The 72,089-nt window shown below is 37.0% G+C and overlaps 1 pseudogene; it reads right to left on the bottom strand.

Annotated features, from left to right (window-relative positions):
• Positions 1–23,651: 23,651 nt before the first annotated feature.
• LOC149222893 (cysteine-rich receptor-like protein kinase 7) lies at positions 23,652–47,691 on the bottom strand (annotated as a pseudogene).
• Positions 47,692–72,089: the final 24,398 nt, after the last annotated feature.

Genomic DNA, 72,089 nt, shown 5'->3' with positions numbered 1-72,089 from the left:
ATTTTTATATATCCTTCAAAGGTCAAAACATAAATTTGACATAAGTACTATTAGAACCTTGTTCTTACGTGGGCTTACCAAAGATTCTAGACATAATTTGAATTTTTTAGGATAAGGGGATATTTCTCAAAAAACTTTTGATCAAATTTGTGACTTGTGTTGGAGGTTCTCACGGAATCAATCTAGATCCTGTAGAGGAAGTCGAAGTAGAAATAATAAACTTGGAACTGTAAATGTTATGATCATTGGTTTGGAAAATAAAATGGACAACATGAAAATTGAAATTATGAATACTGTTAGCAAAAAAATAAACTCTTTGAAATTTTAGCAGAAATTGGCAGAAGAACAAGAGGCATTGTCTATTTATTGTCCAAAGTGTAGGAAAAAAACATATTTTAAGATAGTGTCCTGCTGATGTTAAGAGTGCTAATAAAAGTGTAATTTGCATAGGAAAACATGCTACCGAGGAATGCCCCTCTATACTAGGATTGAAAGCATCATTTGAAGGAGAGAATTTTGAACCTGAGCCATTGCATGCTATGGGAGCACGGAAAAATTGGCCTTAGGTAGGTACAAGTATACTTCCTAAACCTTCACCACATTTTTATGTTTATAATGCACAATTATATTCCTATCATAACACTAATCACTCTTAACCTTGATAGCATGGGAACAATTTTCAGTATGGACAACCTCATCAATCCTGGCAACAAAGATGGAGAGAGTCAAACCATTCACATTACTCCTATCCTACACTGATTCCATCATATCCTCTTACGCATGCACCCTACCCCATGTCACATACATCCTTTCCTACCGTACCTCGGAAAAGTCCACCGATGCCACTATTGCCTTTACCACCACCTTTTTGATAACCCCAACTGCCTGATCAATCGGTACCAAATCCTAATAATAAAGTAGTACAATTGATTCACTCTATTGGACCGTTTCCTTATCCTACTTATCAAACCTTGCTGGTTGGGATTCATGAGCTACAATTGAGATCGGGAAGGTTAGTAAAACTAGAAAAACAAAAACAACCCACAGTGATTATCGAGGAGAAAAATGAGGAAGAAACTCTTGGTCATTTGAAAGAAGATGTCACCATTCAGCACATTCCCACACAATCATAGTTACCATCTTATTCAAACTGGCCTCCCTATCCAGAGAGACTAGTTATGGAGAAGAATGACCCTGAGTCTAGTCTAGCTTCCGAGCTTAGGAATATTTTCATAAAGGTCCATTTGCTTCAAGCTATTAAATAGATCCCCATATGTACAAAAATCATTAGGGAACTCTGTCTTAACAATCCACGAAGGAAGAGAGTAGAACTCCAGACCATTCAGTTTATTGGAAGAGTAACCGAGTTAATGACATGATATGCACAAATGGAGAAATATACCGACCCTGGAAACCCAGTCGTTTCTGTTCAGCTAGTTGATATCCTTGTTCCCAATGTGTTAATAGACCTAGGGGAGGCCATCAATGTTATGACCAGGAAAACCATGGATCAACTTGGGTTGGTCCATATTCATCCCACCCCTACTCTGCTTGAACTTGCAGACAAATCTAAAATCAAGCTAGAAGGTGTGTTGGATGATGTGGTTGTTTCAATTGATTCTTGGGAATACCTGCAGATTTTATTGTGCTTCAGCGAAAAAATCCTGATGGTGGTCAACCCTTGATTTTGGGGTGACCATGGCTTGCCAGAGCTGATGCTTATATCGGATGTCGCTCTGGTGATATGTATATTTCCCATGGGGACACTAGGAAGAAATTCACCTTGTATCCACCTACTAGATCCATTCAAGAGCTCAGAGATACTTTATGGCTAGATTATGATAGTAGTTATGAGGAGACATGATCGGTTTCTTTAATCCATCATCATACCGGGTCAACCCAGGAGGGTGAGTTATGAGACTTCTTACACAATCTAGATACAATGCCAAATTTTTACATGCTTCATCAAAGCTTTAGTCTAGGTTTTCAAGAAAGTTACTATTCTCAACCTCCCTCATCATAGACTATAGAAACATATTCCTGTACTCTTGAGCCTGGGACCACTCTTGTTGAGATTAGTCCAGGAAAATCTTTACACATTATTTGAAACATGGATTCATCCCAGCAAGAGTAGCTTGTTAGTTTGATGCAAGACCATCTTGATGCCTTTTCATGGAGTTACAAGGACATGAAAGACATGCCTCTTGAAACTTGTACCCACCATGTTTATATTCAGGAGGGAGCGAGACCTGTTTGACAACCCCAAAGGTGCATGAACCCTGTGCTAAGAGAAGTTGTGAAAGAAGAATTACAAAAACTCTTAGACGCTAATTTCATTTATCCTATATCTGATAGCCAATGGGTCTCTCCATTGGTGATAGTCTCGAAAAAATATGGGAGATGGCAAATTTTCATTAATTATAGAGAATTAAATAAAGTTGTAGGAATTTACAAGGTAAGTTCCTCAGATAGAAGACCAAAGGACACCGCTCACAAACAGATCACAGATCAATACACCAGTATTCTTGACATGGTTAAAACCCCCAAAGAGGGAAACGATTCACAGCCTTAGCCAACATGGCCACTTCAGGAAATTTATTAATAAAAGAAAGAAAGTTTACATAAGCTTCTCTCATGAACGGTCACCCTACAAATGGCCCTCCATGCTCTTTAAATAGAGATCATGGACCAATCGGGTGTTAAGCCACGAATCAAGTGTCAGTAATACCGAGGAGAGAATGAACCGTCAGATCACTTCATGTCTAGAACATAGAATGACCATCAGATTGTAAGTTACAAATGTACATAGTAAAGAAACGCACTTTACCTAACTCTACACTAAACCAAGTTATACTTAACTATTTCCTATGTGTCAGAATATCCTAACATCCCCCCTTAAGAACAACTTGGGATAGGATTGAAGGATGTAAAAATATGACACAATAGGAGAAGGAAGGAGGCATTAGAGCCTATCCCCCCTTAGTGACAACTTCCTGAACTCCAACCATAAATCGAAGTTTAGTAAACTTCGCCTCTGTGAGAGCCTTTGTAAAGATGTCTGCAACTTGATCATCGGTTGAACAATATTGCACTTCAAGAACATGGTCATGAATGAGCTTTCTGATGAAGTGCATGTGTAGTTAAATGCGTTTGTTACGCTGATGTTGGAACAGGTCTTTGCATAGTTGAATGGCACTTTGACACACCAAAGTGTAGTCGGATGCTGCTGCTGAAAACAAAACTCTAACAGGATCTGACGAAGCCATAGGGCTTCCTTACTAGCTTCTACAACGCCATGATACTCTGCTTCTGCTGAAGAAAGAGAAATGGAAGTTTGTTTCTTGCAAGCCCATGTAATAGGTCCAGAACTAAGAGTGAAGACATAACCTGCAGTAGACTTCCGATCATCAGGGTCACCAGCCCAATCGAAATCAATGAAACCAACCAATAGAGGAGATGCTTCTACACTATAATGAATCCCAAACTGAACTATACCTCGAACATAACGAAGTATTCTTTTAGCTGCTTTCCAATGACTTTAATGTGGGTTTTTCATAAACCGAGCAATAAGGCCAACAACAAAGGAAAGGTCAGAACGAGTATGGGTCAGATACAAAATTTTTCCTACAAGAGGATGGTATAAGGTAGCATCAACTTCAAAGGAAGTAAATGTGACTGAAATTTTGGCTCCATACTGAAAGGGAGAAGGGGTTGGATTACAGTCTTCCATGTGAAAGTGGCATAGAAGATCACAGGCATACTTGGACTAGGAAAGGGAAATACCTTCCTTGGATTGCAAGACTTGAAGACGAAGAAAATAATGCAAGCATCCTAAGTTTGTCATTTCAAACTTCTTTTTAAGGTTGGACTTCACATGGTTTATAAGGTTGGGATCACTACCAGTAAGGATAAGATCATCAACATAAAGAACAAGAATGATAAGAGACTTACCCACTTTCTTGGTGTAGACAGTATTTTCAGAATGACACCTAGAAAAGGCAGTATCTAAAAGAAATCTATCCATTTTGGCATACGAAGCCCGAGGGGCTTCCTTGAGACCATAAAGGGATTTCTTAATCTAACATACAGGGTTGGAGTCTATTTGTATAAAGCCAGTAGATTGTTCCATATAGATTTCTTCATGCAATTCCCCATGCAAGAAGGGATATTTAACATCCATTTGATGGACTTCCCATTTGAAAGAGGCAGCAAGGGAAAGAACAAGGTGGATAGAGTTCGTTTTGGCAACAGGGGAGAAGGTTTCAGTAAAGTCAATGCCTTCAACTTGTGAAAAACCCTTAGCAAGAAGACTAACTTTATGTTTATCAACTTTTCCATCTGGTCCATACTTGGTTCTATAAACCCATTTGCATCTAACAAGTTTTCGTCCCTTTGGAAGAGGAACAAGATCCCATGTATCATTTGCCAATAATGAACGATATTCTTCATTCATAGCTACGTATCAAACTGGATGGCCTGAAGCTTCTGCAAAGGTGTCAGGATCATAATTCGCTAAAGCTTGAGCCAGTAAAGAAGAGGCTCTACCGAACTGAGAACGTGTACGTCGTTGATCTGTAGGATCACCTGCAAAAGAACCTGCTACATATTGAGTAGAACAGACCCATTTTGGAAGCTGAGGAGCTGAAGGAGGATCCTGAGAAGGCGGGGGAAGATTGTCATCCTCTCTGTCATCATTTGAAGAAGAAATATTTTTAGAAGTAGAAGGGATAGAGAGAGGTGGCACATCCGCAGAACTAGGTTCGTAGACCGATATATTTTAAGAAAACTTTACATCTCTTCTAATGAACTTTTTTGGACTTAAATGGAATAAGTCTAGATATCCTTTGACATCTTCAGAATATCCAACAAAAATACATTTTTCACTCTTAGGTTTTAAAGCTTTATGTTTCTCTTCTGGAATATGGGCCCATGCTTCACTTCCAAAAAAACGAAAGTGACTTACATTTGGTTTAATTGACCTTCATGCTTCTTCTGGAGTGATATTCTTTAAAACCTTAGTAGGAGTGCGATTTACTATGTAATTTGCACAGTTAATTGCTTCTGCCCAAAAATTAAGACTAAGTCCTTTAGATTGAAGCATACAATTAGCATTTTCCTTTAAGGTGCGATTCTTCCTTTCAGCTACACCATTTTTTTGTGGAGTATATGGAATAGTATGTTGCATTTGGATTCCATTCTCAGTGCAAATTTTTATGAATTTGTTGTTAACATATTATTTGCCATTATCAAATCTTAGCTTAAGAATTTGATGTCCAGATTGTTTTTCAACAAATGCCTTAAAGGCCAAGAACATGTTAAATACTTCACTCTTTAGTTTTAAGAAGTATACCCAAGTGCGTCTGGAGAAATCATCAATGAAAGTTAAGAAATACTTGTAGCCAGAGAATGAAACAACTGGATGTGGACAACATAAATCACTATGCACAAGCTATAAAGGGGTTGAGGCGTGCCAAGAGGCATGTTTTTCAAAACTATCCTGATGATGTTTTCCGAGTACACATCCGGAACAAACACCATCTCTGCAAGATACCATAGGAAGACCTATTACCATATTTTCTTTACATAGATTTTGAAGGGAGTGATAGTTTAAGTGACCAAATCGCTCATGCCAATTTCTTCTCACTTCATCATTATGAGCAACAAATACCGAGGGAAGACTTCATGACCCAAAGTTTTTAAACTTATACAACCTTGTAGAATCACCAACAATGCCAGTAGCTAAAATATGTTTAGGATATCTTAGGTCCTTAATTACAATATCGTGAAGTGAAAATTCAACGATTTTACCTTCACCTGAATGAGTTATCTGATATACAGATAGAAGGTTGCAAGATAAGGTTGGAACACATAATACATCATTAAATTGATCATTGTCTAGATGAACAGTTCCAGTTCCTACAACACTAAGAGATCTATCATAACCAACATATATATTTTTAGTGGTACAACCATTTAAGAAGAAAACATGGCTCTGTTTTTGGCCATGTGATAAAAGCTCCAGAATCAATGAGCCACTCATGAGAATGAGAAGAAGAAGACACATTTAGTGCATAACCACACCGAGATGCTTGATAACCACATGCATAAAGTGTTATTCCTGAAGATGAAGTTGAAGTTGAAGAGTGCTCCAAATGGATGTTATGCTTCTTCATTGTTGCTTCCAAGGCTTCCATCTTCTTAAAGCATTTGGATTCTAAGTGGCCATCTTGATTACAAAAGTGGTAATGTATATTAGTCTTCTTCCCTTTGTTTTTATTTTCCTTATCATTTTGTTGAAATGATTTTTCATTTTGAGACTGAAATTGCTTAGGACCCTTGTTTGGTTTAGGACCATTCTTTTTAGGATACTGCTTCTTAGGATTCTTTGAATTTGGTTGCTGCTGGGCGGCTAAGGCTTTCTTAGAAGAGTTTCCAAGATTAAGAAGACCAAGATGTAAGAGTTTTTCTTGTTCTCTTATTAAATAATCATAAAATGCATCACAAGAGGGGGACTTCTAGTCTTGTCCCTGAGAAATAAATGCTTCTCTAGTATAATGGAAGGTGGAAACAAACACAGAGTGGGTTGGTCCCAACTTAGTAAGAATGGAATAGATAAGGCTACCATCTTCTTTCTTAACTTTAACACCTTCCAAGAGAATTCTAAGGGTCTTAAACTTGGACAAAAAATATTCAATGGAAGAAAAATTATTCGGGTCCAACATAAGCAAATCATTTTCAAGTCGATGGGTTGTAATTTCATTTTTAATTCCAAAAACTTTAGTGAGTTGTTTCATTGCTTCATTAGGGGTATCAAGTTCTATGATATGGAATCTAAGGTCTGGAGAAATAGACATCCCTATCAACCCACATGCTTGATCTTGCCTTTTTTCCCATTTGGATTCCTTATCTTCATCTTTAGGTTTAGTTTCTTGGCCTGACGTTATTTTGTAAAGACCTTTACTTATAAGTAATTCCACAATATAGGACCACCATTGGAAGTAGTAGGTGTTGTCAAGAATAACTTGGCATGGACTTTCCATTTTAACAGAAACTGAAGCTGTATATGTTGAAACTAAGCATTCCAATGGAAATATTTTGAAAAATTAGGCAGATTAAAAAAAAAAGGCTTTGAAAACGGCTTCCAGATGAAGAAGTTATGGCTTTTTGAAGAAAAGTTGTTGAAGATGCCGACGAAGTGCATGAATGTGCGGAAGTGAATGATAATATTATATTAAAAAAAAAAATTCCCCTCTTTCCAAACTTAATCTAATTAGCTCACTTTAAAAAAAGATTTTATGTGAACCACTTTTATAAATAAGTGAAAGTCATTTTTACAATGGTACTTTATGAGCTACTCACTAAATTGTAACTTAAATAAAATATAAAGAAACTTTAGAATTATAAGTGACTGACTTTTTATAATGGGTGAGAACACTTTTACATAAAGTAACTTTAAAACATAAGCTACATGTGCTTTTTGAAAAAGTAACTCAACAAAAAGAAAGACTTGAACCCAAGACCTCTATTCTCATAAAGCAACTTTGGACCAAGTGGGCTAATTTAAAAGCTTAATAATTTTTGGAAAAGAGGAAGGGGGTTTTTTGTATTTTTGTTTTGTTTTTTCTTGTTTTTTATCTAGTCACTGAAGCTTTGGGGTGCGTGCTTACTTGAAAAAACTCTTTTTGCCTACAAAACAAAAAACCACACAACCGAACACGAACATGCAAATAAAACCAAACCTTATGGCTTCAAGTTAGCTTTCACCGGAAACTAAATATTTTCCTCAATGTTTATGATTATTCGAGATCACACTAAGGTGTGACGGAGAATAGCATACACATGAGAAAAATCATTTCTTTCTATTTCTGATTTTCCCAGATTGCACAGAGTCATAGGGCAAAGAGCATATGCAAAAATGAAAGGTATAGATCCGGAAATAAAAAACAGAGAGCTAAATAAACTGAAATAAAATAGATAGAAAATAACTATAACTGAAAATAAACATTGTATACCTCCAGATCTTAAAAATGACGTAGCTAGGGCTATCGGAAACCTTTTCGCATGAAACGAAAGGGGTTCCTCACTAGAACAGATGCTCGTAACACAATAGAGCAGTACCCTCGGCCCGAAAGCAGTCAGAAACAATAGATCTAGGAAATGACAGTCAGATCCAGTTCTACCGGCTTCCAATTTCAATCACCAATGGATGCAGCTCTCAAATAGCTCTAATACCATGTAAGAATTTACAAGGTAAGTTCCTAAGATAGAAGACAAAAGGACACCGCTCACAAATAGATCACAGATCAATACACCAGTATTCTTGACGTGGTTAAAACCCTTAAAGAGGGAAACAGTCCACGGCCTGAGCCAATGCAACCACTTCAGGAAATTTATTAATAAAAGAAATAAAATTTACATAAGCTTCTCTCATGAACGGTCACCCTACAAATGACCCTCCATGCTATTTAAATAGAGATCATGGACCAATCGTGTGTTAAGCCACAGATCAAGTGTCGGTAATACCGAGGAGAGAATGAACCATCGGATCACTTCATGTCTAGAACATATTGTGACCGTCGGATTGTAAGTTACAAATGTAGATAGTAAAGAAACACACTTTACCTAACTCTACACTAGACCAAGTGATACTTAACTATTTCCTATGTGTCAGAATATACTAAGATCCCCCCTTAAGAAAAACTTGGGATAGGATTGAAGGATGTACAAATATGACACAATAGGAGAAGGAAGGAGGCATTAGCACCTATCCCCCCTACTGACAACTTCCTGAACTCCAGCCATAAATCAAAGTTTCGTAAACTTCCCCTCTCTCAAGGACTATTTTCCCCTTCCTTTCATCGATCAGGTGCTAGATACTCTTGCCGGTAAAAAGTACTTTTCGTTTTTAGATGGCTTCAATGGATATAACCAAATCCAAATCGTGTCTGAGGATTAATATAAGACCACCTTCACATGCCCATGGGGGACATTCGCTTACCGAGTGCTTCCCTTTGGGCTATGTAAGGCCCCAGCTACCTTTCAAAGGGCAGTGCTGGCTATTTTTGCTGATCTCGAGTGTGTAGAAATTTATATGGACGATTTTTCAGTATTTGGTAACTCATTCCAGGAAGCCCTCAAAAACTTATAAAAAGTGATTTTTCCTTGCGGAGAAGTGCACCTTGATTTGAGTGATAATAAATGCAGATTGATGTGAAAATCAGGAGTGGTTCTTGGTCATTTGATTTCTGACAAACGTATCCAGGTAAACTAGGATAAAATAGAAGTTATTTTGCGTCTTCCTGCACCCAAAACACAAAGGGAAGTGATAGGATTCCTGGGACACATGGTATATTACCAAATATTCAATGAGAACTTTTCTAGGATATATTTCCTTCCTTTTCTGATCATTAGCTAAGGATAGTGAGTTCTCTTAGTCCATAACTTGCCAACAGTTTTTTGAGACATTAAAGGAAAAATTAGTACATGCACCAATTTTGAGAGGGCCTAACTGGTCCATTCCATTTCATATTTCCTATGATGCCTCAGATACTGCTATTAGCATAGCTTTAGGACAGGAAGAGAACCAACAATCCTATGTTATTTACTTCATCAGTAAAAACTTCTCATCTGTTGAGCTAAATTACACAGTAACTGAGAAGGATTTTTTAGCCGTGATTTTTTCTATTAATAAATTCAGACATTATATTACAGGATATGAATTTTTTATACATACTGATCATTTTGCTATAAAATATTTGATGAATAAACCATTGAATAGTGGTAGAGTGACTAGGTGGTTACTTTTGTTATAAGAATTTAATGTTACCATTATTGATAGACTAGGAAAATCTAATGTTGTAGCTGATTATCTTTCTAGATTGAATAATCCTGGTGAAGTAATTCCTGTTGATGATGATTTCCCTAATAAACATCTTTTTATCGTGTCAACAAAATCCTCATGGTTTGCTGACATAGTTAATTATTTAGTCACCGGAAAAGCACCACCTCACTTATCCGCTTGTGAAAAGCAGAATATCATACAGAAAAGTGCTTCATATTCTTGGATCCAAGGGGATGTCTTTTACATTGGATCAAATCTCATTATTCATAGATGTGTAAGAGAGGAAGAAGTGTTTGACATTCTGAAATCTACTTATGATGAAACTTGTGGGGGTCATTTCGCTGACAAGAGAACTACATATAAGATGTTACGAGATGGCTATTTTTGGCCTTCCTTGTTTAAGGATGCCACACAATATGTCAAGCAATGTGATAGTTGTCAGCGAATGGGTTAGCTTGTCGAAGCCAATGAAATGCCTTTATGTCCTCAGGTTATGATTGAGCTCTTTGAAAAATGGGCAATTGATTTTGTAGGAACTATAAATCCAACATCTTTGAATAAAAAGCATATCTTTGTTTGTACAAACTTTTTTACAAAATGGGTAGAGGTTAAAGTTGTTTATTTCGCTACTGAAAAAGTTGTTTTTGAATTTTTGTTTAATGAAATTTTTACTAGATTTGGTGTTCCTAGAGAGATTGTTACTGATAATGGACCGCAGTTTGTTTCTAATCTGGTTCAGGGTGTTATGGATCAATACAAAATTCAGCACAGGAAATCTACATCGTATCACTCGCAAGAAAATGGCCAAGTGGAGTCTACCAACAAGGTGATCAAATCCATCCTTACCAAAACAGTAAATCTGCATAGAAAGGATTGGGCCAGCAGGTTTCCTAAAGCCTTATGGGCTTATTGAACCACCTGGAGGAACAGTACAGGGCATACACCATATGAGCTAGTATACGGGAAACAAGTCCTTTTGCCGATTGAGTTCCAGATAAAAACTTTTCGAACTGCAGTCCAATTGGGGTTAGACCTCTTAGAAGGAAAAAAGCATTGTCTATTGCAATTAAATGAGTTGGATGAATTTCGAAGAGATGTTGTTCAACAGAATGTGTTAGTGCAACAACAACGCCTAGTATGGTTACCAATCCACGGGTCTATGCTTACTACTAGGGATGTATGCTTAAGCAAGGCCAGGGTCAAGTTACTAATAGAGAAGCATACAGAGGAATAGATTCACATTCCTAAACGAAATCCATTTCCTGAAGATCTAGTGTCTATATATGTATATATAGGTAAGGTTAGTTTTGGTAAGGAAAAGCCCAGTCAAGGCGTGTTTCAGTCTAAGCAAAGGGTTAGTACCTAAGCTCAGTTTTCAGGGCTATAAATCTAGTGGTTTGATTCATAACATGGCATTTGTTCTAGGATTGTTGTAATTAAGAGAGTAAGATCTTCCCTGTTGCTTGTGTTTTCCTCTGCTCATGGTGTCTACTGAGTGATTAATTCCTTCAGTTGTGAGTGTAGTACCAGTTACGATAAAGGTAAAGTGAATAAGGCACTCTGTAGTACCAATATGGATGGATATAAAGAGGCTCAGAAGTGATGGTAATGGTATGAGGTCTAAGTGTCAATCTGATCTCCAGGGATACTATTTGATTTTGTCTAGTGGTTTTCTTATAGTAATAGCTTGTTCCTAGCTTTCTATAGGGTGATATCTTGCTTCTCTAGTTCCTATTGTTCGAAATAGAATATTCCTTGCACTAGGAAGCGCAAGCCCCTCCGGGTCCTTGCCCCTCCTATTTCTTCTCTGGCGGCTTCGCATTCCTTGCACTCGGAAGCGCAAGACCCTCCGGACCTTGTATTAATTATTTCTATATCGTTCAGGGGGGATTTCGTTACCATAGAACGCCCGCAAATGTCCTCTCCCTTTTGGTCGAGCCTGCTGTCGCATCCTTATAAGCCGTTCGGAGGTTCAAAGGTGGTGCCAGTCTCGTTTCTGTTCTACCCCATCCCTAACCTAGCTATTTTCTTTGTCCCCTGCTGGTGAAACTGAAACTACTGCTTATGAGTTAAGCCTCTCTACTGCCTCTACAACCGGAACTATTTCCGTCCAACTAGTAGGTCTATGCTGTAGGTTTTACCAAGTGCTCTTACCACCCAGTATTAGGGTCTATCTTAAGTGCTTCTCTCTATAGCCTATCTTTGTTGCCTATGAATAAGGCTTATGCTTACCGTCTTTCTCTCATAGCCTTACTAATGCATTGGAAAACCATTTCTTTGGGTCTAACTTAAGTGCATGCTTTCTTTACTGCCTCTATGGCGTTTCTTTACGGCTTATGCTTACCGTCTTTAGACCCCAACACTAGTCTCCCAATAGCCTCTCTGTCTTACCTATAAGCCTAACTTCTTAGCCCCACTGATAGGTTTATCAGTAAGTCTCTGCCTGCCTTGTTACGACTTAACTCCAGTCACTAGCGGCATTCCCCTCCTTGCGGTTAAGGTTTAGACTTAGGGGCCAGCTCCCTAGGGTGTTGACTATAAGGGTTTACCTTATATGGCACCCGCTCATTTTCACTTGGTAATTGTTAGAGTAAGTGGAAAATTGGAAAGTGATACCAGCCAATAAAACTTAGGGGGTAAGCGTATGAGATATGGTAATCTTAGTAGTGGTTTTCCTGGCGAAGGTGTATAAAAGGGGGTGTTATACTAATGGGGGTCCTTATGGGTCCATAGCAAAGATGTTGAATGGTCAGATACGGATAGGTGTCCAATGGTACGAAGTGATATGAGTCGTAGAGGGTGTTAAGGTGTATGACGTAATAGGATATATGGGATAAGATCAAATTATGAGGTGTGGGGGGAGATAATAATGCCTCGTGATGGGAATATGGGTCAAATCGTAGATAAGGATGTGGTGTGATGACCCCGGGGGACATGAGGGATTCGATAGCGTTGTCTGTGTCGCTACCGTTATGCTCATTTGAGGATGTATATAAGGAGCATAGTCCGTTCATGATCCAATCCGTGTCCTATTGGGAGTTTCTTAGGGTCAGCGTGTGAGGACTCTGCCCTATGGGGTTCTCCGTTACTGAGGTTCTCACCCGCCCTGTTGTGTTGGTATCTGGGGTGAGGTGATAGCCTGTGCTGGGCTCATAGGAAGGGTCCAGTCTGGATTAGAGGTAGACAGGTTTACTTTACCTGCCGCTGCCACTATGGGCTAGCCTCCCTGGTTTCGGTCGTTGCTAATCATCACGCCGTATCCGCGACGGGCTCGAGTTCCGCGGGCATCCTCACTCAGTGTCCGTGGTGGGGTGACTTGTGGGGGGAGTGAGACATCCATCCTATGCTAGGTGAGGGTTGGATTGACTATATAGATGCTTCCAGTCAGTGGGTTGGCCTAACATCCTACGAAGGGTAGTACGAGGGTAGGTAGATAGGAGCCTCACAGTCGTCACGACGTTAGGTTAGTTTGATTCTCACTATCTAAAGTATGATCCACAGGTCATACGCTGTTAGTCCAAGACAAGGAAAGAGGGACTCTCCTGCTCGTAGGGGACTAGCCTGTAGGAAGGATACTAGCCCATAAGGCCCGAAGGGGATCCCGAAGGAGACAACTCAACTAATGTACAACTAGAATCTGATAGAATATGATCCAGGTTACACACTTTTAGCCCAAGAAAGTAGTGTAGTGATCGTGGTGGTGTAGAAGAGAAGGCACTCACTTTCCTGTAGGAGACTCCCGCAGGGGACTATCTTGCCCGAAGGGGATTTGATTGGTTCGGTGGTAGAACTGATGAGCACTAGTGGTAGGTGGATAGGAACTTCACTGTGTAGAGTATGATCCCACTCCACTTTCTGTTTAGAATCTGATAGAGTATGCATGCCTACCCCACCTAAGGTGTGCTTAGTTGATGTAGTGGATCTACCGATAAGAGCTTTTGAGAGTCATCAGTCTGTTATCTCCATTCCCACATCTTCATGGAGTGTGAGAGGAGTGTGAGATGTACACTATCTCAGTTAGCATACAACGTTATATATTCCATTATGCAACCAAATTAGATTGGTCATAGCAAGGCTCTTGGTCACCTTGGTAAAGTACAGAGAGGGAGAGGTTGATCCCTGTGAGAGTGAGGTTCATCCTCGTCCGTATTGGATAGGGAGGGGGGGGGAAATAATTGAACCTAGATTCCATAGCAGGTCCTCCTCATAAACACCGCAGTATAGGTAAGGCACCCGCCCAGGCTTCAGTGCAAAGCTTCTTATTTCTAAGCTCAAATGGTTAGTCTAGCTGTCTCCGTTGGTGGAGGAGAAATACAAATATTCCTGCCCTGCAAGGCTATTGGTTAGTTATCCAATAGCGATCGGTTAGTAATCCAATATAGGGCCGATTCAATAGATAGATAGATAGATCGGGCTGTCAATATTGTTTTCAATAGGCCGGGTAGAGTAGTTGAGATAGCTTAGAGGTTTCCAAGGAAAAGAAATAGTTATTGAAAGCCCCGATTCCGCTACCGAAAGAAATCTACGAGCTTCTGTTTCACCCAAGCCAAGTGATAAAGAGGATGTCGATGTGCTCCGGGATAGTTTCGGAAATCGCGAGTGGGATGGGGGAATAGGTAGCAACACCAGTAATGCGCAACACCTTGGCTCTGCATGGTCAACCCTGGCTGGATGACCTGACTCAAATGAGACACATCATTGGAATGTAGTAAATAGCAATTCCGGTAGGCCAGACTTAGCTACTTCATTCCTATTTCCCTGCGGTGACCCCGTGATCATTACGAAACTAAATTGAAATGAAATTGTGGGTACTGAGTATTCGAGTAGAGGATATGTGTGGCGGTGTAGGTTCAGATTTTCAGAACTATGAACTTGGTAGAGCCGGACGCATTACTCATCTGATCCCGTTTCTATAAGGAGTAGGGCAATCTTTAGCAATTTCTTCTGCTCCGACCGCATCTGGTTGTTCATTGACTCTGACATATTCATTTATTGGTTGTGGTACTTTCTCAGTTCGAGATGGAAGGTCCCAATCAAATTCAGTCAGGGAAGTGGTCCGGGTGGACCTCAGATTGCTCCACCAGTCCAGCATGAAAACCAATCATGTCACTTCAGAACTGAACGACACCAATAAAGAAAGGGCACGGAGATCCATGCATGGGCCCGTAACTTGAAGTGAAATACTTCTTGGTTCATCAAAGTTATGAGAATCAAAAAAGGGATAATCCTATGGGTCACGTGCACTCAGTACCCATAATGCTAGTTATCATCAAGGTCCCGGAGGGGCTTGCGCTTCCTAGTGCAAGGACCCGACAGGGGGCTCGACTGATAAGGACCTTTAGGTGCTCGACTGTTAAGGATGCGTAAGCAGGCTCGACTGTTAAGGCCGCCATCACCTTTAGGTGCTCGACCATAAGGGAGAGGAGAGGAGAGGAAGAAATAGAAAGCTGTCCCCGCTGTTCCCCTTTTGTCTAAGGAGAATACCACTGGAGTAGATACGACCACGTTCACCTTGTTGGGATCTCGACCTCACTCTCGTATGGATCCTCTAGCAGCCCAGATTGCTTTGGCCGGTCTCTGGGGTTTTTCCGGTTCCGTGGGAGAATATTTCATTTCGACAAAAACCTAACAAATGCAGCTACGCGGTTATTCTCTTATATATATGTTGCTGCGGTACAATAGAATTTCCCTAAATGGTCTAGTATTTGTTGGCCGGGGTGTTTTTAGCCTGACGAGCACGGGGAATGAATGAATTGATTTCAACGGCTATCTGAAAACCGCCTCAAAAGCCAGTTTGATTTAATCAAAACTGCGGTTTGGGGATCGAGATGATCTTCCATAAGGCTCTCACAAAGAACATAGCTTTCCTAAGTGTAACGAATGTCAGGCTCCTCCTTATAAGCCCCTCTCTTTTCCGGGAAGGCAGAGCTAGGGGAAGGAAGCAAGGCCTTTCAGATTCAAGTAGGATCAGTTAAGTTATGGATTAAGGGTAGGGCTAAATGAGGGTAGATCGAGGTGCGAAGCCGCTCATAAGTAGTAGGAGGGAGAGGAAGTGTCATTCTAACGACTCAACTGACGGGGCTAAAAATAGCAGTGGGATAGAAGGTCCCGGAGGGGCTTGCGCTTCCTAGTGCAAGGACCCGACAGGGGGCTCGACTGATAAGGATGCGTAAGCAGGCTCGACTGTTAAGGCCGCCATCACCTTTAGGGTGCGTAAGCACGCTCGACTAATAAGGACCTTTAGGTACTCGACCCCAAGGGAGAGGATGCGTAAGCAGGCTCGACTGTTAAGGCCGCCATCACCTTTAGGTACTCGACCCCAAGGGAGAGGATGCGTAAGCAGGCTCAACTGTTAAGGCTGCCATCACCTTTAGGTACTCGACCCCAAGGGAGAGGAGAGGTGCTCGACCATAAGGACCTTTAGGTGCTCGACTGTTAAGGATGCGTAAGGAGGCTCGACTGTTAAGGCCGCCATCACCTTTAGGTACTCGACCATAGGACCTTTAGGTACTCGACTATTAAGGACATTTAGGTACTCGACCATAGGGAGAGGAGAGGATGCGTAAGCAGGCTCGACTGTTAAGGCCGCCATCACCTTTAGGCACTCGACCCCAAGGGAGAGGATGCGTAAGCAGGCTCGACTGTTAAGGCCGCCATCACCTTTAGGTACTCGACCCCAAGGGAGAGGAGAGGTGCTCGACCATAAGGACCTTTAGGTGCTCGACTGTTAAGGACCTTTAGGTACTCGACCATAGGACCTTTAGGTACTCGACTATTAAGGACCTTTAGGTACTCGACCATAGGTAGAGGAGAGGGAGAGGAGAGGATGCGTAAGCAGGCTCGACTGTTAAGGCCGCCATCACCTTTAGGTGCTCGACTGTTAAGGATGTGTAAGCAGGCTCGACTGTTAAGGCCGCCATCAACTTTAGGTGCTCGACCATAAGCCCCCCACCCAATAAGTAAACCCAAGAGGGAGAGGAGAGGAGATATCTAATCATAGATAATCGCCTTATCTTTCTATAGATTTCCCGGTCCCTCAATATTTGGCATCTCCTTGCACTCGGAAGCGCAAGACCCTCCGGACCTTACCTTATTTGGCGGAGAAAGGGCTTTCAACCAACTAAGCCCAAAGAGATCTCTCCATATCATCTAAGTCGGGTATTTAGGCAGTAATCAGCATATCTAAGTCGGGTCTTGCTTCGTTTCACGCCCACCAAAGCCAAGCAAAGCCTTTATTTCACGATAACACAGGCCCACGAGGAACGGAGTGCTCGACCAACGCCCCCCCACCCAATAAGTAAAATGAAGGCAGGGCTCGACTAACAGGAGAGGTACGTTAGTGACTCGACCGTAAGGGAGAGGAACCGGAGAAGAATATCGTATACAAAGAGATATCTCATTATATATGTCATTATGCATGAATGAATTATATATGTCATTACGCTTTCTTATCGTATGGGATCGTAGCTCTTTTCATCGATCGTACCAGAATCTCGTATACAAAGAGATATATCTAATTACTAATCATTCTTTATCTACGTCATTCCCCCTCCCCCCAATAACAGAGAGGGGGAGAGGGATGGTAGATTCTCCTCTGCAAACATGGCCTATCGAGGTGGTAAATTGTAGAGTGAGAAGGTGGCATATAGTTATGTTAATAGTAAGAGTTCAAACGCTCGTCAAAGTGGGTAAATTCAGTACTCAAAGGTAGCGTATCCAAACGATAGGCGCGAAGCGAACACTTACTTAATTCATCGTACTTGGGTACCCGCTATTTAGACTATTTGCCCCTTGACTCTTCAAGTGCAACTGTGCTACCAACCTTTGATATTTACCTACCTCTAGTTACTCACTACTCACTTACCTTACTTTAGAATGCCCCAACCTTATTGCATTGAATGGAAAAGGGCTTCAACAGAAAGCAAAAGCATTGGTTGGACTGGACCTGCGTTTGACAGAGCATCCTTGTATACGGGGGGCGTTTGACTACACACACTTGCTGACATATTCCTTACTTCGGGGGTACCATATCACTATGACTATTTACCTTTATGAAACCTACTGACTTATCCCTGCACACTTCACTTGCCTCATGAATATTTGTAGGTTCCACTATGGTTGAAGCATCTTCGGTCCTTCTGGTATTTCCACTCTTTCGGTGATAGGACGAGGGAAATGAAAGACATATAACTCCACTCATGTGCATGCGGTTGCCAGGGCTGCACGATCAATGGCGTAAGAATCGAAGACCGGAGCCAGGCCTGATTTCCCACCCTATAAGTCAGTAAGTCAGTAAGTCAGTAAGTCAGTAAGTCAGGTAGCCAGGCCGGATACTAGAAGTACAGGAGCCAATTCAGTATAGTCACTAATATCGATCATAGGCAGGGCATAGAGTTTGTAAGCACCACTTCGCTTTGCTTGGATTGCTTGGTTAGGCGGGTTGAAAGGGTTGAGCGCTACCCCCGGCTTAGGAAAGTTAAGGCTAAGCAGATGATCCAGATCCAGCTTTAGATTCTGTCGGTTCAATCAAGTGTCGGCGCTAATCCAGACATTCAATTAAGAAAATGGAATCTTCGGCTTCAGAGCCAGCCAGCTGATAGATAGCCATTGACGGGAAGTCATTGCTAGTTGGTTAGCCAATAGCCATGCATCAACAGGAGGCGGTCATTAACTAGAAATGACATACATATCCCTTGACCCTCTACCTCCAACTCTAACCTCGAACCTCACCTCACACTCGCTGACTGAGCACATGGTATCTAAACTGGTCAGGTATAACACCGTCCTGAACGTATCGGTACTGCCCACTGAACTAACCTCCTCACTACCAGGGCACGTGGGCAAGAGAAAGGTAACACAAATAGAATCCACCACAACCTTACTTTCTTCCAGGGTACGTCGAACTGGTAGGGTAGATTTAGAATGGATAGCGCACCCTCCATACAAGGTAATGTAAATCCGGATTCCAGGACCCTTTCTTTCTTTGTCCACCCTTTCAATGGGCTCTCTCAATGTCATATCATGCCTATTATATAGGAAATTATGCTTTTCCATGTCTGTCCTTACATGGGGAAAGCGATAGCGATCAGTAGCAACCATTCCGGCAAGCGGTCTCTTTTTCGCTCTCCTCATTAGCAAACATGACTGATCGCATAGTCACACCAGTGGCTTACCTTTACAAATGGAAGTGGTGCTACGGGCTCTCGATCTGGAAGGTCTGGATCTGGGAAGAAAACTACGCCCAGAATGTGCAAATGTTCGGAATAGGGTAGGTCGGTCAACATCTGCATAACCAACGACTTAATCTACTGAGCCAACGACTGCTTCTTATACTTATAGTGGATCTGGAACCAGGTAAACACGACCCAACTGCTGCTCCATCAACTTCTGGATCTACTACAGAATGCTGCTGCATTAATGGCTAAATCTACTGCTGCGGCTGCTGCTGCTAATGCCCGTACCACGACTGCTGCTAATGACCCATCTGCTGAAGCAACAGGCTCTGAACCTTGCTTTCGAAACTCCAAAGCTTCATCTCGATCTCGAAAAGCATAAACTGGATCATGAGCATCAGAATCTTAAGCTCGCTTACGAAGCTCAGAATCTGGACCTCGCTCTCGATATCGAAAACCTGGATCTCGCTCTGGTGGAACTAGCACTACGACTGGCTTTGGAACTGATGAATTGACTGCTTCTTCAGCGGCTGCTGGGTCAACGGAATTAACTGCTTAATAAACAGCCTAATCGGCTGCTTAACCACCCGAAGCCCCGGTGAATGGCGGCCGTAACTATAACGGTCCTAAGGTAGCGAAATTCCTTGTCGGGTAAGTTCCGACCCGCACGAAAGGCGTAACGATCTGGGCACTGTCTCGGAGAGAGACTCGATGAAATAGACATGTCTGTGAAGATGCGGACTACCTGCACCTGGACAGAAAGACCCTATGAAGCTTTACTATTCCCTGGGATTATCTTTGGGTTCTTCTTGCACAGCTTAGGTGGAGGGCGAAGAAGGCCCCCTTCCGGGGGGGCCTGAGCCACCAGTGAGATACCACTCTGGAAGAGCTAGAATTCTAACCTTGCATCAGGACCTACGGGCCAAGGGACAGTCTCAGGTAGACAGTTTCTATGGGGCGTAGGCCTCCCAAAAGGTAACGGAGGCATGCAAAGGTTGCCTCGAGCCGGACGGAAATCGGCCCTCGAGTGCAAAGGCAAAAGGGAGCTTGACTGCAAGACCCACCCATCGAGCAGGGATGAAAGTCGGCCTTAGTGATCCGACAGTGCCGAGTGGAAGGGTCGTCGCTCAACAAATAAAAGTTACTCTAGGGATAACAGGCTGATCTTCCCCAAGAGTTCACATCGACGGGAAGGTTTGGCACCTCGATGTCGGCTCTTCGCCAAAACTCTCTTTATTAGCGTACATGATGAACCGCATAATGTTGTTAGGTTAGGCATAAGGAATCAATGAGGTAAGCTTAGTCCATACATAATGACTCTTTCATGTTTTGGATTTGACTTGGACGCGAACTCCCCACCGACCCGAGGGAGGATCAAGCTACGTAACTTGGTTGAAGCAAGTGGGACGAAAACATAATGACTTAATGTCCTACTTGGGGGTGATTCGTCTGCCTTCTCTTCACTCGCTCTGGGCGTCATTCCTTGCACTAGGAAGCGCAAGCCCCTCCGGGACCTTGCTTTCCTAACGTCAAGCAAGCAATAAATTCATTTTACTTATTGGGTGGCCCCTCTCAAATAAGTAAAAAAAAGGGCCCTTACTTCTTAGGGGTCACTCACTATTCATATGGTGAGGGCCCTCTCCTCTCCCTCTTGGTCAAGCACCTAAAGGTCCTCTCCTTAACAGTCGAGCCTGCTTACGCATCCTTAACAGTCGAGCGTTCGTACCTCACCCTGCCGGGGGCATGATGGCGGCCCGTTGGTCGAGCGTGCTCCGCATCCTCTCCTTATCAGTCGAGCCCCCTGTCGGGTCCTTGCACTAGGAAGCGCAAGCCCCTCCGGGACCTTGGCCACTTCGCTCGCTAGCAGCTCTCTCTCCCTAGCATCATTTGGAGGGGCCTGCAGCCTCCTCGGCTTCACCTCTTTCTTCCTCATTCCTTCTCCAGCTGGCTCCCGCCTGCCTCTTATCGATGCTCTGCTCCTCCCTCCCTATTGTTCTCTGGTCGTTTTGCATTTCTATTCTCTCAGCCCTGCTTGCCCGGGTGCGGTGGTTATCCCCCGTCCGTCTGGCCTGCTGTTGTTCTCCTTTTCGTCGTTCTTTTCGTTGTGGTCGTTGTGGTCGTTGTAGGGTCTCGGGTTCGGTGCAGGCGCGGGGGGTCTGGTCGATCCGGTTTGTCGGTGGGTCCGGCTTTGTCGGTCGGTCCGGTTCCGGGCTTCCGGTTTCCGATTCGGAGTGGAGGGGTGGAGAGGGGGAGGGGTCCCGATCCGAGTTATGGTATCCGATTTCGGGTTCCTCTTCTCTTTGGCCTGTGCCATTCGCAGATGTGACATACACGTAGGGAGGGGGCGGTACCCCGCATGTGATTGGAGGCAAAAAAGTGGGACAGGGTAGGTAGGGTAGACATTAGTATCCAGTTTTATCTGGTCTGGGCAAGAATAATCCCAATAGGATGGGAAGAAGACAGACAGGGAGCAGAAAGGAGAGAAAAATGTGTGTGATTCGAAACATGATTGAATAATATCGTGTACAAAGAGAGATTTCATTATATATGTAATTACGTTATTTCAGAATTGATAAAATACGAGTAGCTGAGAAATGAACTAATGCAAACCTGGTGGTAAATGAAAGAGTAAGAAAGTGGCGTATTGAGATGATAGAGAGTTCGAACGGCGGGGCAAGAGATGGTAAATCGAAGACCCCCACACCAAATAAGTCAAATTCAGGTGGCGTTTACCATCCAACTATACCAGCAAGAGAGAGAGAAGAGCCAGAAGCCCTGTAGCATTAAAGAGGAAGCAGCCAGACCTCTACCCCCGAACTAGAACTCTACGAAACCTGAGCCTTCGACCTCGATCTCTACCGCTACCGAACGCCATCGGGAAATGTTCTTACCTAGACGGTATGGAAGCAAGGAATCAACAAGCGTTAGATATGATTATTCACTGGTTGAGGTTCATACAACATTCAGAAATAGCCTCACATAGCTGACAGAAGAAAGCACCTAACATAGCCGACAGACATACCACAGGGAAAAGGCCACCCCGCATAGCTGCCTACATAGCCCCACATGGATGACATAGCCAACTCACTTAGCCAATCATAGACAGAAAGAGGGTTTGTGCCGATAGCCGATAGTCGATACAGGTCTTGATGCACTCGATGACAGGTGGTGATTCACTAGATGCCGGTACTCTATGATCCAGGTGTCAATCTACTTGATGCCAGTCATAGCTGGGATAGGATACTCAGCTACTCGGTTGGGCTTGGATACTCCACCGGGGCTGCTTGGATACTCCGCTTGGCTTTGTTACTTGGCTTGACTTGAATCTTTATATGGAACAACTTCGTCATCTCCTTCTCCTCTTTGTGATGGAGACTACTCAAGCTCACCTCCTTCTGCACTATTGTTAGGAAGAGTTTTTCCGTCCACATCTGAGGTACTTTCTCTCTCCTTCCCCATGTCCACACTTATAAGATTCTTATTCTTGGACTCCTGCTTGCAGTTCTAGGGATTTAGCTCTAGATGCATCTTCCAAAACTTTGCTTGATAGACACTATCAATGTTGCAATGGTGACAGTGGTTGTTAGGATTCTTGCACACATATGCAGTGGTGGCAAGTCTTCTTACCAAAACTATCAATCGTCGTTAAAGCAGGTGATCACTATAAATGCTCGGCTCTGTATGACTCGTAAGACTCTACCTATTTTGAATTAACGTATGTAACGCATCTTCATTCCATCCCTCTATTCCAAGTAATACCACCATTCCTGTGTTCCCGGTAAGTGAGACCGTGTGTTTTAGTTCGAGGGCTATGGTTCTGTCGAGGTCTAGATTCGAGGTAGAGTTCTATGGTTCCGTAGCAATATAGTTGGTGGGGTCCATTTCCTCTCGTCCACCCCCGGCTGCTTTACACCCGGAAAGTCTAAAAAGCAAGTCATCCATCCATTTTCTTGCCCACATGCTAGGTCACTTTCCCTATAACTACCACGTGCTAGGCAACTCACTCAATCCCTCCCGTATGGCACCTCACTTGGTGTTTTTTGGCTTGGTGGACATGTTTTGGCAGGTTCCTTACGCGGACTGGGCTTACAGTTAGCTATAGGCTCAAGCGGGCAGCAATAAGGCAGGTAGGTGTGACAGTGGACTATCATTTTGCAATCCTTAGGTCAGTGTCCCGTAAGTAAGAAGCAAGAGACTTCCCTTCGGCAAGGCAGCAAGTTGGATCAGCAGTCAGTGTGCCTTACAGTGTAGACTCTGTACTGTACGCGTATGGGTACGGCCTATCAGTCGGGTAAGTATTAAAACCAGGGGTACATCTCGGGTATGGAGGGTTGAACGGGGCCTGCCTTATCCTCTTTCTCTCAGACATGGGAATGGGGTAAATAAGAAAGCAAGCAATCGTTTGCAAGTTAATCATCTATTTCCGGGTAAATCAATATATATACTGCTTAAAGAGACGTACAGGTAGCATTCGAGAGATCAGGCAGGCATATCTTTAAAGCAATGCAGTAAGTGAAAAGGCAGACAGGAAGGTCGATAGAAGAGATATCAGGCAGTAAGCAGAGATACGGCAGCAAGTTCGATGAAGGCAGTTCGTGAGGTCGTTGAAAGGTCGAAATGAGATCGAAAGCAGTAAGTCAAGCGGTATCAGGCAGGCAGGCAGGAAGCACGTAAGTAAGCGCGCCCGTTGTTTCTTCTCCTAGCCATCCCGCTGTTTGTTTGTATTCTTTTCCTAGCGCGTGCACCCGTTTCTTCTGCCAGCAGCCGCCCTTTCCTTTCGCCCGCCATAAATCTAGCAAGCGGCGAGGTTCCCTTTCAACCTAAATAAAAGCAAATGATTTCATCCATCCAATCATAGAGAAACGTCGTGAAAAAGGCAATAGCACGTCTTTATCTTAATAATTGAACTGATCTTACAGCAGCAGTTGGTTCAGCAGATGATGTAGTATATGTATAAGTTAATTCGGTGGCTGAAGCACATGTTCCATTCACATATCTAGATCGAGACCGAGGAGCATCAGCAGCATCAGCGTCAGATATATTCCAATAAAGCATCCGTGCACCTAACTCACTCTGTTATGCCAAGGGACTAATTGAAGGGGTATACTTCATAATGGGGGGACTAAAGACTATTGGCTATTATTGGAATGCCCTATAAGTGATATATGTGATTAGCAATAGAAGGTTTCTCCAAATTTCCGTACCAATGAAATCCTTGCCCCCCGGCCCCTCCTTTTTCTCCTCTGGCGGCTTCGCACCTTTCTTTCACACCTTATAGACTTGCCATAGCCTTATTAGTTGCACACGGATATGGACTACCCTATGGGACTGTCTCGAACTTATTGCTTGCTCCAAACAACCAAGGAGCGAAGCCGCTTGTCCCTCCGGGGGGCAAGGTATTCAACTGAAAAATCAAGATTGTCTGGCAAATCAAACTTAAATGGGGAAAAGGTAAACTAGGATATGCGATCTCGATCTGAGGCCATTGATAACTCAATATCAGGTATTTCAAAGGTTTTCTGGGATCTATTCCAAGCAAACACACTTTGTGTCTGGGCCCAAGTATTCCAATTTATTGATTAAAGTATCACGTAAAAATGCGATATAAAGAGTAAGGTTGTCCGCGCCAAGAGGTGGTACTACTAGCCTAGCTTTGAAACTGTCTTTTTACTTGCCTTTGTCTGTAGAGTAAGTTCCATGGAGTTCAAGCCTTACCACAAGTTCCGTATTAGCCTTCGTTCCACGGTTCCATTGAGTGAGTTCCATGGAAACTAGCTGGTAATTGCCTTCCGTCTTAAGCAGTAAGTTAAAGCACTTTCAACTACTTGGTTTAGTTTTTAGAGAGCCGTACTACTAAGCACTATAACACGTTTGTCTCTCCATGGAAATCTTTTTTAGAATTCGTAGGGTGAATCGAAAAGCCAGCAAGCATAAAGCAAAAGAGAGAAGGCAGCAGGTAAGCATGACTGTGTCCATTCGGTGTTCACATCCCTAGGTATATGTATCGTAAGTAAGAAAGATTTCTACCTTTGGCAAGCGGAAAGTATATTCTCAATGAGCATGTGCCTAACCTAACAGTGTGCCCCATTCAGTATATTGTGTGTTTGTTGTGAGGGGGTATTACCTCTGAGTCAGGTAAGGATTAAAAGGGTTATTCTCTTCTGTTGTTTGCCAGTAAGGGCTGTGGTAAGTATTCTTTTCTGTCCCTCGGGTATGGTGCAAACTAGGAAATGGATGGCGTGGATAGTGAAATGATAAGGTTTTTCAATTCTGTTCCAACTTCTGCAGTAAGTTCCATGCTCTAATATTGAGAATTACGACAAAAGATTCCGCATTATAAAAGTGTATCTCCCCTAATACCTCCCGATCTGTCCGCTCTTTCCGGCCAGCAGCAGCATGTCATTTCTCTATCCGTGCCAACTTTAGTGAACTAAATCTCTTGCGTCTGGTGGTTTGACGAAAGTGTGTGATGGGTGGGCTAGTTTGTGTGACCAATCTAGCAATATAAATACACAAGAGCAACATCTATCAATCATAAAGATCAAATAGAAGCTCTGGGTGAATCAACGTATGTAATACTTTGTCATTCCATCCAGTCGATGTAGGAACATTCCATTGTTCCGTAGCGGTAAGTGCTGTGGAACTATTGTTCGTTCTATGTGAGAACGTGTGTTCCGTAGCGTTCAGTGTCATCCCGTAGGGTCCTTATCAGTCGGTTCTGGCAGTATGGCTATGACTCCTGGCAATGACTAGCGAGTAGAGCTTCTTTCTAGCAATGACCTTCCCTTGATGTCCCCGTTAAAACAGTGGCTCGGAAAACCCTATTGATCGCGGACCAAGCGGAGCAAGAAAAAGGTGGAGCCATCTCATGCATGGTGAAGCTAGCTACTGAGAATGGAAGTGGCATGATAAGTTGATCAGAAAGAAGCAATTCCAACCAGGTGATCGGGTACTCCTTTATGTCAAAATTTAAACATTTTAAAGGAAAATTCCATACACGTTGGATGGGACCTTATGAAGTGATTAAAGTTTATGAAAATGGAGCAATAGAATTTAAAACTATTGATGGACGAGAAATAGTATTCCTTGTGAACAGGCATCGACTTAAAGCATATTTTTGGCCCCCTCACAAAGGAATATTTTATCCAGCAAGTACAAGAACAATCTAAACTAAAGGTGGTAGGTGGTTGTGCCAACCTATTGTAAATTTGATTCTTCCTTTTCCAAAAATAAAATAAAATAAAAAGAAAATCCAAAAAAATGACAAAAATTAAAAAGAAAAAAAAAACTTTTGCCTATGGTTGTGAAAATTAGTTTACTGACATGATCACAGAAGGATCAACCTAAAAACTAGCATGCTGGCAGGAGGATCGATTTTTAATAAAATGGGAATGTTTCTTGATCTTCATATATGTTAACTGTCATCGAGAAGAAGCAGGTTTTTAAGTTTCTTTGTGCATAAGAATGATTAGGAAAAGAGCCCTTATCCAAGTTCGGGACAGCTGACATGAAAAATATTATGCAAGCGATACTCAATTCCCACTGTAGTTATTTTGGTTCGGCACTATTTGGAATAATTTGAGGTGAAAATTTGCCTTTCTTCTCATTCCTTTTTCACAAATTTCCCTTTACAATTATTATATTCTATCCTATTGAGATTGACCATCCCTTTCTTAAAAAGAAGTTTTCTCTATTCGATTTCGTTTTTCCCTCTTTTCCCTAGAAATTTTTTTCCTATCCCCTCTCCCTATGTCCCTCCTGGATTGGTCTCACTCTTGAAATCCCTGATGATTTCCTTCCCATTTTGAAAATTCACCCATGTCCCGCTTCTTTCTTCCCTCATGAACGTGATTGCAAGATCTGATGAAGTATCAAAGAATTCATGGATCAGATCAGAAAGAGCATGATAATACCAGGAGCTGGCGAATAAAACTCCTTTGAAACTTTTCAAAATTATCATATTCAGCATGTATATTATATTTTTATTAAATACTTTTTCAGATATGCTGCAACACTTTGAAATGAAAGAACAAAAATGTTCCCTAGTGCAGGAATGCGTATCTCAGTGCAGGGACCTCATAATTCTTGGTGCAAGAATATGTATTTCAGTGCAGGAACAATGATATTCCTTAGTGCAGGAATGAGCATTTCAGTGCAAGAATAACATGACTCGTTGGTACAAGAACGCGTGTTGTAGTCCAGGAATGCATGCCCAATACAGAAATGCATGCTCAAAATAAGAAGATGGTCTAGGAACAGGGATTCTAGTTGGTACAAGAACCTTGTTGCAAGCATAAATGGATGCATTATTTTGAATCATAACATGCAATCATGTTTTCTACATTCGATTAGACTTTTTTTTTATTATTACTTAATAGAAATCCATTTTTAAAGTACAAAGGAATTTTAGATATTAAATCTTACCTTAATCTAAGTATTTTATACACCCTATGCGAAATCATGATGTGATTGGGGATATGTGCAAAATATTTTCATAATCTAACGTTCACCCCTTAACCTGTCAATAATTAATGATCAAACTGATACCATATGATACCTTGTGTTATTTTGATAACAAAATCCTTCCTGTGACTGCCGCCTTTACCAATCATCATTACCCTATGTACATCGGGATCATGCCCACATTTGCAGCCTTTTCAAGATTGAAATTTTAATAATGAACGCATGGCTATTCAAGATCGCCGATATAGGAGCATGTAGTTAATTTGGTAATCGTGAAATTCCTCAGACATATTCCGAAATTTCTTGTTTGGTACTCTTCATAATCATAGAGAAACCAGTGTAATTTTGAGTAGTTATGGCACCTGTTTGAATAGAGCCTTGGTCCATAAAGGAGCTGGAGAAGAAGATCCAGTATAGGGACAATTTATCTTTGTTACATGAATCGAGATTTCTGCCCTTCCTACTCAAATTTGATAGTTATAACTCAGCTGTTATGCTTGAATTGTCTCGCACTTTCAATGGGAGCACAGCCAGAGTAGGCTCCTTGGAATTCGAGGTGACCGAATAGTCCATCTCACAAGCTACGGGGTTAGCAGCTACAAGAGAGAAATGGTTTAAAAGGAGAGAGCTTGTTATGAGACTAGCTCACAAAAAGATAGAAAAGATAGATGAACGCCTTAGAAATAAGCTTCTTCGAGGGGGAAACCTCCTTTACATTACACAAATGAACAATTCTTGGATGATACAAATGACAAGACATCCTTTCTATATATAGGAGTCTAAGGGGTCATAATATAATCAGAGCCGACATAACAATAATAATCTAATGGCACATGAATAACAATAGTGGGCTTCTATGGGGCACAAGAATAACAATATGGGGACTACATGGGAACAACAATATAATAAGGGGGTTGTACTAATAAAAATAAGGGGTTACACTAGTAGTATAGGGACCTAACATGTGCCTCTCCTTCAAAAAATGTTGTCCTCAACACTTGAGTAGTTCTTGATGCTTCTGTATAAAATTCTTGTCCTCCCATGTGGAATCTTCAGCTAGTAAGTTCTTCCACTTGACAAGATACTCTGAAATTGATCAATTTCGTAGTTGTTGGGTTCTTGTTTCTGTGACTACTCCAAGTTCCAATATGATTTTTCCTTCCTTGTCAAGTTCTGGCAATACTGTTTGAACTGGGATCTTCTGCAACTTTTGAATGAATGGCGACACTTCTTCATCCTTCTTCCATTCATCCCTTACTTCATTTATCCAATCTTGTTGGATAATAGAAATAACACAAAACAATGCTTCCACATCCTCATCCCTTCTTGAGAGTGCATCTGCAACAACATTTTTCTTCCCTTTTTTGTAGATGATTTCAAAGTCATAACCCAACATATTTGTGACCCATTTTTTCTATTCTTCTAAAGATAATATTTGTTTTAAAAATTATTTAAGACTATCATGATCCATTTTTACCTTGAAGTGTCTTCCCATTAGGTAAGGTCGCCATTTCTTAAGTGCATGTAGTATTTCCAACATTTCCTTCTCATAAATAACTTGCTTAAGATGCAACCGTAAAAATACACAATTGCCTACATCAAAACGCCTTACACTGAGATCTTGATTTGCCTGTTGTTTCATTCGATTCTGCGCCAAAGTGGCATTATCCTTTAAAAGTTGGAGAACTTGTTGTTGATGCTTGATGTGATCTTTCACTGCTTGAATATTTTTCTTCTTGATATGTCCTTCTATCTTGAGAGTCTGAGGAGTGATAATTTCTTCCAATGCATTACAATATATGGTCGGATTCATTTCTTGATGATCGATGTGATCTTTTACTTCTAGAACATTTTTCTTCTTCATATGTCCTTCTATCTTGATAGTTTGAGGAGTGGAAATTCCGGCCAATGCATTACAAGATATGGTCGTATTCATTTCTTCTTTCTCGATGTGATCTTTCACTTCTTGAACCTTTTTCTTCTTGATATGTCTTTCTATCTTGAGAGTTTGAGGAGTGGTAAATCTTTCCAATTATTTACAAGATATGGTCAGATTCATTACTTCTTTCTCTGGGGTTGGTTCTTGGTGTATATCCTCTTCTTTTGATGTTTCTTGATCCTTTTCTTCCTCCTCTTCACAATCAATGTAAAATAATTTCTTCTTAGCACACTTATGACCTTTAATGTATTTTTTATCACAATTGTAACAAAGTCCTTTTTCTCTTTTTTCTTCCAATTGTTGTGGTGTCACCCTTGTAGGTTGTCGAATGCTAGGAGAAACAACACTTCCATCTTTATAGTTGTGAGGGATAGAATTCCTTGTTTCCATAATTTCACTTTCAATTTTTATTGCCAACCTGAATGCCTTCTCCAATGAATCAGATTCCCAAAGATGAACCTCATGTTGAATGTTATCCTTTAAATTCCCTATGAAGACATCAATCCTTTGCTTCTCTGGAATATCATTTACCCTTATATTCAATTTTTGAAAGTCCTCAATGTGCTTTTCCATTGAACACTTTTGTCTGAGATTTATCAATTGGCTAAAGAAGGTGTTTCTCTTTGTATCCTCATAATGTGCTATCATTTCCTCCGTGAAAATTGACCACGTGATAAGTGGTTTACGAGAACAAAGCCCTTTATACCATAAAAATTGATTCGGTTCTAAATAATTATATGCAATACATACATTTTGTAATAGTGGTACACCATGTAGATCAAAATATTTCTCCATCTGTAGTATCCAATTTACCGGATCCTTGCCATCAAACTTCCTCATCTCGCTTTTTCTTGATTTTAGGATCTCGATATTGAAATGACTGTAACTCTATAATTTCAGATCTTCTAGTTCTGACATCGCGACCTGCACTGGCCCTCTATGTCCTCTTTCCGATGCCACCAGTCTGATCAAATTTAGATTATCCAAGAAAGAGTTGTGCAAAATCTCCCAAGATGACCTAATTATATATCTTTTCAAAAAAGCGAACTTGTATGAAGTTCCACGTGTCACTGTTTTGACCTTTGGGTCTAAAAAATATACACAGGAAACTATAGTCCATCCTCTTTCTGTAACTTCTTACGAAATTTCAATATGATGCTCAAAAAAGAAGTTATGATGATTTTCCCCAGGTCACCTGTTTGGAATGTAATTCGGGAGTCTGCAAAAAGGCCAATTTAATTATAGCGCGAAAAGCTCTGAATTTTGGACCCGAGGTTTAGAATGATTTCGGCCCAAATGGGTTTTTTTTTTAGCATCTGAAACATCACACAAAAAAATTTATAGCGCAAATTGCACGATGACCTGTTTGGAGCAGCGAAACCCTAGAATCCAAAACTCTGATACCAAATGTTATGAAACCAGCTCACAAAAAGATAGGAAAGATAGATGAACGCCTTAGAAATAGGCCTCTTCGAGGGGGAAACCTCCTTTACATTACACAAATGAACAATTCTTGGATGATAGAAATAACAAGACCTCCTTTCTATATATAGGAGTCTAAGGGGTCATAATATAATCAGAGCCGACATAACAATAATAATCTAAGGGCACATGAATAACAATAGTGGGCTTCTATGGGGCACAAGAATAACAATATGGGGAGTACATGGGCACAACAATATAATAAGGGGGTTGTACTAATAACAATAAGGGGTTACACTAGTAGTATAGGGACCTAACAGAGCTCGCGAAGGGAGCCTGGCACCGGTTTGTGATTGACAAGAACCAAAACGTGGACTGGAAGGATGGCTTGCAAAGGAATGCGATGGTAGAAAAATGGAAGCATCTATTATAAATCTTGCAAAAATTTCTTACCTGCGACGGGAGGTATTCATTAACCTTCCTATACCATATTTGGTTGTTACTTCATTTCGAATTGGGTAAGCAGATCAACTTCCCCTATTTTATGTTGAAAAGTTTAGAGAAGATGTCGAAAAGAATTCAGAAGAGTCAAGAAATTCAAGTCGGGCGTAAAGTATGCCATTACGGTTTGATTGAAATTCTAATTTAAAAAAGAGTTAGAAGAAAATGAGACGACATGGGAGGCGTTTCTAAAAGCATTTAAAGGATAGGGTACAATGAAGAAATTAGGGAAGAATGGAAAATTTACTAATGAGAAGCCCAAACAAAAAAGGAAGTTATTAACCCCACAGACTATTAAGGCCTCAAAGACTAAAGTAAAGAAAACCCAATCGAAGAAGTCGGTGCTTGAGGAAGAGAAGGAAGTCATAACTAAAACCCCTGGCCCTTCAAGGAAACTGACCAGGAGCTCTGTGAAGAAAAGATTTGCATCCTCAAAAGGATTCCACGCTATATCAACCTCTCCAATAAACATTGATGATTCAAAGGAATATGCCCCCTCTTTGGATAACCCCCAATCTAATTCACCAATTGAAGATACTCTCTCTCTTCTAGCAGATGTCGTAGTTCATTATGTGTTTAGTATAGGTTATATGGAAGAGGAAGATAACACTCATCTGGCAATCTTAATTGAGAAATTAAAGAGAAGGAAAATGTCTAATATACATAGACTACGACTTTTGATTTGAGTAGGGATTTGGGTAGCGTCGTAAACTATAGTTAAAATTAGATGTGTCATCTTGTTCTCAGCGTTTCAAACTCACAAGTTGCAGATGCCCACTCTCCCACACTATCTCATTTCTCTGGCACGACTACAACATATGGTGCCCAATGACTGAGAAGTCCGTAGAAAGGACACCTATCTTCCCGACTCTACGGTCACGATGGTAAGGAATCAACGAAGTGTTGTGTCTACGAATTATAAAAATTAATGATAATCTTAATTAGTTATTAAGGCTTAATACATTAGTTATTTATCTTTAGAATGTTATTTGTCTTTGAAATGAAATGACTATGTTTCACACTAACTTACATTACCCATACCCATAATGCCCTCACTTCCTTAAAAATATAAGTTATTAAATAAACATAAATATTCTTACATCTTATTGTAAACTATTTGAACATTTTATTGCAAAATATATTGTAAATTGTGATTTTGCAATCTTTACCTTTTATTAATGCAATGTATTCCATTCATATTATACCAATACCTTTTATACACTAATAATTATATTAAAAAAAAAATGTATATAAAATTAATTTTTTGGGTTAAAATCTAAATTCAATTTTAATAAAATAAAACATATGGATTTTTATAAACTAAATAATAAATCAATGTTATTATTAATTTTTTCAAATATAAATTAAAATTTTAAAAATAAAATCCATGTATTTTTATAAGCGAATAATTATACTAAAAGAATTTTTTATTGAATATTTTAGTTCAAATTTTAAGAAATAAAATATAGAATTCTTGACGTGGATAGACAACTTTGATTTGGACGACTAATGTAGTTCAAATGTAAATGCAAGCATAACATATTATATTTTTTTAAAGCTATGTTTACATAAGCATTGAAATTAGGGCCTTGCTCTTTAATTGCATAGATGAGGACTTTACCAATCATTAAAATTTTGATGGAATTCTAAACCTTAACACTAATTTGAATTCAATATTTTTACTGTAATTTAGCTATGTTTAAACTAAGTGGCAGGAATAGCTACTATGTAGCCGTTTTTTGGCACTGCTTCTTATGTAAAAAGTAATTCATAGCAAAGTGTAAATTAATCTTGAATTAAAAATATAAAAATATAAAAATCTAAACATGCACGGTAACAATTAAATTTTCACATTTCTTGAAAATTTCAATTTCAAATTAAAATTGACATGCATGTAAACATAAATGATCCAAAATGGATCTAGTTTAGCCTCCATATCAAAGTCTTCAAGTGCATATGAAAGTAGGATCAAGTCAAAGTGCTCATCGATACAATTCCAACGGTGTGAAGGGCGCACAAATCCTAGTTCGGATGAAGAAGTTAAAGCCAGTGAAAGTTTATGAAAATTAGGGAAAAAAGTAAAAAAGTCAAAGGTCAATGGTCAACGGTCAACTAGATGAAGTCAACAGGACACTGTTGTCTCGGGAATACACCACTTGTCCTGTATGACATCAACAGAGAAAGTGACGTGTCGCGGTGTGATTGGTTGATATGGGCCAATCCGATGTTGACACGTGGCAGCTTGGATTTTGCCCAATGTGGCCTTATTTCCAAAATTTTGGGGATCAGGGAGGATCGAACCCCTGACCTCCTAGAATGGCTAAGTCTTTGCCAGAACTAGCTCACCGGTTGGGCTACTGCAGGTCTTCTTAAAAGAAGTGATTAGGTTATATTTATGGTGTGTGGGATTTGGGTCGCCGGAAAAAAGGGCCGATGGCCGAAGTCAACCCCACGACCGCTGGAACCCTTAAGTTTATTAATGTAGTATCCCACTACAACAGGCGGTGTTAACCATATACCATATATGAACCAAATAAACCATATGACAAGCAATGGCAAGCGAAACCATATAGCCCGAAACCTTATCATATAGTGTGAATATATATGTATATCCAATGTAAAATGGCGGAAGTGTCAGGCAGGGGTTTCAACCCGCCGACCTCCAACCTTATATACCAACAACTTCAAACATTCGGGCTAACCAACATGTCAAGGGTGGGACTTGGTTAACAAAGCCACCATAATTTTATTTCATAGTGACCAAATATGGTTAGGTTTATACTTGTTTGACTCGAAATTTCAAGTTGAACGCAATGGCGAGGTCCATTTTCTCATTTGAGTCTCTGTTTTTAAGCTCATACCTATAACAACGTTTTGAAGACAAAATAAAGAGGTCAACACTGGAAGCTAAAGGACTAGGGGATGTAGCCAGGAAGTCTGGTGAACTCCTTTATTAAATTTTGTTGTGTCGATGTTTTTGAATGTGTTTTCAATTTGCTTATGTGTTTATGTTATTTGCAACATTTTCTATCCATTGCACTAAGTAACATAAGAAACTTCACATAAAGTCTGTAATACCTTTTTCATTAACAAATCAAGTGGTATTAGAGCTCAAGGTTTTTAAGGTTTGGCAAGTTTGTGTGAAGATTTGAATGCTTACTAGGTTGAGGCTCGGACGAGGTGAAGGTGAACTTGCTGAGGCAAATCCAGAGATTGGAAGGGTCTTTTCACAAAGAAGGATGGCGGATGAAACTCCACTTGGGTCAGAATCTCAATTCTTGGATAGTTTCATGACGATACGTGCAATGGTGGAACAGATGTATCACGAGTTTAAGAAGAACAAAGATGAAGGCACTTCATCCACTAAAGATCAAGAAGATAAGGGAAAGGGAGGAATGCTTCCTCCACCGTATCCTCCATCATCACCATCACCATCATCGTCATCATCATCCTCTTCTTCTCATAAATCTAGTCCTTCTAAGAAGAAAAAAAAGAAGTCATCTTTGATCAAATTAGATGTAAAATTTGATTTGCCAATTTATGATGGAGAACTTAACGCTGAAAAGCTTGATAATTGGATAAGACAAATTGAAGTGTATTGCAGGGTGCAGAAAGTTGTTTCAGAAAGGAATAAGATCTAGCTTTCTAGCCTTCGACTTGGAGGAACCACACTTGTATGGTGGGAAGGCAAGACACAAACAGATCTCCAAAAGCATGGTAAAATCATTTCAACTTGGAATGAATTTGTTTCTGCTATTAAAAAGCAATTTTATCCTTTGGCTTATATGCAACAAGAAATGATGAGTTGGAAAACAATACGTCAATAAAACAGTCAAAGTGTTCAAAGTTATACTCAGGAATTCCATAAGAGAGCTTTAACATTAGGCATATCATTGGACTCACTAGAGACATTGTTGAAATACATAGGTGGTCTTCATAGTTATTTGAGGCATACCATACTTATGTTTAATCCAACTAGCTTAGATGATGTATCGGTTCAAGCAACTCATCTAGAAGCTAGAGGTAAAAATGTAACCCAAGATGTTGGGAAATCATCCAAACCTATTGAAAGCAAGAATAAAGGCAAGAAGAAACTTAAATGGAAGGAGAAGAAAACAAACACTGTCAAGAAAGATAAGCCTTCATGCACTCATTGTAAGAAGAAAGGTCACGATGAGGCACACTGTTGGTCATTGCATCCAGAATTGAATCCTAAGAAGTTTGGGAGTAAGGAGTAGAAGAATGTTGTTGCTATTCAAAAGGACTTGGGATTAGATTTAGGTGACGAGACAATGGTTACAGCTACAGGTATAAAAGGTAAATATTCTAAAGGATCTACAAGTACTTCCTCGCATTATGTTGATAATGATAATGATGAGAGGAAAAGAAATGAGCTATTTCACATTAGAGTCATTTCCAAGCATACTAAAATTGATACTTTATTTGATAGTGGGTCACAAGTTAATTTGATTTCTGAACCAATTGTAAAGAAGTTGGGTCTAGAAGCAAAACCTCATAAAAATCCATATCCATTAGGTTGGGTGTGTGATAAAACTAAGCTACAAGTTAGGAAACAATGTAAAATTCGTTTTGCTATTGGGTCAAAGTTTTTAGATGCGGTTGAGTTAGACATAGTCCCATTGGACATATGTGGAATTATAATAGGAAGTCCATACTTGTACGATAGAAATGCTATCTTCTATTGAACTGAAAATAAGTATCAACTCACTAAGGATGGAATTGAATATATTGTAAGGGCTCATAAACTCAAAGATAACTTCTCTCTCATAAATTTAGGACAGATGAAAAGAATTGTAAATTCAAGTAAACAATTTTTACTTATGATTGTAAAATCAAAGGATATTGATAAATCCGATGCTTTCCAAGGTTGTAATCCTAAACAGAAAGAAAATCTAGTTAAAGTTGTTTCTGATTATGATATTTTGTTTCAAGAGCCTAAAGGGCTTCCACCCAAGCGAGAGATAGAACATGAGATTTATTTGCAGCAAGATTCTCCACTACCTAACATTGGAATGTACATGTTATCAGCTCTAGAGAATGCAGAAATAAAGAAGCAGGTATAGGAGTTGCTCGATCAAGGGTTTATTCGACTAAGCACATCACCGTGCAGATCACCTATTGTGTTAGTGCGAAAGAAAGACGGTTCGTGGAGAATTTGCATTGATTTTAGAGCATTAAATAAAATCACAATAAATAATTGTTATCCTCTTCCTCATATTGATGATTTGTTAGACCAGTTAAAAGATGTAGTTTACTTCTCTAAATTGGACTTGCAAAGCGGCTACCATCAGATCAGAGTTGCAGAACAGGATGTATGGAACACTGCTTTCAAAACAAAGCAAGGACTCTATGAATGGATGGTTATGCCTTTTGACTTAACTAACGCTCCAACTACATTCATGCGAGTCATGAATGATGTATTTAGACCATTCATTGATGATTTTGTAATAGTCTATTTAGATGATATTCTTGTTTTCAGTAAAACATGTGATGAACATGTAAAGCATGTAAAGCAGGTTTTAGATGTTTTGAAAAGAGATTTTTTTTATGTAAAACTGTCAAAATGTGAATTTGGCAGAACGTCTTTGAATTATTTTGGTTATATTGTAGGGGGTGGTGAATTGAAGACAGCTCCCTCTAAGGTCGAAGTCATTGTAAATTGGCCTAAGCCCAATACTTCTACAGAAGTTAGAAGTTTCTTAGGGGCAACACAATATTGGAGAAAGTTTATTGCTAACTTTTCTTTGATTGCAGCTCCTTTACATGCTTTTACAAGTGTGAAACAGGTGTTTCAGTGGGGAGGCAAACAACAAAAAGCCTTCGACACATTGAAAGAAAGGATCAGTACAACACCAGTACTAGCACTGCCAGATCTTCAGCATCCATTTGAGATTGAGACAGATGCAAGTGAATATGCCATGGGGGCAGTGTTGATGCAGCACAAAAAGCCTATATGCTTTCATTCTGAGACATTCACATCAGTAGTAGTTAACTATCCTACATATGATAAAGAATTATATGCATTATTTCAGAGTGTTAAAAAGTGGAAACATTACATAATGGGTAAAGAAACAATCATACACACAGATCATCAACCACTTCAATATTTACACTCACAAACTAAATTGCAACGATCATGACACTATCGGTGGATGGGTTTTCTACAACAATTTCATCTTGTTATTAGATATAAGAAGGGCATACATAATAAGATTGCAGACATGTTATCAAGACCAATTATAAATGCATCTATAATACTTAAGCATAATTCAGTAATTCATGAAAGTTACATTAAACAATATGCTCAAGACACAAATTTTAAGGATGTATATGCAACTTTAAGTCATGGCAAGCAGATAGAAGAATTGGATTATTTCATAAACGACAAACTCTTATATCATTTGGGAAAGTTATGCATTCCACAAACTGAAAGAGTTAAGATAATTTGAGAAGCACATACTTCTCACATATCAGGTCATTTTTGTGTAAGTAAAACAGTTGCACAATTACAAAGATTCTGCTATTGGTCACGAATGAATGAGACAACTTCTAGATATATTGAAGGATGTACTATGTGTGCTACAAGCAAGCCATGTAATAGAAAATTAGGCTTGTATACTCCACTTCCAATTCCTTCTCATCCTTGCGAAAGTGTATCCATGGGTTTTGTTGGGGGATTGCCAAAGTCTAGAAAGAGTCATGATTATTTGTATGTAGTTGTGGATAGGTTCAATAAGATGTGTATTTTGACACCATGTAATAAATAGGTCATAGCTGAACAAATTGCAAAGTTGTTCTTTCAAAATGTATGGGTTCATTTTGGGTTGCCCACTTCTATTGTATCCGATCGACATTCTCGATTTGTCAGGAAATTTTGGTCAAGTCTATGGGAGTTAATGGACACAAAGTTAAAGAAGAGCACGACATTTCATCTGCAAACAGATGGTCAGACAGAAGTGGTCAATAGGACAGTGATACAGTTGCTTCGAGGATATTGCAGTAAGCATCCCAAACTTTGGGATGAGAATTTGTGTTATGTGCAGCATGCTTACAACCATGCAAAACATTATTCTACTCAAAGATCTCCTTTTGAGATTTTTTTTGGTTTTATACCAAAGTCTCCCTTGGATTTTGTCTTTGGTAAAGACATAACAGTTGATGGAAACAATGATGTGGACAAAGCAACCAAGTTCATTGAACAAATCCAGGAAATTCACCAAGTAGTACAGGAATAGTTGGAAAGAAGCCAAGAAAAGTATAAGGCGTGGCATGACAAGCATCGAATTGAGCATAGTTTCAAGTTGGTGATCAAGTCTAGTTGTACATTAGCAAAGAAAGACTGCAAGGGGAAGGTAAGAAGTTGAAACCAATTAGATATGGTCCTTTCAAAATACTTGACAAAATTGGTGAAAATGCTTTCCTCCTAGATCTACCAGCTTATATTCAAATCTATTCCATCGTAAATGTTGAAAACTTGCGATTGTATGAGCATTCATTGATTGAAGATCCCGAAGAGCAAGGTGAGCTACCTTCCATTGAAAATCTTTTTCCCGAGTATCTCAATGAGCTACAGGAGGACACAGTTCTTATCAGAAGGATACGGACTTCACGACGGGGAAATGTTGAGTATCTTTGAGTTGGACTCAACGGTACAAATCCAAGTAAAGCATGATGGATTGGGATTAGAAAAGTGAGGTAACTTTATCCTCACTTACTCGACAACTAAAACCAACTTTTGGTGGTCCAAAAGCTTCGAGTGGGGAGGAGTGATCCAAAATGGATCTAGTTTTGCCTCCCTATCAAACTATTCAAATGCAAATTAAAGTAGGATCAAGTCGAAGTTCTCATCGATACAATTCCAATGGTGTGAACGACGCTCAAATCCGAGTCCAGATGAAGAAGTTAAAGCCAATCAAAGTTTATAAAAAATTAGGGCAAAAAGTCAAAGGTCAACAGTCAACGGTCAACTGGATGATGTCAGCAGGACACGTGTCATCTCGAGAATACACCACTTGTCCTAGATGACATCAGCAGAGGAGGTGACATGTTGTGGTGTGATTGGTTTATATGGGCCAATCTGGTGTTGACACGTGGCAGCCCGAATTTTGTCCAATGTGGCCTTATTTCAAAAATTTTTGGGATCAGGGAGGATCGAACCCCTGACCTCCCGAAATGGCTAAGTCTTCGTCGGAACTAGGTCATCGGTTGGGCTGTCACGAGTCTTGTTAATGGAAGTGATTAGGTTATATTTATGGTGTGCGGGATTTGGGTCACTGGAAAAAAGGGCTGACAGTCGGGGTCAACCCCACGACCACCAGAACCCTTAAGTTTATTAATGTAATATCCCACATGCAATGGGCGATGGTAACCATATACCATATATGAACCAAACAAACCATATAACAAGCAACAAGCAGAACCATATAGCCTGAAACCTTATCATATAGTGCGAATATCTATGTATATCCAATGTAAAACGGCAGGAGTGTTGGGCGAGGGTTTCGACCCGCCGACCTCCAACCTTATATACCAACGACTTCAAACATTCGGGCTAACCAACATGTCAAGGGTGGGACTTGGTTAACCAAGCCACCATAATTTTATTTAAACAGTTGCAGGTGCCGAACCCGCCATACCACCAGCGCACAGACCGAGGCAGTTTTGAGCAGGCCAAGGTGGTTTTTGTCAGCAGAGAGTGGTTTTGCAGGGACAAAGGCGATTTTGGATCATTCCAGGGGGTTTGGAGGTCATAGTGACCAAATATGGTCAATTTTATACTTGTTTGACTCGAAATTTCGAGCTGAACGCAATGGTGAGGTCCATTTTCTCATTTGAGTCTCTGTTTTTGAGCTCATACCTATAACAACATTTTGAAGACAAAATAAAGAGGTCAGCACTGGAAGCTAAAGGACTAGGAGATGTAGCTAGGAAGTCTGGTGAACTCCTTTATTAAATTTTGTTGTGTTGATGTGTTTGAATGTGTTTTCAATTTGCTTATGTGTTTATGTTATTTGCAACCTTTTCGATCCATTGCACTAAGTAACATAAGCAACTCCACATAAAGTCTGTAATACCTTTCTCATTAACGGATCAATAAAATAATATATTTCCAAAACACCAATTAATGAAATGGTATGATAGTTTAAATATTATTATTAAATATATATTTTAAAGTTAGATGTCCATAAGTCTTGGATAGATTGTGATTAGGTACTTTGTTAAGGCTCTAGTTAATGTGAAGTCATCCATTCAATTCCTGGCCCCAATGGGGTGATATATTGGATATGATTCAATTCACAGCTCCAATGGGGTGATGTATTGGATATGATAAAGATGTGGTCCTGCCAAGCTTACAAAAAAATTAGACAAGCCTTGTACCATAAAAAAACATTAATATAAAAGATTAAAATTAAAAAAATAAATATATATAAATATTATTGACATAACTGAATAAATGTATATGGAGGTAGAATAACAATGATGAAGGTAGAATAACAATGAATCGAAAAATAAATAATATTGTTGTGTCATTAAATGGTGTGTTTAAGCAGTGGTTTATTAAATGTTAGTTTAAAGTTTTTTTAAATTCTTTTAGGAAAAAACATATTTCTAAATTTTTATTTTATACATATATATTATTTAATATATTTAATATGCTAATTGGTATTATTATAAGTGGAATATGATGTTCATTTTCACATATCAATTATTTTATTAATTTAGTTGTGCTAGTTTCATTAATTTGGTGAAAATTGTTAAATCTTGTGTTTGGTAAAAATTGTCCAATTTAATTGGTTGATATTGAAATAATTTATTTTTGATAAATATTGAAATATTCTTTTGATATTATATGTAAACTATATGTGAACATAAGAGTTACACGTCTCTTTCAAATTGACTTGTAAAGAAAACAATTTGACAAAAAAGAGTAAACTAATTCATTTTAACTATAAAATAGTTTAATGATAACATGTGAATATCAAAAAAAGTTGTTAATGACATTTTAATTATAAAATATTTTAATAATAATATGTCAAACAAATATTCACAACTCATGAGATTTGATTGAAATTTGGTCATAAATATTGGCATTGATATGTGTACTATAAATAAAATTAGGCACTACATCTATATAAACTAATGGAAAAATAGAAATTTAAATTTAAAAAATTCAAACTTTATTTTTAATTTTCAAAATTTTAAGTTTAATATTTTTTTTTTTGAAAAATTCAATACACTTTATAAAATCTATTTAAATTTTTTTAGAACTAATTGAAAACCAATTATTTTAGGCTAAAAACAAAATCAATATAACCTAAGTAAATTGTTTTTTAATATAAAACAATATAACAAAAAAGAAAAAATACAATAACTAACATATATTTAACTGGGGAAAGGTAAGGCGAAAATGAGAAAATGTGAAGAAAGAATATGTGAAAACAAAGTTGAATTTTTAAAAATAAATAAAATATATTTTTTAAATATTTTAAATAAAAAGTTAAAGAAGAATATAAATAATATTCTATAAAAATGGAAATGGTGGAGTGAAGTTGAGATAGAGTGAAATAAATATTGATAATTTTTTTTAATGGACAAGAAAATCTAATAGTGTGTCTAGTGTCTAACAATAGTAATTATGATTTATTTGGGGATAAAATTTATAAGCTAAGATTTATAATAATGTATATGATTGATGGTGGATCCCTTATTAGATGGGATCTATGAAATATTCATTGTGAGTCTACCATCCAACTTGGGATCTGTAAAGGAGCTTCATAAGTCCATACAACCCATTGTGAGTCTACCATCCAACTTGGGATGTGTAAGGGGGCTTATAAGTCCACACAAACCTTACTCTTGACTTGAGATAACATTTCTCACCCATCAAATTCCTAGTTTGAGTAACAATTTCAAATGATACTCTATAATATTTCCATCAACCTAAAAAAGTAAACTAAAAGTAAATATTATTTAGGTCTCATTTTCATTGAAATAATATTGGAGAGCTTGGATAAAAAGAAAAAGATTTAAATGAAAAATATGTAAAATTAATATAAGAAAATTTAAAATATCAACATTTAACAAAATAAAATAATTGTAAATCATTATAAAATTAAAGAATTATAGTTCAATATAAAATATTCTATATCTCTCTACTTTAAGTTTAGATTTACCAATAAAACAAGATTTCATAATTCTAATTAAGGTAAGTATGCTACTTTACTCTCTATTATTTAATCACTGGAATATTTGGTTTTTATGAACTTATGCTGCTCACTCTGATGTACTTAATCCCTTATTGTAGTTAAATAAAATATATTTGAAAAGTAAAATTGCTTCTTTCCTACATTCTTGTTTGTCTGGAGAGACTTTAACAAAATCTTTCATCTAAAAAATTGATTCTTTCCTACAATGTTCGTTTGTCTAGAAAGAAAATGTAGAACAATTAGATTGCAACTTTTGAAATCTATTTTATGAGAATGAATTTTTTTTTTTTACATTGTACAACTTAGTTGCAATAAGGGTATTTGAGGGGCTAAATTTATCTTTACTTCTTAACTTAACTTGTATTGTTCTAATGATGAGAGACTTAGTTTTAGGAAATATTTCAAACATTGATGTCCATCTTGATTTTAAAGTGTCTCCCAATGACATAAGGATACCAAATATCGATTACTTGAAGGAAGAGTATTATTTCTTTCTCACATATGGGCTTGCTCAAATTTTGATCACACAATTATTTACTATTAAATGCTAATAAATACCTCTTTCATTAACACTAGTTTAAAACGTCTTCCAAAACCTCTCATACCAATACATGAACCTTGATAAAATTGAACTTTACTAAAATGAAGGCAATAAATAGTATATTTTCTTTGAAGTTAAAAATATCTAGTTTATCTTATTTACCACACCATTCAATACAAAAAATTGAATTCAACATTATTACATTTCCATAGCATTGTTGGTTTGTATCCTCACAACCTATTTTATCTTGTTAATATGTAATTAACACCATCTATACCTAGACCCTATATTTTCCATATATCATGTGATCTATTTTAAGATGTTTTTTAAGTTGTAACAATTTTTTTTTTTTTTTTTTTTTACTTATAATGAACCCATCAATTTTTAATAACACCCACAAATTAGTTATTCCATATTTTACAATTTTCTTCCCTCCTTCATAATATTGAATACAAACAAATATATTTTGACCTCTAAAATTTTGATTTTGTTTGTAGGGCTAAAAAGAACTAGAGATTATTCCAAAAAAATAATCCAAGCTCCAAGCTCCCTGAGTACATCACATGACCTCATTGTAATGTAATTTAACTACAAATATATTTTGACCTCTAAAATTTTGATTTTGTTTGTAGTGCTAAGAAGAACTAGAGATTATTCCAAAAAAATAATCCAAACTCCAAACTCCCTGAGTACATCACATGACCTCATTGTAATGTAATTTAATTTAGTTAGCTTTTTTATTTATTGTTTATGAAATAGTTACTCCTAAACCACCAGGAGAAATGAGGAAGGCAAAGACTCCTAGACCAATCTAAAATCATAAGGTTGAATAGTGGAGGAGAACGGAAGTTCCATAAAATTACTTTTTAATATATTTATAAGAAACTAACTAAAAATGAATTTTTAATTAAAAAATTAAGAAACTTAACTATTTATTTTATATATAAATTTATTTTTATAATTTTTTATAAAAGTATTTTATACATAATTATTTAATAAATATAAATTATAGAAAACAAAAAATTTATAAAGTGGCATACTTTAGCATAATTTGAAGTTTCACTTTCACTTTTGTTACGGAGCTATTGGTTTTTTTTTTTTGGCATAAGCCCAACCTTCGAGGTTGAGTAGTCGTCCGCTTTATTTCATAAAAATACTCCACATATTAATAAAATTTATTAAGATATCTGGAAAATATCCAAATATGTTAAAAAAAAAAATCACATTCACTACTCAGAGCAGTTAGAGCATTATAACTGGAAACACTTTCTAATAAAACGTAGAAATATTTATACAGTAAGATACAATACGGTTATCATATTTTATGAAGTAAAAGAAAAACAAGAGTACAATAATACTACAATGGAGGCCGGCTTAATTTTGTTAATAAATTAACAAAACATAACCATAGTGCACTTGCCTAAGAGACTATAACATTGCCACGAAATAGACTTCAGTGCCTCACAAATGGTTGACAGCATGAATACCGTACGAAATTCTTCAAATTTGTCAGAAAGCGGCATTCGACCAAAATCCCAGATTCCCAAATAACCCTTCAAATATACTGAATGGTACGGTAATGATAAAATTTTGAGTAAAATTACTTTCTAATAACTACCAGCTATTATGCATCACTGATTTAATGTACTTTGGAATTGTTCGGGCTTGAAAGAAGCTACTAGCATGGCTCTAATCAATAAATGCCTCCGCGAAAATCACGAATGTCGAAGGCCAGTCTGAAACCCGCTTTATTTAGAATGGACCGTGAATATTTTCTGCCTACCTAGCCTCCAAATCACTAATGGTGAATGGACCGTGAAGATTTTGTGCCTACCTAGCCTCCAATTCACTAATGGTGACGTCATTTAGGAAAGGAACCAAAGGATTCTGTGGAGAGGCAGGCGACACATATGGTACGGTGGCAGAGGGATCCTCCGCGGCTGCTGTCGCTACTTTTTACAAATGCGGGCTTCGTTGGATTTGCTAATGTCACAGAAGCGCTGGAGATCATCAAGATAACATTAGACATAATTGGACGGAGGCGTGCATCTGCTTGGGTACATAGAAGCCCAACCTGAATGCATCTTAAAGCTTGCTCCTGCCTGCATGTTTCGGTCAATGTGGAATCTATCATATCTAGAAGACACCCTCGCTTGTATAATCTCCATGCCTGCATCACAAATATCCAAGGCAAAGGCCTACTCACTTAGCATGTCCATTATCTCCAACCACTGTTGCTCATATAGAAAATACATTCGTGAAATGAAATCTTACCCATTCTAATAGGCTTTGCATTTCATCGGGAAGATTGGCATCACTATTTTTCCTTGCACTTACAATCTCAAGGGCCAGCACTCCAAAACTATAGACATCAACCTTTACAGATAATTGCCCCTGCATTGCATACTCTGGCGCCATGTAACCGCTGCATATTCCAACCAAAATTCTTCAAGTAAGTAGGGCGTTTTATGTGCCTAAATCCCACGATTGCATAAAAGTGAACTGTTCATAAATTTTATTAGGGAAGGGTAAAGGGAAATATTCCTACTATGTCCCTGCAACTCTTGTTTGGATATGGGACTCGTCTTCAGGAAAGAGTCTTGCTAACCCAAAGTCTGCAATCTTCGGATTCAATCCCTCATCCAGCAAAATATTGTTGGCTTTAATGTCTCTATGAATAATTCGCAACTGTGAATCCTCGTGAAGATAAAGAAGGCCACGCGCTATACCCATTATGATGTTATAGCGTTTTTGCCAATCAAGATGCCCCTTCTTCTCTGGATTTGTATTTGTATTTCAAGAATACAGACTTTGAAAGATTTTAAATAATCAATCCGATTAAATGTATAAAAGATTTATCATCTTTCTCTTAACCGAAAAATGTCCAAAGTGACTTACCAAACAGAAAGGTGTCAAGACTCTTGTTCCTAAAATAATCGTAGACAAGCAACCTTTCTGGTCCCTCGGCACAACACCCAAGCAGCTTTACCAGATTTCGGTGTTGAACATTGGCTACAAGCTTCACTTCATTCATAAACTCTCGTTTTCCTGTCCAGATCTTACAGATAACTTTTTCACTGCTATTTCCTTTCCGTCTCTGGTTATTCCCTGAAAGAATTAACCCTATCAACAACCTATGGGAAAAACCCTCTTCGTCTTCGTTAAGTCATGCAATTTCATATGCTAATAATAATAATAATAGGTGCATACATACCTCGTATATAGGGCCAAACCCTCCCTCTCCAAGCTTCTTGTTTTCATCAAAATTATCCGTTGCTTCTGCGAGAGCTTCTAAGGTGAAGACAATTTGCTCCTGCTTGAGTAGCGTCGATTCGGGATCATTCTCATGTGTTTGTAGACCAAAAAAAGGTGAATGAGAATATAATTTGATGAGATAACATAAGTTTGGCCATGCGAAACAGAGGCCCAAAGTGCAGATTCTACCTTCATTCTTTGCATGGGTTATTTGCTTGGGTGAAATGGCAAACTTCAATCTCCCCCACATGGCAAACAAACAGACCATTAAAGCTAGAACCACGCCTCCCACGATCCCCAATATGATGGGTAAAGTTTTTGAAGAAGAACCTTCTGTGGAGTAGATCATGCAATATGTTATTTACAAAAATTGAAATTGGCAATCAATTTGTATAAAACTGAAGAGCAGCGAATGATAAAAGTAGAAGTAGTAGAGAGAGAGATTACTTGATGTGGTGGGTGAAGTTCCATTAGCCGAAGGAGCGTGGGCAGCTACTGTGGGAGGGTTTGCCTGGAGGAGGCGGACGGAGGTGGAGGTGGAGATGGACTAGTGCTATTCCCTCCACTAGGAGTGTCAAAAAAGGGGTATAAAAGGGGTATATTTCATAATGGGCCGTGCAGCTTCCCAAATAAGCTTGAGCTCCTTGCTTAATAGAACAACATTGGTAGAGGTTAGACCTTGCCAATTGCAAACAAGATTTGCAGTCCTTGATGGATATATCTCTCCAACACTGAACCAGACCATAAATGGTTCCAAGAGAAGAATCCTCAGCTGTTCCTTCAGCGAATCCCTTGTTTGCAAGAGCATAAGCTTGATCAGAAAGATTGGAAAGGAGATCTGAAGTGGTGCTCCTAAAACTTTTTACATTACTAGTAATGTCATTTACATTCACCAAATATTTCCCGTCGGTGTCTAGCTTTGAAATGAAGTCGAATTTCTCATATCGCAGGAAGCAGTTAACCATCCATACTTGACTGCCGACGTCATTTCCGCAGCGTTGTATAACACTATCGTTTGCTTCTTGTGAACAGATTGAATAGTCTTGTTTGGATACGTTACCTTGGCACTGGAGGAGGCCATAGATTCTATTAGGACTTTTGCCATAGAAAGAAGTGTTGAACCCTGTTTGAGGTGCTTTCTTTGCGAGACCACCCATTAGCATATCCAAATTGTTGGAAAATGTACTTCCAGTAGAGTAAGTAGAAGCATTATTGCATTTATATGACCGCTCGACTAATATAACAGAAGGAAAATTGAGAATGAATAATAACCCGAACAAATGGAAGATAATAGTCACCCGTTTGTAAGTATTAAAGTATATTTTCATGATCTTCGAACTGGCAAAGGTATGTAAAGGTTTCTGATGAATATGGGATGCATGCCGCTGTAAAATTGATAGAGTTAGATCACAGAGACACAAGAAGCAATGATCTGGAAGCGATTGGGATTGGGAATTACCAGCAAAATGGACGAAGTTGCTTGGAAAAGGTAAGTAAAGGCTTCCTTTCAATAACAGAAACCCTGAAGTAGGACATTTTACTGGAATTGTTACCCTGAAAGTATTATTTCGACATCATCAAAACTTGAAAGATAAACTTCCACGCACAATTCGGTATCTTGTATGTATAAAATTGACATTGAATTCAATGTGTACAGAGCTGATTCCTCCTGGAAGAACGAGGCGGGGGATTGGTTTGGGTGGGCTCGTAAACTGTACTTAAAATTAAATCTGTAAACCAGCGCATGTCATATGGTTCTCCGTGTTTCAAACTGGCAAGTAGCGTTGGAATTTAATGCAGGAGCAGCTCAAAAAAGCATTGCATTTTAATAAGTATAGGGTCTTGTGTTTCAAGGGACCTGACTCCCTAAAAAGTGATTAATTATTTATTTTCCTATGTTTTTATGAGGGTTGTATAATAGTGAGGATATTGTAATGAAATCTTCTAGTTAAGAGAGATTTCAAGAATAGTGCGTGAGTTAGAGGAACTAGGAGTTAGTTTCATGATTTTAGGGATTAAATTAGGATATTTAGGATTCAAGTAAAATTATTCAGGATCTGAACCAAAATTGGTTAACAGAATCCTTTTGTGTATAATTTGTAAGCCTCGGAGGCTTCAAAGAGAGAATTAGTGAGAGAGTTAGCAGACAAGAGGGTTGGATTGTGAGCCTACGGGCATTGAAACAAGAAAGGCCAACTGAATGTAAATCAGGCCATTGAGTTTATGTATATACAAATTTTAATTAGCAAATAGAAGTTTTATATCTTCTGAGTTTATATTAGTTGAGAGTTTGTATATGATCTGTCTGTATGTATGGTTATCCGAAGGATTTGTCCGTGTATCTGTGAATAAGGAGGAAATCCCATAATGACCCTGTGTATATATTACAACGCTTGTGACTATGCTTGAATATGGTTTTGTAACAGTGGATGTGAGAGTTTTGACATATAAATGAATGTGTATGCAACAGTGATAATGGTGAAGAATCGATTGAGAGTTTATTGGGTTTGGTTCAGGAAGTAATATGAACTTGATTCTGTAGGAAGGGCTATTCGAGATCGGTGTGATCTCGTTGGAAGGATTTCGAAAACTAAAAGCGGAGTGGATTCAAAGATCCATATGCATTGTCAAATGTCAGATAATCAATAATAGTTGCAAGGCAGAGTAAAGAAATTGGAGAAGTCTCGACACACTGTTTCTAAGCGGAGAAAGGAGTTGGCAGAGTTGAACTTGGTAACAAGTCAATCTGGAGGTGAGAAGGAAATTTAGTGGAAGCGCCAAGTTTGGTGGAAGAGTGGAACCACAACGAAGTGAAATTGTGATTAAGCGGATTTCAGAGTGAGCAGAATCTTGAGCGGAGGAATAGATCTAGATTGTCAGATCGACGATGATTAGCAACTGCGGGGGTAGGAGAGTACGGATTTTCTTGATCGTGGCTGAAGTCCCGCACTTGCTCCTAACTGTCGATCTCATATTCAACTTTTAGATCACAGTCAACTACGGGGCTTAAGCCTATTTTTAAACTGTATGTTAGTTGAAGTCCCGCAAACCGTAGATTTGATGGTCTCTTAAATTCAATGGATATCGGGTCATAAAGTGATCAAAGTTTAATTTCAAAATCGGACCCAAACATTTATACATCAAGGATTTATATTCCTATCGGTTCCATAAGGGCGGTTAACCCTCGTGCAAGTGGTCTGTTCGATATCAATATTGATCGTTGGATCAAGTGTGCCTTGATCAAACGGTGGAGAATCGTCGATTAGGTTTGTGATCGGGTGAACCATCAACCGTCGGATTGAAGGGTGAGATCAATGGTGGAGATTGAAGCCGACAAGGGTTGGGCCTTAGCGAACCCGAGAAGTTTATCAACGTGAGTTATGTGATTTGAGTTCTGGCGGATGAATGGGTTTAAGTGGCGATACGATGTGACATCCATTGATCTGATGGAGTGAAATCAATGGTAGATGCTGAATGTAATAAAGATGAGCGTCAGAAAATGTGCAAGGTTGTGGAATGGCGGAAAGGTAAGGTTTAAAATAGTTTATGTAATATTTCTATTATACTGGAGTTATAATAGAAATAGCGGAGTCAAAGGTATTACGGTTTAAGTCGGGTTTTATCAAAGTCTAACCATGGTATGGTTAAGATGAGCGGATATTAAGAATTAACCAAAGGTGAAGAAGGGTTGAATAAAGTTCTGCTCAAAAGGATTAATTAAGGTTAAGACTATGGACAATCAATTAAAACATTTCCGCATGAGATTTAATTAAAGGGCCTTAAACCTTAATTTATGAAGGTTTGACTAGGCAGGGAAATTGAAATTCCTAGGACAAATGAGATTATGCATTTTATATGCATACTGTGGGTAAAATCGGCTTAGGCTGGCAACATTTTGGTATCAGAGCAGAATTGTGGTTGAAACATTTGGTATCATAGTAGCACAAAGAAATTCTGTGTGAAAATTTCTTTGAGAGAATTTAGAACAAAGTTATGTTTTAAAGTGTGGTATGCGGGCAAGAGGATATCAGATTTTAATCTGACAAACAGTAAGTGCACAGAGATAAAGTATAGAAAAATATTGGGAGAATTGCAGATGCAAGGGAACAGAGGACAATCCATTCAAAGTGAAGGTGAATAGTAGAACAAGATCATGCAGAGATCTTGACGCTGAGATGATATGTTTTTATTTTAATTTGATTTGAAGATTGGAGAGTTTGTGGTCTTTATATTGGTGCACAGGTAGTAGCATAAAAAAGTGATTATATTGCAGCAACTTAGAAGCAATGAGTGCTCAATTGGTTCCAGAGGAAAGAACGAGAGAAATGCTAAAAGACTGAGCTCAGAGGAGAGAAGCTTAGTGAGGCATATGTAGCAAGAAGGAGACTTGTTACTGCAAAGGTATTGTTGCAACCACAAAGGAAATTCCACAAAGGATGTGGGTAGAATTGCTAAGGGATGAAGGAAGCTAGTAAGAGTTTCTAAGTGAACGAAGAGGTAGTCAGAACTTAAATGTTCCAGCTAAAGATTGGAAGAAAAGGACAGTTGTGTTCTTAAAGTGCAGATGAGTTGAAGCCTAGAAGGAGCAAAGGGAAATGCTCAAGGAGATTCTAGACAGAGGACTAGTACTTGCCAAAAGACCAAGTCCAAAGGAGAGCTTGGTGAGGTAACTGGCAACAAGGAAGACTTGTTGTTGCAGAGGCTTACGCAACTCATAGTGAACTGAGTGAGGAACTCATAGAGATGGAAAGGATGATGACTAGTGACAGTCATAGCAGAGGTTCTGAAAGAGACCACAACAGAGGACAAAAGAAGAGAGATGCCAAAGCAAATGGCATGAGAATAAGTGACGGAAAATATGATAAAGAAATGGCTAAGATAGCAGTTCAACTTGAAGTATTAATGGAGATGCTACAGAGAAATGAGAAAAACCAGAAATATGGTTATGTCATGAGAAAGAAAGTAAAGTGGCAGAGGCTACAATAGAAGAGGAATCAACAAGAAAATATATAGTTAATAAAGGATCTGAGGGAGCTTGAACATATTATAGATGTCAAATTGAAGACAGAGAAGCTCAAAGGAGTTGAGCTACAACAAAAGGAAAATGCTCGAGAAGGTGTTGAAGTTTTGGTATGTGAACCAAAACATGGACCATTACTTTTTGAAAGTAATGAAGAGACAGAGGAGTTGAATCATATGAATGATTCAGAGCAACCATAAGACTTGATCGCTGAAGCATCAAATGAGACCATAAGGTCGTGTTTTTAAAACTAATAATTTGTATATGGTTGCAGGTTTGGAAGAAGATAGGTAGTCTTTTAAAGCTATCAAAGACATGGAAAAATACCTTCCAGAAGATGAAAGTTTTGAAGCGGAGTATGACAATGAGAGTGGAGAAGAAACAGTTCACTATAGTGAACAAGTGCAGAGAGACATCATTAAAATAGATGGTGTGGAAAAGAGACTTGCTGACAGTGTCAAGAATTCTTTGAGTTTGAATCAGCATACTAATGTGCTGACAGAGGAGTTAAAGGAAAGATCAGAGCAACATACTGAAAAGTTGTCAGAGGAAGAAGAGGCACAAAGGCCTTATATTTTTTATTTTGATAATTGTCTTATGATTGCAGATTTTGTTGCAGAAACTGGAACATATTTGGCAAAAGTGGATAGCCAAATGAAAGAAGAAGAGAAAGAACATCTACTGAAAGATGTTAAGGAAGATTTAACGGAGGAAGAAGAACCATCTGATGATTGGTCAATAGCAAATGAAGAAATGGGAGAGATTGTGTGAAATTTCTAAATTTTACTCCAAGTAAAATCATTGAGTTATATAGAGAGTTAGACCTTCAAAGGAGAAAGCTAGAACAACAAAGGATAAATATCCAGAGTAAATTGCTAATGAAGGATGACAAAGAAATTGTCATAAATGACAGTCAAGAAGAAGTTTACAAGTACAGTAAACAAAAGCAGAAAATTGTCTTGAAAGACAATATGGCAGCAGCTGAAAAGGTGCAAGACAATAGTGAACAAGAGGGTAAGGATGTAAGGGTGGCAGTAAAAATGAAAATTCAGCAATTAAGAGTTGAAGGCAATCAACAAACAGAGGATATACTGGACAAAGAAATTGGGTTGGTAATAAGGTTAATGATGAAAGTGTCTCAGAAGAAGACAACAACAAGAAAGAAAAGAAGCAACAACAAGAGGAAGACAACAACAAACTATGAAAGCATGGCAAGTGGAGCATTGCAGCATAAGGTATGGATACCTGGAGAACAGTAGCAGACAACAACAACAATAGAACAACTGACAAGCAAAGACAGATTACAAAATAAAGTCTGGGATCTAGGAGGAATCAATTATCCAGACTTATGACTAGGAGGTCATAAATTTTCTTACCTGGGGAGTCTGATGCAGGAGCGTCCTGCTCAGAAAAACCATTGCATTTTAGTAAGAATAGGGTCTTGTGTTTCAAGGGACTTGATTCTCTAAAGAGTGATTAATTATTTATTTTCCTATGTTCTTATGAGGGTTGTATAATAGTGAGGATATTGTAATGAAATATTCTCATTAAGAGAGATTTTAAGAATAGTGTGTGAGTTAGAGGAACTAGGAGTTAGTTTCATGATTTTAGGGATTAGATTAGGATATTTACGATTCAGGTGAAATTATTCAGGATCTGAACCAAAATTGGTTAACAGAGTCCTTTTGTGTATAATTTGTAAGTCTCGAAGGCTTAAAAAAGAGAGTTAGTGAGAGAGTTAGCAGATAGGAGGGTTGGATTCTGAGCCTATGGGCATTGAAACGAGAAAGGCAAATTGAATGTAGATAAGGCCATTGAGTTTATGTACATACAAATTTTAATTAGAAAATAGAAGTTTCATATCTTCTGAGTTAATATTGGTTGAGGGTCTGTATATGATCTGTCTGTATGTATGGTTATCCGAAGGATTTGTCCGTGTATTTGTGAATAAGGAGGAAATCCCATAATGATTGTGTGTATATATCACAATGCTTATGACTATGCTTGAATATGGTTCTGTAACAATGGATGTGAGAGTTTTGACATATAAATGAATCTGAATGCAATAGTGATAATGGTGGAGAATCGATTGAGAGTTTATTGGGTTTGGTTCAGGAAGTAATGTGAACTTGATTCTGTAGGAAGGGCTATTCGAGATCGGTGTGATCCCGTTGGAAGGAGTTCAAAAACTAAAAGCGGAGTGGATTCAAAGATCCGTATGCACTATCAAATGTCAGATAATCAAGTATAGCTGCAAGGCAGAGTAAAGAAATTAGAGAAGTCTCGGCACACTGTTTCTAAGTGGAGAAAGGAGGTGGTAGATTTAAACTTGGTAACAAGTCGATCTGGAGTTGAGAAGAAAATTTAGTGGAAGCGCCAAGTTTGGTGGAAGAGTGGAACCACGATGAAGTGAAATCGTGATTAAGCGGATTTCAGAGTGAGCAGAATCTTGAGCGGAGGAATAAATCTAGATCGTCAAATCGACAGATCTGTTAGATTGACGATGATCAGCAACTATGGGGGTAGGAGAGTACGGATTTTCTTGATCGTGGCTGAAGTCCCGCACTCACTCCTAGCCATCGATCTCATATTCAACTTTTAGATCATAGTCAACTGCAGGGGTTAAGCCTGTTTTTAAACTGTATGCTAGTTGAAGTCCCGAAAATCGTAGATTTGATGGCCTATTATATCCAACAGATAACGGGTCATAAAGTGATCAAACTTTAATTTCAAAATCGAACCCGAACATTTATACATCAAGGATTTATATTCCTATCAGATCTGTAAGGGCGGTTAACCCTCGTACAAGTGGTTCGTCCGATATCGCTGTTGACCGTTGGATCAAGTGTGCCTTGATCAATCGGTAGAGGATCGCCGATTAGGTTTGTGATCGGGTGAGCCATCAACCGTCGGATTGAAGGGTGAGATCACCAGTGGAGATTGAAGCCGACAAGGCTTGGGCCTGAGCGGACCCGAGAAGTTTATCAACACAAGTTAAGTGATTTGAGTTCCGGCGGATGAATGGGTTTAAGTGGTGATACGACGTGACAGTCGTTGATTTGATGGAGTGAAATCAATGGTAGAGGCTGAATGCGATAAAGGTGAGCGTCGGAAAATGTGCAAGGTCGTGGAATGGCAGAAAGGTAAGGTTTAAAGCAGTTTATGTAATATTTCTATTATACTAGAGTTATAATAGAAATAACAGAGTCAAAGGTATTATGGTTTAAGTCAGGTTTTACCAAAGTCTAACCATGGTATGGTTAAGACGAGCGGATATTAAGAATTAACCAAAGGTTAAGAAGGGTTGAATAAAGTTCCGCTCAAAAGGATTAATTAAGGTTAAGACTATGGACAGTCAATTAAAACATTTCCGCATGAGATTTAATTAAGGGGCCTTAAACCTTAATTTATGAAGGTTTGACTAGGCAGGGTAATTGAAATTCCTGGGACAAATGAGATTATGCATTTTATATGCATACTGTGGGTAAAGTCGCCTTAAGCTAGCAATAGAATTTCAAAACAAACCCATCTGTCATGGAATTCCAAAACAACGGAATTTCAAAAAAGCGTTTCAAACATATGGTTCTGAGTGTTTCAAACTCACAAGGAGGTTTGGAATTTCAAAACAAACCCATAATAAAATTTCAAAACAGTTTTTCAAACATATAGTGTTTCAAACTTGCAAGTAGGGTTGGAATTTCAACATAAACACAACAGTCATGGAATTTCAAAACAACTTTTCAAATTGGCAAGTATGGTTGGAATTTCAAAACAAATCTATCTGCTATGAAGTTTCAAAACAAATTTATCCATCATCACTGTTTTCACACCTTCTCAACTTATTTTCATAATATTTAACCAACAAACCACATCTTAACAAACAATTTTCCTATCAAATTCTATCCCTACTGGCAAACTAGCCAATTGTAGATGCTTTCTCTTTATTTATGACAAATAATGAAATTGTTTCTTAGTTCTCTGGCCACTACTTCTTCCCAGGGTTCTTCAATCTGTCGCTGAAGAGGCTTAAGCTTTCTCTTCACTCACATTGTTGCTCTCTCACGGAGTCTTATGCAAACTCCTCTCTCTGTTGCTCTCAAGGAGTCTTACACAGGCTGAGCTCTGATACCATGACAAAGAATGAAACTGAATAGTGGAGCAGAGATTTCTCTTCTCAATATTCTAAAAGACTAAATAGGTTACATTGTAAACATCAATAATAAATCACTGAAGTAAAACTCGACACCTATGGAGTAGAACTCAAGTAAGACTAAACTGCTTATGACACTTCGCAGACAAAAATCAATTAAAATGACAGCTAACCAACAACTAACTAACAATAAGATTAATATCTCAACAATCTCAACCTTTTGGCACGCCTTCAACTCATGGTGCCCGGCCACTGAATAGTTCGTAGTGAGGACACCTGTTTTCCCTACTCGTGCAGTTACGATTGGAAGGAATAAATGAAGTGTCCCGTCAACGGATTATAAGAATAAGAATAAATGATAACCTTAATTAGTTACTAAGTCTTAATTCATTAGTTATTTATCTTTAAAATGTTATTTGTCTTTGAATTGCAATCATTATGGTTCACACTAACTACATTACCCATACGCTCAAGCCGTTAAAAATATCAGTTATGTTGATTTTATAAATTATTAAAAAAACGTAGTTGTTTCTGAGTACTATTAATCCTATCGTTATACGCATGTACTAATATAAATATTTTATTTTATTTGAAAATCATACTTTGAGCGACTAGTTAATGTCATAGAAGCAAGGATTAGTCTCTTGGCCTCATCAAAAATATTTAAAATAATTATATTGCAGGATAAAAGAAAACTATAAATTTTAATTTTAATTAAAAATTTATAAAGATAAATTAAACTATAAAATTATTAAGGTTTAATAATTTATGGTATTTGTTATTATGAAATATATTTAAAAGTTTGATGAAATTTATTTTGAAATGTAAAATTATTATGGTTTATAAATTTATGGTATTTGTTATTATGAAATATATTTAAAAGTTTGATAAAATCCTTTATGAAATGCAAAAGTATCAACTTAGATCCATCTTAATTTCAAATTCAGTCATTTTCAGTTCTTGATAAATCTAGATTTACAATAAATCTAAACTAATTTAATCATTAAATTAATAATTAGGTGTATTGTTAAAATACTTATTAAAATTTAAGTTATTGGTTCAAAATCTATAAACACTCTCACTTGCCTAAACAACCAAAAAAAATCAAATAAATGTTTAACTAAACTGCTTTTTTGCCTGGAAAATCATGAAAATTCTGGCAATATTTTGATAAATTCCAGCACGAATTTTTGTAAATCCAAGTTACAGTTGTTAAATTTCAAGATTTTAGGTGCCCTAGAAGTTTCTTATGGTTCTGAATCCATTTCCACCTTCCAAAACATGATTTAAACACTTCTTCCACAAGATTTGTTAAATTTTTTGGCCCTTGCCAACTAAAATAAAATATAAATTATAATAACCCATAAATATATGATTAACATGAATTATGCCAGTATACCATCTATAAAACTAGTTCATTAAATTAACGTAAATACTTCCTTACATTTTACATACCTTAAATTTCTTATAACACTATTACACATAAATTTGTTATCAAATAACACTTTATAAATTTACATAAAATATAAACAAATAACACTTTATAATTTTACTTATACCCATTAAAATAAATAAATAAACATACCAGAAAGATTTGAAATTCCATGCCCATTATAAATTCCTTAGGCATATGCCAATTTAGTGAAATTCCATGTCCATTACAGAGTCCTTAAGCCAATACCAATTCAATGAGAAGAGCATTTCGATATCATATTGGCTTAATATATTTTAGCATCAAATTTACTACAATTTTAGCAAAAAAAAAATTAAAATTTGAAAAAAAACGTAGGCATTTTGATCAAATACTCTTTCGAGTGTGTTCAATAAACAAAATGTTTAGTGCAGAAAATTTTGTTGGTCATATACCGTTAAAAGAAAATTATAACCATTTTGTGAAACCATTTTGTTAAATAATTAAATTTTTATTTAAAATATATTTTTAATATTTAATTTGTTTTTAAAAAATATTATTAATTTATATGTAGATTATAATCGTTTTCTACATATTAAATTTACACATTCCAAAGATTAATATAAAGTAGAGTAATTTGGTAGGCAAAGAAGGATCCACTGGTAAGAGCTTAAGTTTCATTTCTTTACTATGACCAATTGAAAATGGAAGATATTTGTATAAAAAATATATATAAATAAAAGAAGTCAAGGTTTACAGAATTAAGGGGAAGTCTTGGAATTCAAAAGAAAAAGATTATTTTTGAGTTTTCAGAAAAAACAATGGGTAAGTTTTGGAAAGAGACTATTTATGAGTTTTCATTAAAAAAAAAATGGAAGAAAGAGGATAGGACAAAAAATAAATAAAAGAAGTCAAGGTTCACAGAATTAAGGGGAAGTCTTGGAATCTAGAAGAAAAAAGTTATTTTTGAGTTTTCACAAAAAAAAAATGAGGAAGAATTGGAATATGGAAAAAAGAGACTATTTTTGAGTTTTTACAAAAAAAATTGAAGAAAGAGGATAGGACGAAAAATAAATAAAAGAAGTCAAGGTTCATGGAATAAAGGGTAAGTCTTGGAATCCAGAAGAAAAAGACTATTTTTGAGTCTTCACAAAAAACAATGGGGAAGTCTTGGAAGATAGAAGAAAGAGACTATTTTTGACTTTTCACAAAAAAAAAAAAAATGGAAGAAAGAGGATATGACAAAAATAAAATGGAGGAAAGAGGATAGGACAATTTTAGTCTTGGTGAAAAAATTAAAGACAAAGAATAAGATAATAACAAAGATTTGGTGTGGAATTTTATCTTTAAAATTTACTATGATATAGCTAAGGGAATAATGAATGTAATGTGATCATAATCATGAAATAGGTTTATTTAATACTTGTTGGTTAAAAATATGCTCACAATATAATTAAGAAGAAATAATATAATAATAAAGAGTAGCTAGCATACACCCTTCGAAATAATATTGAAAATGTATAAATACTTATTGTACATGAGTTTCTAGAATATGGGTATATAGGGTACTTGGTATGAATATCTATTGGAGTTGAAAATTTACTTCAATTTACAGAGTAATAATAATATATTTCAAAAAATCTATAAACATATACAAATAAAGTAAATTTTCAAAAATTAAAATAAAATATAATTGAGTAATATCATAACTTAAACTATTTTATCCTTTTAAATCTTTAGTAGTGATTATATGTTTAATCCTTTTAAATTTTCTCACACCCCTATATTTATGTTCAGATACACATAAATTGGGTTTATGTGACATTAAATTGATCATCTACTATGAATGACTATATATAATTTATATTTCGTATCATGACATGTTTTGTAAATTTGGCCTACAACTCCATCTGATTTTATCAATTTGTTAAGTTACACAATAATCATTGTTAAGGGTCAATATCCATTATTGCTCTCAAAAGTAGTTAGTACATGGTTGTCTCTACCTTTTTTTTTATGGTGGTAATTGCTTATTTCTCATGTGAATGAATTGGTTGTTTTAACTAATATCAAACTTTTCATTTTAATTTTGGGTTTAATATTTTGTATGATCCTAAATTGCTATATCAATTTAGTAAAATAATGTGAGCTATCTATAAACATTTAAGACATGAATTAGATTTGTTTAATATTTTAATGACGATATAAAAAAATCCACATTTACTCACATAAGGACACTATTAGCGTATATTTTGAGTGTGAAAAAATCTAAATAACTAGAAAGGATAAGCCCTCTTAATACATACAATCTTGAAATTTTCAAAAATGATATGATTGATATATTAAATTGGTAAAGATCTTATAAAAGCTCCTTGCTTTCCATGAAGCTTCTAAAAGCTCCTAAATAAGGATTTTTTACAAACTCGCAAAAAAAGGGAGTGCTCAAATCAAGCTCCCATAAAGCTCTTGAAAAATTCCCAATCTCCCTAAGAAGAGCTCCTAAATCAGGAGATTTTACAAACTCGCAAAAAAATGGAGTGCTCAAATCAATCTCCCATAAAGCTATTGAAAAATTCCCAATCCCCCTAAGAAACTCCCCACGAAAGGGAACATTTCTAACAAGCTTAAGGCTCGCAAGAGCGAGGATATGTCAAGTACAAACTCCTTAACTTCTAGGAGTAGTAACCATAATATTATGATAAATACATATCAATATTATTGTATGGGATAATTGAGTGTTGATTCTTGTATAAAAATGGCTCGGAGTGATTCGTCCCATAAAGAGTAGTTGATGGTGTCACTCCACTTTGAGGGTTCTTTATATTCTTGTGTTGCTTATAAAGAGTGCATTTGATATATATGAAATTAATGATTTATTTTGTAGCTTTTACATATCGATGTTCATTATAAGTGGGGTCAAAGCTTTTTCTTGCACAAAAAGATGTATATGTTTATTTTTTCCTTTAAGGAAAAAAGAGGATAACAACATTCATTCTGATTTTTGAAATTTATGTGCAGAATTTGAAGAAACCAACTATAAATATAAGTTACACTAAAAAACAAACATTATATCTTTAGTTAAGCATGCACATAGTTTTCAGATTATCTATCTTTTGATAGAGTGTTTAGATTCGAGTCAAACTAGTACCAATAAATGCAAAAAAGAATATGGTATTTCATAATTGTTGTCATAATATCCAATTAGAGAATTACTGGAAAGGTTATTATAATTTTACAATCATCACCTCTAGCCCTAGTTACACAAAGAATAATATTGAGAATTAAGTTAATTCTTTAAAAATTTAGTTTTATTTTTGGAAAGATGTATGTTATAGGGAGATCTAGTGGACCTAATATTGAAGAATATACAAAATGGATGAAATTAAAATATCTAACAAGTTGGAAAGTGAATATTATCATTCATTTAAGGGATAAATAATCTATATGGTATGACTCACATTTCTCGCTAGAAATAATTAAAATTCTATATGGAGAATATGAAATAATATAGTTAGATAGATAATTTTATGGCACTATGATGGGTACAAAGAACACTGATCTGTTAATTTTCCATTAAATGACATGCTTGTCCATGCAAAAATTTTCACATCTTAAGAGATATGTATGTGTTCACGTAGCATAACTTAGACTAATATATATATATATATATATATATATATATATATATATATATATATATATATATATATAAGCATGATCAACACAAAGAGAACTAAATTATGCATATTAAAAAATATTTTTTATGCAAAATTATGTTTTTTTATTATTTTTCGAAGTTGGTAAAGTAATATTTCAATTGCATTTTATAGACACATGTGTTCACGTAAGATATTTTTCAACTATTTAAATAAATTCAAAAAACAAGAGCACCCTTTTGAAGAGGACTTGTAAACAAAGATAATGGTAATTTTTTTGAATTTTTTTCATTATTTATCTTTTATGTTATTGATTTTTATTCAGCCCCTTTGAAATTGTCCAAAAAATTTTGAGCATTATTTTCAAAATAAATTAAATAAAAAGTATCATATGAATTCAAAAATGTCAAAATCGTATGGCATTAGATAGAGGATTCCTTTATGAATCCAACATGATCAACTCTACCACATAAGGACAATTTTTTCCTTAAGTATGCTAGGGTACAAAATGGTGTTGCAAATGAATTTATAGAAGGAGAGATAAAACCTTGTTTTTTAGGACCTCAGGTGCTTAAAATGCTTGATCAAATGCTTGAGATATAAGTTCAAATAGCTTGATCGAGGGTTTAAGAAATACTTGATCAAGCCCTTAACGTGGTTAAATAGAGGCTCGATCAAGCTATAGCTCAATCGAGCACAGGGATTTTAATGACAAATAGAGGATCGATCAAATCCTAGAGCTTGATGGAGCTCCTGTGAAACCTCGGGTTATAAAGGAGCTCAATTGGGAGTTTTTTTTGTTAACCGATCAAGCTATCTTTAAGCTCTCAAACAACTTGATTGAGGACTCAAATATTTCTCGATCGAGCTACTTTTTTCCACCCAAAATGTGCCCTCCCTTGCCACAAAGTGAAACCCAACTTCATGCATAGACCCTTATAATCAAACATAATTTTATCAATGTTAATTTGGCTAAAATATTGCAAGATTCCATAAAGCATATTCAAGGAATACAAGTTGAGGGGGAGAATGTTCAAAATTTTCAATATTTGAAGATTAACATGGATAAATATGTGTTTCAAATTAGATTTTCATGTTGAATATGTGGGTGATGTGGATATTGTTTTGGGATATCCTTGGATGGGATTAGTTGATATAGTTATTATTAAAGTGCAAAAGAAAATTTTGAAGTTTTGGTACAAGAAAAGGAATATTACCTTGTAGAATATTTCTCTTTCATTTAATCTCCAAATTCATAAACAAACACATAATATAATTTCCAAATTTGATTTATTGTTATTGAGATATAAGTGAAAATTACCCCAAAAATACTTGCTTATTATGCCATATAAATGAAATGAGGGTAGTAACTACAGCAAAATAGTCCCTGCATCTACCACTAATTGATTGATTAAGGAAATGTGGGCTCCGAGTTTTTTTGTTTTTCAAGAATGCTCTTTTTCCGCAATTGTCTCCACAATCTTTCATTATTCCCTCCTCCACACATGCTTCCTATGCACATCTACACTCTGCATAGTGAAATCCACCTCAACACAACTCCCACCTTCACATATTCTTCCTCCACATAATGAAAGTCACCTCCACACAACTTTGTGGCTATTCCTGCCTCCGCACATCAATGACAACCAAAAATGAGAATGAAAATGACAATTTTGTGTGATCACGGAGCGAGAACTTGATACAATGTGAAATATGCACATACACATGTTACCCACACAATTTCTCCATTTCATACTACTCAAAAGAAAATGGGATGCCATGAGATTTTAGATTACATTGCGAAGTGTGGAGAGCTTTCATAGTCTAGAGTTTTCCCTACACTCCACACAATGATCAAGCTTCCACACAATTCATACATGCTCTGTTTGTTCTTGCTATTAAATATTGACATGTCGACTACTACAATTTCTTAATGTTGTAGTTATCGAGAGTAGTTTTATTAATGGAAAGACTATTTAGAGTGTTTGTGGAGGACGTCAATTGTTTTTTAATTGGTCATAAAATTATTGCTGAGTCCACAATTCATTTCCAGTTATGTGAGTTCAATGTTTCAAAACTATAAAGTCCTCAGATATTCATGGTCCAATTACAAATAAAAATAATAATAGCCAACAGTCAATTTTGTAGCATGAATAAGTAAAATGTGTATGAATTGTGCGGAGCGTGGAGAAAACATCGCATAATAAAAGCTCTCTGCAATTCACATACAACAATGAGATGTTGTGGAGGATGTCAAACATTTTTTAATTGGTAAACAATTATTGTTGAGTCAACAATTTGTTGCGAGTTACACGAGTTCAATATTTCAAAGTTATAAAGACTTTAGATATTCATGTTCCAATTAGAAATAAAAATAATAGTAGCTAGCAGTCAATGTTGCAACACAAATAATCAAAGCATGTGTGAATTGTATGGAAGCTTTTCCTTGTAAGGAGTTCAGAGAAAACTTCGCACAATGAAAGATCTTCGTACTCCAAAAATGAAGGAGCGGTGCTGGTGATGATGCAGATGTTTGGAAATATAAATCGCTCAAGTTCACAATAGCATAATTGTCATATGTCCATTTGTGTCCATCAAATGATGCAATACTATTTTTTTAACTTTATATATATATATATATATATATATATATATATATTACAGATTGATTTAATCTGTTAGATTTTATTGAATATATAGGTTAGGTTTGATAGAATATATGCATCTATGTTAATTTTGAAAATATACATTAATATTAATATTTTAGTATTTTGAAAAACATGCTTTTAGATTTAATATATAAAATATTTTAGATTTTAAATATATATGGAAATTGATATATAAGATAAAATAATTAGATTTAATTTTCATTTGTTAATTTAAATTTTAATGCTTTCAAATAATGAATGTGGCACTTTGTAATAATGTGTTTTTCCTGAATATTTTGTATTATAAAGAGAAAAATGGCTCTATCGATATGGGGAACCCGCCTTTCTTCTTGGCTCCCGTGGACAGAATAATGAGCAATAAGGTCAAGCGTGGCCTGCACATCACCAGAAGACAGGTAGCGGTCGGGCTCGCCGTGGCTCTCAAGGACAAACACAGCCGCATTGAATCACACAATGCATTCTTCGCCCTGCGCGAGTGGGTTCCGTGCCTCTATGTTAATCCCAGGGATGATATCTGCTCGGCTTATGATGCCTATTTCCCCAACCAGCAGACGATGCCGGAAATCGAAGCCGATAGAAAAGCGAGCCTCGCAGTGTGGCATTCCACCGTCGAATTAGTTCTATCCGCCGTTGGGGTCGAGTCGAAGGCACTGCATCGCATTCCCTCCGCGAGGCTTACGGTTACTTTGGTAAGGGCGCCGGATTTCAAGAGGGTGCACGAACTTCATCAGTGGTGGGCGCCGGATCTCAGAACCCAGTGCACCGAATGTAGGATCAGCGGAGGACCGGAACACTTGAACTCGCCAGATTTGCTTGCAGAGGAGAAATCCCCTCCCTATGCGTGGCAAGTGTTTGACGAAATACCCCTGGCAACTACCGCACTCTTCCACATGCAGCAACAGTATTGCCAGGATCTGGAGCTGGCTCTGCAGTCCCGCAATCTCACTGTTTCAACCTCGACTCCTCATTCAGGCAGCCGAGATCCTATTCATCTCCAGCAAGCGAATTTTCAAATTCAAATAATTCTTCTGACAGGAAAAACCCTGCTCCTTGGGGTCCAGCCGTCTTTCACAGTGCGCCATCTCTTAAAGATACTCGAACAGAGGTTGGGGATCCCTTCCTCCCTTCTGCGGCTCCTCTTTGCAGGTAAGCAGCTTGATAACAATCTGCCTCTTTCCTTTTATAATATTGAAAGAAATGCCACAGTGATCCTATCACTTCGACTAAGGGGAGGTGCAGTTGGGAAATCCTCTACCTCCAAAGGTTTTTCCTACAAAGATGCAGTACATGCACAGCCTGCCAAGAAGTCTGCCCAATCTGCCGAGGCTCCCAAACCTTTCTTGGTGGACAAAATGGAGGAAACCCCTGCCATTGAAATCTCTCATCCATCTCTGGATGATCAATACCAGACATTTGCAGAAACAGCCCTCATTTGCAGATTTAATGGCCTATGGCCCCGCACGGCTGATCTATACCAGTGGATCCATTCCAATTGGACCAACAACTGCAAAGTCTTCCTCTGCTCGAAAGGCTTCTTTATTGTAGCCTTCGCCTTCAACGAAGATTACCAGAAAGCCTTAACGGGAGGCCCCTGGTTCTGGGGATCAGCTGGACTCTTCCTCTCCCCCTGGTTCCCAGACTTTGACCCCTCCACTGCGGTCATCACCAAGCTTCCTATCTGGGTCAGGCTTCCAAATCTCCCTGCACATCTATGGCATTTTGTTGTCTTTCAAGGAATCGGGGACACCCTAGGCCGCTTCCTGGCTACAGATACCTCAAGGGCGGAGAAAGGAATATATACCTTTGGCAGAATTTGTGCAGAAATAGACATTAGTAAAGGGTTGCCAGATCAGATCATCCTCAAAGTCGGGGACTTCCATTGGACGCAAACTTTGGACTATGAGAACACAGCCTTCAGGTGTCGCCATTGCCATCAGACGGGGCATCTCCAGAACTCATGTGCATCGTTCTTTGACAAAAAGAAGAATATCACTCGCAAATCCAAATCCAAGAGTTGGAAACCTTGTGATATACCCCCTATGGATGACATAGAGTCCTCTAGCTCTGATGAGGAGGACATTGAAGTGGAAGAGGAGAATTTGAAGCAACCGAAGGACGCGCCCTTAGCCCACGCCGAGGATCATTCTGCGCCTCTGTTCTCGCAGAAACGTTCACATGAGTCTTCGCCTTCTGATTCAGACAAGGAGTCTCCTCCTTTAGCACAGAACAATCTGCAAGTAGTTTTGGTCCAGCCAGATCAAAATGGTTGGGTCAAAGTCAGTAAAAAGAAAGGTAAAAAATGTAGATTGGAAGATTCTGCCCATGCTGGGTAGACTCCCTTGACCAACTCGTTCCTTCTGTCCTCTCTGTCATCTTTTGCTTATGTTGTGGTTGCTCTTTGGGACTGAGGTTGATATCATATCATTTCCGGCTCCCTTGCTCTTTAGCTTCGCTTCTGTGTAAGCTCTGATTGTACCATATTTCTTTTCTTAATAGAATTAGTCTTATTCAGAAAAAAAAAAAAAAAAATAATGTGTTTTTCCTTTGATGTTTTTAATTATAATGTGTTTGGAGTTAATACACCTGCAATTTGACCTACCTCATTTATTATTATGGTTATCTTTGTGTAATTAATAGATTGTGCGGAGTGCATAGCAACACAATGACAACTTGAAAGCTTCCTCCGCACAATGAATTCCTTCGTAGTTCAACACATATTCATCTGTGTTAATTTTGAAAATATATGTTAATATTAATATTTTAATGTTTTGAAAATCATGCTTTTAGTTATGATATTTTAATACTTTGAAATAATATCATATTATGTAGTAATGATTTTTAATTTTGATGCAATATGAATTTTAATTGAAAATTAATATATAGATTAGTTTAAATTTTAAAAATATATCAAAATCAATATATAAGATAACTAGATTTAATTTTGATACGTTCATTTAAATGTTAATTCTTTCATATAATATTTTTCTTTGGATCTTTTAATTGTAATGTGGTTTAATTCTTTTGGAGTTAGTACATGTGCAAATATTATGGTTATCTTTTTGTAATTAGGCACACTTCATTTTTTATTATTAATATATTATGTTGAGTGCATAGATCCACACGATGAAAGCTTCTTCCACAGTCCCGCAGAAGACCAATGGTTATTTTATTATTAGTAGATTGTGCGGAGTTCAAAGGTCATCATACTGAAATTTTGAAAACTTCCTCCGTGCAATAGACTTCATTAGCAGTCCTTCACATATTCATTTTTGTTAATTTTGAAAATATACGTTAATATTAATATTTTAATGCTTTGAACATTATGGATTAAGATTTTATATCTTAATGTTTGAAATCATGCCATCTATATTGAAATTAATATATAAGATAATTAGATTTAATTTTGATATGCTAATTTAAATTTTAATGCTTTCAAATAATGAATGTGGTAGTTTGTAATAATGTGTTTTTCTTTGATGTTTTAATTGTAATGCATTTTAACTCTTCTAGTGTTAGAAAACGTGTAATTTGGCTTGCCCCATTTATTATTATGATTATATCTGTGTAATTAGGCTAGCTTCATTTCTATTATTAATAGATTATGCGAAGTGTGGCGGCCCACACAATGAAAGTTTGAAAGTTTCCTCTGCATAATGGACTTTAGAGAGAGTCCCACACATATGCATTTGTGTTATATTTGAAAATACATGTACCATATATTTTAATGCTTTGAAATCATGCTTTTAGTTTTGACATTTTAATGCTTTGAAATAATGCCATACTAAGTTATAATGTTTTTTAATTTTAATGCAATGTGAATTTTAATTGAATATTTAATATATAGGTTAGTTTAAATTTTAAATATATACTGAAATTAATATATAAACAAATCATATTTTATTTTGATACATTAATTTAAATTTTAATGCTTTCAAATAATGTTTTTCTTTGGATCTTTTAATTGTAATTTGTTTTAACTCTTTGTTGTTAGTATGTGTGCGATTTGACTAGTCTCATTTATTATTATGGCTATTTCTGTGTAATTATACACACCTCATTTTCTATTATTAATAGATTGTGTGAAGTGCGGAAGTCTACAAAATGAAAGCTTGAAAGCTTTCTTCGTAGTCCTGCACAAGACTCGTGGTTAGTTTATTATTAATAGATTATGCGGAGTGCGAAGTTCTGCACAATGAAAGCTTGAAGGTTTTCTTCACACAATTGGCTCACTCCATAGTCTAGCACATATGCATTTGTGTTAATTTTGAAAACGTACGTTAATACTAATATTTTAATGCTTTGAAAATCATGCTTTTAGATTTGATATTTTAATGCTTTGAAATAATATTAGACTCTTTAATAATGTTTTTTAATTTTGATGCAATGCATATTTTAATTGAAAAAGTAATATATAGATTAGTTTAAATTCTAAATATATATCGAAATTGATATATAAGATAATTTAATTTAATTTTGATACGTTAATTTAAATTAAATGCTTTCAAATAATGTTTTTCTTTGGATATTTTAAATGTAACACATATTCACCCTTTTGGAGTTAGTATATGATAATATTTTAATGCTTTGAAAATCATGCTTTTAGATTTGATAATTTAATGCTTTGAAATAATGTTATATTTTTTAATAATGTTTTTTAATTTTGATGCAATGCAAATTTTAATTGAAAAAATTAATATATAGATTAGTTTAAATTTTAAATATATATCGAAATTGATATATAAGATAATTAAATTTAATTTTGATACGTTAATTTAAATTAAATGCTTTCAAATAATGTTTTTCTTTGGATCTTTTAAATGTAATACATATTCACCCTTTTGGAGTTAGCATATGTGTAATTTGACCCGCCTCGTTTATTATTATAGTTTTTTTTTGTAATAAGGGACACTTCATTTTATTTTATTAGTAGATTATGTGGAGTTTGGAGATGCGCACAATGAAAGCTTGAAAAATTCTTCTACAAACTCGCACAAGACTAATGGTCATTTTATAATTAATAAATTGTGTGAAGTGCGAAGATCCACATAATGAAAGCTTGAAAACTTCCTCACACAAGACTAGTAGCTATTTTATTATTAATAAATTGTTTGAAGTGCAGAGATCCACATAATGAGAGCATGAAAAAATCCTCCGGACAATGACTTCCTTTACAGTGCCACACATGCATTTGTGTTATTTTTTAAAATATGTGTTACTATTAATATTTTGATGCTTTGAAAATCACACTTTTAGATTTGATATTTTAATGTTTTGAAATAATGTCATATGTAATAATGCTATCTAAATTTCATTTTATTTTTTCACAAAAAGTATGTTAGTTATTTTGAATTTTGACATTTTAATGTGTTAAATAATTAAGAATTTAGAAAGCATAAGGAAAATTCTTCATTAATTGCTTACAAAAACTTAGTATTATAACATGATTTCTGATGACAAGAAATGAGATATATTTTTGATTTGCTATGGTTTAAGTTTTTTTGAAAGCAAACAGGGTGGATTTCCTTGTTTTTAATATTTTAATACTTTGAAAATCCTGATTTCAAATTTGATATTTTAATGTCTTGAAATAATTCCATATGTAATAATTTTTTTAATTTTGATGCAATGTGAATTTTAATTGAAAAATTAACATATAGATTATTTTAAATTTAATTATATATCCAAATTAATATATAAGATAATTATATTTAATTTTGATACAATAATTTAAATTTTAATGCTTTCAAATAATGAATATGGTAGTTTGTAATAATGTGTTTTTCGTTGACGTTTTAATTGTAATGCATTTTAACTCTTTTGGAGTATGGAACACGTGAAATTTGAATCGCCTCATTTATTATTATTGCTATCTATATGTAATTAGGATAGCTTTAGTTTTTATTATTAGTAGATTGTGTAGAGGCCCGCACAATGAAAACTTCCTCGACACAATGGTCTTCCTCTGCAGTTCCACATATATGAATTTGTGTTAATTTTGAAAATATATGTTAATATTAATATTTTAATGCTTTTAAATCATGTTTTTAGTTTTGATATTTTAATGCTTTGAAATAATGCCATACTGTGTAAAAATTATTTTTATTTTTGATGCAACCTGAATTTTAATTGAAAAATTAATATATAGATTAGTTTAAATTTTAAATATATATCGAAACTAGTGGTTGTTTTATTATTAATAGATTATACGGAATGCATAGGTCTACACAATGGACTTCCTTCGTAGTCTCGTACAAATGCATTTCTGTTAATTTTGAAAATATATTTTAATATTAATATTTTAATGCTTTGAAAATCATGCTTTCAGATTTGATATCTTAATGCTTTGAAATAATGCCATATGTAATTATGATTTTTAATTTATTGCATTGTGAATTTTAATTAAAAAGTTAATATATAAATTAGTATAAATTTAAATATATATGAAATTAATATATAAGATGATTAGATTTAATTTTGATACATTAATTTAAATTTTAATGCTTTCAAATAATGAATATGGTAGTTTGTAATAATGTGTTTTTCTTTGATGTTTTAATTGTAATGCATTTTAAGTCTTTTAGAGAACATGTGCAATTTGACTCGCCTCATTTATTAGTATGGTTATCTTTGTGCAATTAGGCTAACTTCATTTCTTATTATTAATAGATTTTTGGAGTCCGGATGTCTACAAAATTAAAGCCTCACTTCCCTGCGACTTCCCCTTTGTTGTGTTTCCTTCTTGTGACCTGTGCCCTACTCTGTGATTTTTGTCCTTCTTCTTGAGTGAATGATCTAGATTTATAAATGAACGAAATGAAATACAGATTTAAAATGAACTCAGAGATATAGCGAAAGAAGAGAACTCCAATTAATTCATAGGAAGTACTGAAAACTATTTACATGTAGAATTGAACAAACTAGTTTGGGCGATGGTAGCTTATATTTGAAAAGATATGTGACGACTACATGCCTTCTGAATAGTGTCATAATGAGGCTTAGAGTCCTTTTTACCATAAAGAAGAAGCGTGAAAACCCTAACACTAGGAGACGAAGCGTCAAATTTTTTGGGCCCCGTTGGGGTAAGTTAGACCGCCAACTTCTCGAGGTCATAAGTTTGGCATATGATCTCTATTTTTTTATCATAATACTTTGTTTCGAATATCTCCACGAGTAGGAAAAAAAGAATCTGGGAACCATATTTTAGTATTTCTTCGGTTTCTCCGCTTTCCCTAGAAAATGTCTTTTAGGACCTCAAAATGACTCCGAAAGTTTACGACTCGAAAATCTACCTAAAATAGAAAGTTGTGCTAGAATTAAGGAAACTGAAAGGAAACAGTGTTGGGGGTCCAAGTGGAATAGGCTAGTTTCCACCAATATCCACTTGGATTAGTGAACTTTGTTGATGATCTCCAACATCGTGTGCCTTCCTTCTATTTATATGAGTCATTTCCCAATCATGTGTTTGAGGGGACACCCCTTCTCAAGTTGGATTGACCCATCATGTCGTGTGATCACGCTCCTTGTTGTTCAGGCACCTTGGTGTGCCCAACACACAATTCCCTATCGAGCACCCCGCCTCGTGCGCCTAGGGAATGAGAACCCATGTTGTCATGTATCACAAGTCACCACACCACTTTCTTCATTGAACTAGCCCTTGTTGGTTCCTCACGTCATGTCGACTGTCATTCATGTCGCTCGGTCATGCTCGTCACACATCTCACTCGACCCATGCCCGTCATGCCCATATTGGACGCACCCTCCACCCAAATTTTCCATGGCTCTCTTCATGCAGTCATGTCACCTGACACTTCAACTCGCCCACCTATTGTCGACTTGTGCACACAATCCACCTATGGGCTTTCGAGCACACTACCTTCATGCGAGCATGCTAAGAGTGCTCAATTTTGTGTCGTGCACTCTACGCGATGCCCACGGGTCCACTTCGTCTAAGAAATCCACCCAACACCTGACCCATGCATCTAAAGTTTCGTTCCTATAATCACACTTGTCACATCGCACGACTTGGGCACACATGATATGGTTGATAAAATGCAGCGATAAATTCTTAATTTGATTTTTCCTTAGTCAAATTGAGGAAATTCGAAATTCCATATCAGAAAAAATCTTGGAGGTAGTTAATTATGGTGACATGGCACTAGCCACTCAGTTAACTCAGTTAATTTGAGTTAGGGGCATGAATTTTAGTTGTATGTAGTGATTCCTAAATTTTACGAGCTTAGGTTGAGAACTTTAGTTGTAATCATTTAAATTAGTTCTAACTATTAATAGGACTAGTTGGTGGTCAGTTAAGTAGTGGGGCACCAGTCTAAATCAGATATCATATAGTTAATTGATTGATCAACTAATAATTATCTCATGCATGTAAATAATACGAGTTTCCCAGCTGTGGTGGAGTTTCCAATGTAGTGTAAATTAATTATATACTAAATTGAGTGTATAACTATTGTATTGGTTAGGTGATCAACCTAGAGGAATTGCGCAAGAAAATAGGGGGAAATTCCTAAATAATAGGATCCTATTTCCTTAGGAATTGTGCAAGGAAATAGGGGCTCAAGCGAGGGTAGGAATTGACTAAGTCTGGGGCAGAGCTTCTCAGTGAGAAAAGAGATAGGTTATGCACTTACAGGTTGTCCTCAATTGAGCAAAGAAATTGTAATACATCTCTATTCATCAAATTCATGCAAGTAAGCATTGGGGTTTTTAGAAGATTTCTTTCCGTACGAAAAATATTATTTGCATGTGTGTGATTTCTTCTTCCATGTTTATGATTTGTGTTCTCGATTGTGAATTAAATTCCAC

This window comes from Pinus tabuliformis, chromosome Q (assembly GCF_031772625.1).
Source record: "Pinus tabuliformis cultivar Carrire ecotype Pingquan chromosome Q, CPIR1, whole genome shotgun sequence".
Lineage (NCBI taxonomy): Eukaryota > Viridiplantae > Streptophyta > Pinopsida > Pinales > Pinaceae > Pinus > Pinus tabuliformis.
Note: the sequence above shows the minus strand (reverse complement) of the source record. Positions and strands in the feature narration are given on the sequence as shown.